At 43.3% G+C, this 71,688-nt stretch overlaps 2 protein-coding genes across 2 annotated transcripts; both read right to left on the bottom strand.

Annotated features, from left to right (window-relative positions):
* Positions 1 to 31,822: 31,822 nt before the first annotated feature.
* On the bottom strand, positions 31,823 to 63,635 carry CDC5L (cell division cycle 5 like). The gene is made up of 16 exons (XM_048297948.1): positions 63,316 to 63,635; positions 60,290 to 60,393; positions 59,304 to 59,465; positions 57,683 to 57,810; positions 56,748 to 56,847; positions 56,446 to 56,664; positions 55,146 to 55,290; positions 54,834 to 55,022; positions 53,321 to 53,469; positions 51,511 to 51,673; positions 50,289 to 50,453; positions 48,635 to 48,715; positions 48,055 to 48,300; positions 45,118 to 45,315; positions 33,393 to 33,605; positions 31,823 to 32,303 (listed from the first exon to the last, which is right to left on the bottom strand). Exons 1-16 carry the CDS (start codon positions 63,358 to 63,360, stop codon positions 32,199 to 32,201), a joined length of 2,412 nt encoding a protein of 803 aa, XP_048153905.1. The 5' UTR covers positions 63,361 to 63,635; the 3' UTR covers positions 31,823 to 32,198.
* Positions 63,636 to 65,137: 1,502 nt separating this feature from the next.
* On the bottom strand, positions 65,138 to 71,464 carry LOC125323659 (zinc finger protein 845-like). Its single transcript, XM_048298814.1, has 3 exons — positions 71,345 to 71,464; positions 70,513 to 71,130; positions 65,138 to 69,860 (listed from the first exon to the last, which is right to left on the bottom strand). The coding sequence occupies exons 1-3, from the start codon at positions 71,409 to 71,411 to the stop codon at positions 67,207 to 67,209; spliced, it is 3,339 nt and encodes a 1,112-aa protein (XP_048154771.1). The 5' UTR covers positions 71,412 to 71,464; the 3' UTR covers positions 65,138 to 67,206.
* Positions 71,465 to 71,688: the final 224 nt, after the last annotated feature.

Here is a 71,688-nt window from a genome sequence, read left to right as displayed (position 1 = left end):
AGCCAGCTGCTGCTACCAGATGTGCCTGTGAGCATCACAGAAAAAGTCAATTTAGCCGATCCAGCCTCCTGGCAAAGTGGAGCCCATTGTTCGATGGGGCACAACAAGCAACTGCAGGAGGTTAAATAAATCCCAGGGCACAACTATTTCAGGCTGTGGAAAGCTTCCACAAAGGTGCTTATTGCTGAAAAGAGAGGTTGGGGAGCTCTCTGAGCAAACAGTAATGCTCAAACACTGGCACTACAGCAACAATAATAAACCTTCGCATTTTTAAGCTCACTTGGAAGATAATGTGAGTGAAAAGTGCTTTTAAGGGATCAAAGGGAAGTTGTCCATGTATCCAGGTTGGATGGGGCTGACTGAAAAGTCATAGAATCATACAATAGTTTGAGTTGGAAGGGACATTTAAAGATCATCCAGTCCAAGCCCCTGCAATGAGCAGGGACATTTTCCACCAGATCAGGTTGCTCAGAGCCCCATCCAACCTGGCCTTGAATGTCTCCAGGGATGGGGCAACCACCACCCCTCTGGTGCCAGGACTTACATGATCTTGAAGATGAAGCAGGTCTAGGGTGGAGTCAAAAGTAGATGCCCAAGCCTTTTGCTGATGCTTCAAAGCCCCCCTCCCTCCATCCTTCCCTTGTCTGGAGTCTGTCCTGCCCTACACAGAGGTGGTGGCTGCTGCAGCCCACAGGGACTCTTTTCTACCTTGAGCCACAGCCTCAAGGAGCAGCAAAGAGATGAATTTGGCAATGCCTGTGAACCAGCTGCTTTTCTGGGCCTGCTGCCTCTTCTCCTGGAAAAGGAGAGGTGCAGCTGGGGGGAGGAGGCTCCAGCTGGGAAGGTGGAGAGGGTGAGAGGAAAACCATGAGGGAAGTGCCCGAGCAATTTCACAGCAGAGGCAGTATATGAAGTTGCCTCGGTTCGTGGTCTGCACTCTGGGGTCTGTCTGTGGGAAGCCTGCAGGGGTGTTGCAACCTGCCAGTGCCAATAAACATCACCACAAGACCAGAGGAGCTCAGGGCCTGCAATATGAAAGGCAAAGAGAGGAAAATTAGAAGCAAAAATATGAAGTTAATAAAAATCCTTTATCCAATCAGACTCTAAAGAGAGCGCAGCCATGGGCTGGAAGGAGCAGCCGGGTGCTCCGAGCCCTCACTTTGCTTAATTACCTAATAGCTTGCAGAGCCCCTCCAGCTTTATGAGTTGCACATTTATGTGCAGCTGTCCTGCCTTGCAGGAGCCGTGGTAGCTGCTGGGGGGGTGTCTCTGCCCATGCCCCCTGTCTGCATGCAGGGCAATGGGGATCCATGCCCCAGATGCTCCACATCTCAAGGTTTGAAATAGCTAAATCCCTTTAGGTAAATAATCTTTCTTATAAACTATATAATTTACCTACTAAGGGGAAGAAATTCCTCCTCGCCGCTGTTTGCACAGCAGGTCCTCTGGGCAGTTTATCTGAGCCCCTACTCCCAGGACAGAGGGTTGATGATTTCAGGAAGATCAGAAATTGTGCCTGTGGCTTGCTGGGGGCTTCCACAGGCTCTGCTTTTCCTGGTTTTCCTGCTGCAAGAAAGCCCCTTCCCAGCCGAGCTCCTGTCTCCTGCTGGGAGCAGCTCCCAGTGCAGGAGGTGAGTGGGATGCTCGGATGGGGTTCTGAGCAACCTGGCCTAGTTGAAGATGTCCCTGCTCACTGCAGGGGGGCTGGACTAGGTGGCCTTTAAAAGACCCTTCCAACCCAAACAGTTCTCTGATTCTCTGCTGGAAAAATTTTCAGCACTGATTGGTGCCCTTTGCAGGACTGGAGGGCAAGGACAAGGTAGGAACACGTATTCCCAGGATGAGGGCAGCACCCTGGACCCTGACAAATAACAAGTTTGGGCACAGTAAATGTTTTCTTTAGTTCCAGGTCAGGCTGAGGCAGATGTAGTGAAGTTTTTCTCCAGGCTCGACTGCTGAGGACTGCTGAGGTGTGTTGTCTTCCCCTGTGTTGTGAGATCCCTGCTGACTCCTGGGCATTTTGTCCATGTGCTCCACCCCCACATCCCAGTTTTCCCCGAGCAAGCCCCTTGTGTCCCCATCCAGTGACTGAGCTGCAGGCACAGGCATTTCAGGACTGCTGTGCTGGCAGCCTGGCACCAGGCTGTGCTGATGGCCTGGACATCTCTGTACACAGAGAAAGCCAAGCCCTGCCTTCAGCAGATGGGAGGTTCAGGAAGAGTTCTCTGTGCTGAGAAAGGATTGCTTGGTACCTGCTGTCTCAGCATTCCCAGGAATAAGCAGCGGATGAAGACCTCCCTGATCAACAAGAAATTCCTTGCAAGATGGCCATGACTGCAGCACTTGGGCTTTGATTAACACCTTGCTTAGCAGGGCAAAACATAAAGGAACCACATGCAGCAGTGCTTATCCAGAAGTCATTACCTCTGGGTTTTGTTCCCAGCCCTTTTCTGGGGCAGGATGTGTACCCATGGAAAAACCTGATGGCTTTTTAAGGTCTCTTAAACCCAGAGGCCAGAAGTTATGGTTGACATGCAGGGATGAACACTGACCATCTAAAAGGAGCTGGAGGCTTACTGCTGCAGCTGAGCACCATTAACCCCACCTGGTCTTTAATCCCCAGGAAATTGAATCATATCACAGAACTGGAGGATAAATGGATGGAGAGGACCTTGTGGGATCATCTTATCTGACCCTCTGCCATGAAACAACATCAGAGAGCCTTTGTTCCAACACCTTTTGGTGTTGCAAGCTAAAAATGAGGAAGGAGAGGGAAAGGAGGAGACAATATAAAGTGCTTAACAAAAGCTGCAGTGATACTGACTCAGTGCATGCCCTGTTGTTGCTCCCTCTCTGCTGGCAGTCAGGTGAAGGTATAACACATATGTGGGTCCATGAAAATTCTCCGAGGGCTGGAGCTCCTCTGCTCTGGAGACAGGCTGGGGGAGCTGGGGGTGTACACCCAGAGAAGAGAAGGCTCTGAGGAGATCTTAGAGCCCCTTCAGTGCCTAAATGGGCTAAAGAGAGATGGAGAGGGAATTTTATCAAAGGCATGGAGCGACAGGATAAGGGGGAAGGGTTTCAAACTAAATGAGAAGATATTTAGATTAGATATTAGGGAGAAATCTTTCCCTGTGAAGGTGGTGAGGCACTGGCACAGGTTTCCCACAGAATCTGTGGCTGCTCCATCCCTGGAAGTGTCCAAGGCCAGGCTGGATGGGTCTTGGAGCAACCTGGGACAGTGGAAGGTGTCCCTGCCCATGGCAGGGCATGGAAGTAAATTATCTTTCAGGCTCCTTCCAACCTAAACCATTTATGATTGATTCTTTGATAACTGAAGGGGGAATATTTCTTATGGCACAAATCATCTCAGTGAAATATTTGTGTTGAACATCTGATTTGTTCATTAGGAAGATCTTTATGCTCTCTTGTTTTACTTGAAATAAATACAGTAAAAATTCAAATCAATATCATGCCTTTAGTGGGTGTGTGAAAAAAGTTCACACAGATGTGTCTTTTTCTGCATTTTGCATCTCCATTTTCCAAATTTGGGCTCATTAAGAAATAATTTTATCACACGTGGAAAATATAAGTAAAATAAACATTTTTTTCACACTCATTGATATTTTTGAAATAGAAACTCCAAGACTTCCATTAAATCCCAGTCAGTTTTAAAAGGAATGTAGATAAGTGAAAATGTTCATGATTCAGAAGGAAATTTCATATCACTTGAAAATAAAATAAAATAAAAAAATAAAATAAATTCCCTTTCTGTAAATATTAAACAGAGAGAGAAAAACTATCTCATTTCCCCCAAATTGTCCTGTGTAGGAAACTTGATGTAATGGGAAGAAAAGGCTATCCATGGCTTTTTGTGTTGCAGAAGAGGAAGATGGTAGGTACTTGTTTAATTGAATATATGAAAATATATGAATAATTTCTCCATAAAAAGACTTCTTATTAAGTCCAAATGTATCATCTCAGGCTGCAACTGATAAAGGATGTGTAAATCTGGATTTTCATGCCCTAAGTTCATGTTTTGATTCTTATTCCCCTTTTCCAAAATATCTCAAAGCCCCACACTGGGCACTTCTGAAAATCTGCCTGTTGTCTCAGTGACCTCACCTCAGCAACTGAGCTCTTTTGAAAACAGAACTCCAGTTGGGAGACTTGACCACTTCTGTAAATCTGGAACAGCTTTTCAAAGAGAATTAGATGTCAAGATTTCGAAACACTAGTAGGCATTTAAATACCAGGATAGGAACAAATAATTATATACAACCTGTTCCAGTGGCTCATCACCCTCTGAGTAAAGAATTTCTCCCTAATATCCCATCTAACCCTGCCCTCTTCCAGTTTGAGGCCATTTCTCCTCGTTCTGTCCCTCCAGGCCCTTGTCCAACGTCCCTCTCTAACTCTCTGGGAGTCCCTTTAGCTACAGGAAGAGGCTCCAAGTTCTCCCCGGAGTCTTCTCTTCTCTAGGCTGAACAATCCCAGCTCTCCCAGCCTGGCTCCACAGGAGAGGAGCTCCAGCCTCCTGATGAACTTAGTGGTCTCCTCTGGACTTGTTCCAACAATTCCATGTCTTTCTGGATTTGGGGGCCCCAGACCTGGATGCAGCACTGCTGCTGGGGTTTAGAGGTCATGGTTTAGTGGTGGACTAACAGTTCTGGCTTAACAGTTGAATTTGATGATCCTAAGGGTCTCTTCCAACCAGAATAACTCTATAATTCCATGATTCTATAAAATGTCTTTAAATCTTAAATTTTCCCATTATCCTGTTTTTAAGGTTTTATTTCAGGCAACCAGGCAGCAGATATTACTTGTGCTCCCTGCTCAGAGTAAGCAAAACTTGCAGAATGAGTTTGGTGTGACCTTGGTGGTTATACAGCCTGGAACCAGGTTTAATACCAGATCTGACACTCGTGGCTTCAGTAGAGATGCATGATGAGAAACAAGTGAATATTTGCCCCTGCTGCCCTGCATCTCAGTCCCTAAACCCATCCTGCCAGCACGTGATGCAGTGAGTGCTGGGTCTGGCTCCTTTATGAGCTCATCACATGTGAGGATTTCTAGAGACAAGGGGGATTTGGGAGCCCCAGACACTCCTCGGTGGCTGCAGAGGGCTGGTCCATCTGCTGCACGGTGTTCACTTACGTGGAGTCAGAGGAGCTGGCTGCCAGCTCCCAGCAGACAGATCAAACCAGCATAAAAAGGGATTAGTATCTGAAGTCCGGATGGAATTCCCTGACGTTACCCCTTAAAAGTTTCAGGTGGAGGATAAAGAAAAATCTTGTAACCTGAAACCTTCTGATGTCCAAATTGTTATGTTACATAGGAAATCTCCTTCTTTCTTACAGCCCCTGCTGGACTTTCACTGATGAGTGAGTGGGCCATCTGTTTAATTTCACGATTAACGTGTGTGTCGTGCAGTTACAAACACTTTCCTCCCTGTGCTGTCCAGCTGCCTGTATCTGAAGTGTAGCTGATTTTGGTCCAAAAACCACAGCAGGGCGTGTAATTAATAAGGGTAATGTTGTGATATGATAAGTGCTGCAGTTTAGTGTGTGGTTGAGCCATTGTTAACCTCAGAACTGTTAATTTCAGGGCCATGTTTTAAGCTGATTTACATGGGAAATAAGCAAATTCATCTGTATAACAGTAATAAGACTATTTAGCACTTATCCAGCTGCAGATATTAAAGCAGTTTATAAACATTAATGAATTAAACTCCGTGTTCAACGAGGCTGCAAAAAAGCTTAGAGTGCTACAGCCCCATTGCTAGAAACAAAATTCAGAAGAGCGGGAGAGAATTCACTGTTTTACCAGACCAAACTGACAGAAATTGCCCCCAGTTTTTATTAGAAGTTATGAAAAGCCTATTGTGGGGCTCTGTCCATCTTTGGACACCTGGGACAAAACTCCCTTTAATTTTGATGTCCATTCAATGCCAGGTTTCCTCTTACAACTTAATAGTGAATATCCCTTTACCAAAACAGTGTTCAAAACACACCACTGATAAATGAAGGAGTGGGTGAGTTTTCCCTGTGGTGTTCTGATCTATATTAGAAAAAAGTGTCTTTTATGCCCTATTTATCTATGTCTGTGTCTTCTCTGTCTCTACTCAAAAACAGCACAGAAAAGGTCTGCATATTTCAGCAGTCGGTCGGGGGCTGTTCCCAGCTCTGTGTAATCAGTTAAAAGGGTCCTCGTGCTTTGCAGTGGCTCCAGCTCAGACCTTGAGGATAAATGTTCCTTCTTTTTAGTTAGTTTAAAGTCAGGTAGCTCTGCAGTAAGCTGGCCAATCTCACCGAGTGAGCCGAAGATGTTTTAGCTGCCCAACAAAAAAGCGCTCATTAATTAAACAGGACTTGCTTCCATAGGTTTTGCAGGATGTGGCCATGCCCTGCAGGCATCATCCCGTGGTGGGATGGGAAGCCCCGGGAAGGCAGCTGAAATGGTTGCTATAGGGTTTCACAGCAGGAATACAGACTTGGCTGGATGTGATCCTGATTGCTCGTGCCGGGCATTTGACTACTCAGCTGAAAGGGTAAATAGGGACTTCAAAGCCTCATCAACCTGCAAATCAAATATATCCACAACTGGAGAGAGCCCGTGCACAGGAGGATGGGAGGAGATGGGCAAGATCGACCTGAGCACAAGTCTGGTGAGGAGCAGCTGAGGGAGCTGGGAAAGGGGCTCAGCCTGGAGAAAAGGAGGCTCAGGGGGGACCTTCTCACTCTCTACAACCCCCTGATAGGAGGGTGCAGCCAGGTGAGGATCGGGCTCTGCTTCCAGGGAACCAGGGACAGGATGAAATGGTCTCCAGTTGTGCCAGGCAAGATTTAGATTGGATATTAGGAAAAATTTCTTCACTGACAGGTTGTCCAGGCATTGGAACAGGCCATCCAGGGAAGTGGTGGAATCAATCCCTGAAGTGTGTATGTGGCACCAGGGACATGGTTTAATGGTGGGTTTGGCAGTGCTGGGTTAACAGTTGGACTTAATGATCATAAAGGTCTTTCCAACCTTAATGATCCAATAATTCTGTGATTCTAAGAGGAGGGCTGTGGGTATCCCCCCTCTGCACATGGATAAAGGGTCGGAGGAACACCCAGCCAGATTTGCAATGAGCTCCACAGCCAGCACCAGTGGCATTCACTCTTCAGGTGTTCCTATAAGTGGTCATGTTTTCTGAAGCCTCAGTGACCTGAGGTGGGCATCTCTGGCCACCAGTGTCACAGAAAGGTGGTTCTCAGGTGCTCTGCCCCCATTTACAAATCAGAGCAGGGTCATGGTCTGCATTTCAACTCAATGACCTTAGAGGTCTTTTCCAACTTTAATGATTCTGTGTTTTTATCCCTGACAAGCCCTGAGGATGAGTCCTGCTGCATGGGGCATCCCGTTGTTGTTGTCTGAGATTCTTGTGGGCATCACCTGTGATTCACAGTTTTGCAGCAAGATTCACAGTTTTGTGTCAAAAAAAATGTGAGGTGCTTGAGCTGCAGGTTTTTAATTGCTGGTGTCACCAAAAAGAATGTCTTCTGGGTCTTTATAAAGCCTAGGGAGAGATAGGGACCCACAGGGAAGAGGAAAACTGTGTTTATCTGGTTGGCATTCCCTGATGTATGAGCTGGGACACTCATCGTAAGTGCTTTGCTCACAGACAGAAAATAATCACAAACAGGAACTTTTCCCCTTCAGCTCATATGGAAAAAAAAAAAAAAAGTGTGCCAAGAAAACTCCTATCCAGGGCCTCCTAGACACTTTCCCAGTGCCAGAGGATGATCTTTGAACATCTGTTACAGCTCTGCACATGAAAGGCTCACAGGCACATTAGTTTGCATGTCCAGCAGTCCTATCTCCAAGGAGGATGCGCTCATCGCTGACGGAGCTATCTGCAGGATGTGATTGCTCATGCTGCACCCAGGTATTTGGCAAGTGTGCGGGGTGACGACGTTCTTGGCATCACACCTGCCCCGTGTGATGAGCCACGGGAGAGATTGCCGCATTGCCGTCTCCCTCTGCCCAGGATGAGAGCGGCTCTGAGCTCACAGCTGGAGCTGGCCGAGCCCAGCAGCTCGGGAGGGAGGATTTTGTCTCTCCTTTCAAGGCAGAGCTGTGTAAAGACTTGAACTCCATGAGTTTTCCTCTCCAGCTAGATTGAAGGTGCTCAGTGAACTTGGTGGTCTTTGCTTCAGCTTCTGACTTTTTTAGCTAAAGTGTCCTTCTTCCCTGGGAGGGGATGGGGTGACTTGCAGGAAGTGACACACCACCCTGGCCCCCCCAAATGCAGCTGGAGCTTTCCTGGTGGTTTCAGAGCAACCCCAAAATCACCAGGGCACTGTCAGGAGCTGGGTCCAGCTGTTCTCAGCTCCTGGTGGTTTGCTTTAATACGAAACCCACCTTCACCAAAGCAGCATCCTCACCTCCCTGTCTGCCAGCAGGATACCAGTTTAGATTGCTGTGAGTTTTACAACCATGCTTTTACATCAAATTGGCTAGAAATCACCCCTGAAGGGTCAGTTGTCTGAAATGCCTTGTGCTCCTTGTTATTTGCCCAGTCAGAACTGCTCACAGTAAGCAATGCTCCCCAGGGCAGCTCTTCCAGGTGAGTCAGGCAGGGTCATGATGCTTTGGCCATTTGTCTCTGCTTCTCTGTCTTATCTCTTCTACATATTTATTTCAAAAATAGTGTTTGGGCTGTTCTTAGGGCAAAGTTCAGTACAGTCTCCTGCTATATCTTAGAGTCACAGAATCATTAAGGTTGGAAAAGCGCGCTGAGATCTAGTCCAACCATTACCCAGCACTGCCAAATTCCCCATAAACCATGTCCCCAAGTGGCACATCTACATGTGTCTTGAACAATTCCAGGGATGGTGATTCCATAACTGCTCAGGGCAGCCTGACCTGTGAGTGCCTGACCTGTGAGTGAAGAAATATTTCCTAATATCCAACCTAAACCTCCCCTGGCACAGCTTGAGGCTGTTTCCTCTTTTCCTATCACTTGCTACTTGGAAGAGGAGAATCATCTGGCAGTGTGTCCATCTTACACTTGGATTTAAGAATTTTTCCATGGTGTAAGCAAGGCAGAGAACAACACCTGGTTTCACACAGGTCACCAGGCAAATGCCTCACCAGTGACAGCTTTTGGTCACCAGGGGTAGGGGCGGGGGTTCCATCTCATTGCTGGGAGATAACATTTTTTCTTTGGCCAAATGCTGATCTGTGGGACTGCCTCCTTCAGAACAAGGAGACACAGAGATGGGGCAAAACTCCATCCTAAATCTTACCAGGGCATCAATCTCTCTCTTTTTCTTAGTCTCACCCCATTTAATTCAACTCTTACTTTCCAATTTGCAACAGTGTGTTATTTTTGTCTCTGCAGACACAAATCCAAATCCTGATCTCATTAATGTTGGTGGCAAAACTTCCAATAACTTCAAACTGCACCAGGACTTGGCTCACTGTGAAGAAAATGTTGTTCTGAAGGCAATATGTACTGCCACAAGGCTTCAGACATCCATAAATCCATCAGGCCAATGAGTATTTCCATCTGCCAACCAGCATTTGGAGTCGTGTGTGTTAACAATATGAGCTAGAGAGTGAAAGTTACCAGCAAATGCATTTCTGCAAACATTTCTCCTGCCCTTATTGATGAGGCTTTTGCAGTTACTGGCAGAAGGATAAAGAGCAGCTTCCAGAGCACAGTAGTTTCTGTGTAGGTTGGCTCTTGGATGTCAGTGTGTGGACACCTTGAAAATGTTGTAGTAAGAACTAAAAAAGTTGGTTTGGTTCTAGGAAAGCTGGACTTATTTCCCAGCTCTGCGACCAACCTCCTGGGTGTCCCAGGGCAAACCATTTGATCTCACTGTGCCTCAGTCCCTCAGCTACAACATTTCTAACTCCTATCCTTTGCCTATGCTGTAATACACATAATAATAATAATAATAATAATGATAATAATAATAATCTGGTATATACACTGCATCAAATCTCAGCCACCCACATCTGGCCAGCTGCATTCTGGCAGGACTCTCACAGCTGAGCAGCATACATGGGAACCCTTTAGCTGGGAAAAAAAAATCTTTCCCTTTCCTGGTGAATAATTTTAGGACTAGACTGGTAGCAAAACCAGAGTGCAACCTGGAGGCAATTTCGCTGGCATTCTGAAATGAGTTTTATTTAAGTCCATAAATGTTTCTGAAAAGTCTGCTTCAACAGAGGCCAGAGTGCCCTGGGGTGACTCTCTTTAAAGAGCTTTGTTTGGTTAATAATGGTTTGTAAATGCTGTCTGTCAGAAATGTCGCTGCCACTATCCTGGAAAAGTGTCTGCAGGGAAACACAGGTACTTTGTGTTTGCTGAGGTGCTTTGAGTGTTTTCCTTTCCAATAATGCCTGTCAGTGTCCTGAGCCTGTGTGGCCACAGCGAAATGATGCTCTGCTGAATGGCCATGGTCTTGTGCTAAATCCACACATCCATTTCTTCGGTGGCATATGGGATGTCACCATGGGGAGCAGATGGTATTGCCCTGGGATTTGGGGAGGTGAACCTCTCAGGGAAATCACCAGGTCATTTCTGAGCAAGGACAATCCCTGGCAGATCCCTGCTGCAGCTGCAGCTGGATGTGCTATTCTGTGAATAAAGAACACATCTCACCTGTTGGAGGGGGGACTCAATTCATGGCACAGAGAGGATCCTGCTGGGATGGTGAATAGTTGCCATGGGGATGCCCTGAACTGGGAGCCAAAGCCACAAATCCTGGCATTAATTGCCAGAGAAAGGAAAAGGTTAGTCATTTCAATCTCTGTATTTGTATTTAGTGGGAAGTAGGACTTCCAAGTGACCTTGGGAAATACTCAGAATTGTACTTAGTGCTGTTACTTCTCCAAGCATGGACTGTGTGAAAACATGATCACTGCTATTTCTGCTAAAATCCCACAGTTTGGTTTCTCTGCAATCACTGTTTCAAGCCTCTGGGTCCTTTCAGAGGGCCCAGCTCCATCCTGTAGGGATCAGCAGCACTATTTCCACCCCTCAAATCTACTCCAGCAGCTTCACTTTGGATAAAATTACAGCAGCCATCAATCCAGTGCTCATACTCTAGAGCTGACGCTAATCACCACAGAGGGGAAGGAAGCAATTTTGTTCACACTTTATTACTGTGCAGCCCCGTCCTCACATATCTCGGTGCTGCTCTTTGTTTTGCATCCTTGAGGAGCATCCATCACCATCCAGTGATGGACAGGCTGACAGAAAACCAGGCTGGACAGACCACTGCACTGCCCAGGCGGGATTCACCTGACCCAACTGCGGCTGCCTGCAAGCTTGGCTGATGCCAGATATCTTTTTCTAGTTGGTGGAGAGAGTGGGAGAGGGTCAAGGGATGATTAATCCCATGCTAGGAGAGGTGTCTGAGGCAGCCAGGATAAATCACCCTTCAGAGGCCCGGCTCTGTAGGTGGAGCCCGAAGGATTCACCCCTGTGAGATTCCAGATTTCTCGATGACTGTAGTGGAGAGAGGTGTTCCTCACCTCCCCTGGCCATGGGTGCTGTATTCCCAACCATCTGCAGCATTTCTCCTTCAGATGAGTGAAATTCTGGAAAACTTGCTTTTGCTTAATACAAAATTGCCCCAAGCATGTTGTATCTTGGCAGGCTGATGCAGGACACTAGAGCAATATGGATGTACCATGATAATAATAATAATAATAAAAATTGCTGGTTTGGAAAAGGGAACTATAACAGCTGAAACTCAGTAGAAAGGGCCAGTGAGAAGTACTGTTCCAAAATGATTATGCACTGAGATGAGGTGGAAGAGGAGGGGAAGTTTTATTAATTACCGTACTTAAACCTGAGTGCAATGGCAAACATTGCTGCATTTAAAACTTCTCAGCTGTTCCTTCCTTTGTTCTGGTGACTGCTTGGAAGTTTGAGCAGTGATAAAAGCAAGGGCTCTTAAAGCAGTTTGCAAAGTTGTATGAGACTTTAAACAGCTGGTATGATAAAACACCCACATATCCCCTGACAAATGTAAGCTCCACCGGTAGCTTTTAGTGCAGGGATCCGTACCAGAGCCATAAAAAAAATCAAATGGTTAAGTGTGGAGGTGAGGTCCTGGGTTTTCCCAGCTCAGTAAAGATATATCCAACCAGCCATTATCACACAGGTGCACGTATATCATTCAACATCAGACATCAAGGAAAAGTAATCGCCTGGAGCGAGAGAGTAAAGTTCAATGAAAGTTTGAAAGCGTTACACACCAGCACCCCTGGAAGGATAATCAGACACACACACAGAAAAAAAATTACTCCCATGCTTTTGTTTGGTTGATGAGTTTGGGTTTTCTGGCTGCATCAAATGAGATCTACAAATCCGTCTTCATTAGACTTCTTCTAAAAACAATTGTACATTTCCTGGAAGCTCATTAACAGAGGAGCATTGCCAGGCTCTTATTCATAATGACCCTGATTCAACAAAGTAGTTAAACATGTGCTCTCGGACTGATGATTTATAACACAAAGTATAAAAGGAACCCAGATTTTTTCTAAGTTGTAGAAAAAACTAAGCCCAGATTTCATTTGAAATTTTAGTGAAAATTCTGGTCAATCCCTCTTTTCTTTGTCTGATTTGTTTTAAATAAGTCCAATATCTACCTATCTATTATTCCGTCATTCTGCATAAATTCATGCTGAGCTCAAAATTCTTGATGACTCCACCTCAGCATCTACTGATTCCTCCTTCTCTCTTGTGAAATACTTCAAATACCCCAGAGGCTGGGAGGCCAGCAGCTGCTACCTGTTGAGCACAAGAATATAGAATCATGGAATGGTTTGGGTTGAGACAGGTCTCAAAGTTCATCTATTCCAAACCCCCCTGCCATGAACAGGGACACCTTCCACTATCCCAGGTTGCTCCAAGCCCTGTCCAACCTGGCTTTGAACAATTCCAAGGATGGGGTAGCCACAGATTCTCTAGGCAACCTATGCCAGGGCATCACCACCCTCACAGGGAAGAATTTCTTCCTAACATCTAATCTAAATCTACCCTCCTTCATCTTAAAGCCATGAGGTAAAGGTCTTTCATGTAGGTTTAAACTTATTTTTTAATAGCTTAAATATCTGTTTCTTTTGCAGTTTCCTCACTAGAACAGATTCTCTGTTCCTGGCTGAATGGTGATCCAGCTTTGGTCCTTATTCCAACCACCTCCAAGGCAACAGCATCTACTGCTGCTTTGCCCAATTTATTGCTACTTCACCGTTCCTGTTCCCGTAGGATGATAGCCACAACAGTGATTAATCCCTTACTACATCCTAAGCTCTGTACAAACATGTAGGCAGAGATTAACATCCCTCTGAGAAGCCTATAACCGAAATAGATGAAATAAATTAGGAGGTGAAGTGATTTGCCAGGAGGAAAAGCTGATTTTTAGATTTGCACCTGACGGCGCCAGGTCTCTGTGCCTGGTCATTAATCCCCCGTTCCCCAGGGGAGCACGTGTGTTACCTGTTGGAAGTCCACAGCTGGAAAACCTTCCAGCTACAGCTTTCCTATTGCAGTTCTGCTGGAGACAGATCGCTCCTTGCTTGACACATGGAGTTGTATGAAGTCTCATTACAGAAAATGTTTTATGCTGTTGATCTTCCAAAGTGTCGTCGCTGCCAGCAGGGCACTGGCTTCAGAATGAGTGGATTGTGCTTCCAAAAGCTAATTAAAATCATTAGTGGCTCCCTCAGATCAGTTGCCAGAAGCTATCCTTCATGACAGCAACCTCACATTCCCCTTGTCTGCTTGGGTACATTTAAGAGTTATTCTGAAGTTTATTATCTACCTTTTTAAAAATAATTCATGGTTATTTTATGGTAAGGGGAGACATCTTAAAATGATTATGTATACCCAGATAAGCAATAAAAATCACAGAGGTCAAGAAAGAGAGGGCCTGTTTTGAATGTTACAAGTGTTCTGTATCTGCTGCTGGGTGCAAGGCCAGAACCTTTGCCAAATCCCCCGAAGTCAGATATTTTTGCACTCTCTGCCTGTTACAAGTAGAAGCCACAGAGCTGCTCAGTGGGAAGGGGATGGAAAGATGAAAGGGGAATTCTCAACCAGAAAATAGTGATGAGACAATATCACCATGTAGGATTTCTTTTCCTTTGTCCTGAATTTCTATTTCCCTCATCCTCTACTATTCCCAGGTTTGCAATCTTTGGAAATGGATAGAAACAGGAGTTTCATGCAAGCTAGTCTATGTCTATTTGCAATATGGATAAAAACTTTGACCAGGATTTATACTGCTTACCTGAATACCAAAGAGTAGTCCCTGGACTGAGAACGGTGGTTCAGTTCATTGAATGCAAGCTGTGACCCTCAATAAATCAAAATAATACTGCTCTCCTCTGAACACTTTCTTGTCCTGTTTCAAGTATATTTTATTTGCCTTCCCCAGTTGGTACAGTGGATTCTCCCGGTGCTGACACAAGGCATTTTGAGATTTGTGAGCCGCATTACACCTGCAAAGTGCTGGGTGACAGCTGTGAGAGGTGCATTTGTTCCAGCTCTGCTCAGAGCTGCTGGCTACAGACATTTGTAAGGAATGGCTTTCAGCTGAAGTTACGTAGATTTAGATATAGATAAAAGGAAGAAATTCTTTACTGTGAGGGCAGTGAGGCCCTGGCACAGGTTGCCCAAAGAAGCTGTGGATGCCCCATCCCTGGAAGTGTTCACAGCCAGGTTGGACAGGGCTTTAAGCAGCCTGGTCTAGTGGAAGGTGTTCCTGCCCATGGCAGGGATTGGAAATGGATGATCTTTAAAGTCCCTTCCAACCCAAACCATTCTATGATTTTGGCAGGGAAATTGAGTGCCTAAACAAAGGATTTGAGGCTACTGTGAACAGTTCTTTGTGTGGCAGATTGCTTTCATGGACATGGCAACTCATGCTGGAAACATGGTTCTAATAATTAAATTCATTTGGATATTTTATGTAGAGGGTCAGTTTAGCTTTGCAATACTAAATTCCAGTTTTTCTTCTGTTTGCAGCAACTTAAGTCTTACTGGAAGAATCATTTCTGTTGTACTTCTGCTTCCCACTCACTGATTAGCTCTAGAGCCATGGATTTATCCCCCTATATGGTTTTTAAAAGCACAGGATCACCTGTAAGATGGGGCTTCCCATTGCATCTCTGCTCAGGGCTGCCAGTGATTCCAGCACAGCAAAGCACAGCTCTGAGTGCTTTTGTCCAAAAAAAGAAAATGGAAAGAATATTCTTTATGACTCTCTCCTACAGTGAACATCTTCCATGGTGATGAAAGGTCCTGGTCCACTTCCTGCCTCTCCCACCTGGAAAGGCAACATAACAAGAACAGCATTCCCCGGCTTTAGCTGTATTGCTGCTCAGTTGGGATTTGCTAAAATTCCCTGAAATAACCATTTAAATCCAAATATGAACAAAAGTTTCTGCAAGCCTGATTCCTGCCATGCAGAAAGGCTGTACCTGTGGCAGCTGAGCCACACTGCTCAATGACAGCCACCTCTGCAGCCATTCTGGAGGGCAGCAGCAATCCAGCCGCATTTATCAGTTCATAGTGAATGACCACAGTTGCTCTGTGCATCCCTCACCTAACGACAGGCTGCCTTCAAAAGTTTTACAGCTTTTTTTTTTGTCTTTTTTTTTTCTTTTTGGTAGTAGGAAGCATCTTCCAGTGAACATAAGACCATTTGATGTTACAATAAACCATTCTGCTGGCTCAAATCAAAGATGAGGCACTGAGGTGTTGTAAAAATCTTTGAGTCAACGAAAGACAGCTGGTTGAATCATTTCCCAGATTTTCATATGACTCATAAATTTGTTACATAGTGAGGAAATTCCCTGAAAGCTTCTTGGCAGGCACCACCAGTCTGACCAGTAGCTAAGAAACACATAACCTTCCAGCTGTAGGGAGGGAGCAGTGTGGGGAGGAAACAAAGAACACTCTGCCTTCAGGTTTGAGCCTGGGGTCAGCTGGAAATGAATTTCTGCCACCAAAGCCACAATCCTTCTGCACAAGGAGACAGGGCATTGAAGTGACAGCTCTGGGTTGTTATGACAATGTCCACAAGAGTCTTGTCTCCTCCTCTCTCTCATTCCACCACTGCACTTGTGCACAGAAACACACATGTCCAGACTCCACAGCAGTGACCTGGTGGTGCAGAGAGCTGTATCAGTCAAATACATGAAATTAGACCTTATCCATGCTAACCAAGCGCTGTAAATTCATAAAACGGTTTGGGTTGAAGGGACTTGAAATATCAATTCATTCCAACTCTCCTTCATGGTCAGGGACCCCCTCCACTAGACCAGGTTGCTCCAAGCCCCACCCAACCTGGCCTTGGACACTTCCAGGGATGAGGCAGCCACAGCTTCTCTGGGCACCTGTGCCAGTGTCTCACCATCCTCTGAGGCCTAGTGAAGCACTGGAACATGATAGGCAGCCCAAATCCTGTCTTATTTGGGAATCTAACTAATGAAAAAATTTGAGATGTTTCTGCCACCAAGATCCACATTTCTTTGGGTAGTTAATGGGGAGCACCTTAGAGAGCCTCTAAAGGAAAAAGCCTGCCTACTGTGAGCAGCTAGGTTGGGTATTTGCGTTCCCTACAAAACCTTCAAAGCTGGTTTGGTTTTTTTTACTCTCACCACTGATTGTATGTGGACAGAAAGGTCTTGCTTCAAGGGAACCAATTAATTAGACACCTATAGCCTTGGTACAGATTGGGGCACAGTGATGTGGACCCCAAATTAAGCTGTATAAACAAATACCAGTGAGGCCAAGATCTTGCCTGGCACCTCAGAGACCATTTGAGCCTGCAGTTGTCTCCATTACCCCAGCAAAATGGAGCTTATTCACAAAACTCCTCAAGCTTCAGATGTTCTGGTACACACAACTGCACCTGAATTTCACCATGCTCCCTTATTTGTGGCCAAAGGAAAGGAAGAGCAGGTTCCTCTCATCCCAAGCTATTGAAGTTCCATGTGACCTCAGGCATCATGCAGATAATCTCACAATAATATTTTTCATGTCCTTGTGAAAAATAAAGAGTAAACCCAGGGCACACTCTTGATAGCTGGGATGTAGAATCATGAGTTACACTATAGTAAACCTCAACAGTGCAGCATTTGGTTGTTCTGTTGGGTCTCTAAGCTCTGCACCTCATTATCTTTTGAGGAACCCCCAAGGTATCTGCAGGGCTTGGTGAGACAAGCTCCTGCACAGAGACTGTGCATGTCTCAGGTTGCAGCACAGATGCTGAGGTGCTTTGGGGTATTGGCAGACAGGTCAACTCAGGCTTTTTCCTGGTCACTGGTACCAAACCTACAAATCCACAAATCCACAAACCACAAGGAGTAATTAACTCCAGCGTGTTGGTTCGGGTGATGGAAGTGAGACTGTCCGGGTTAGAGAGTGTGAAGATGATGGGGACCACCTTGCAGAGACTTGGGGACCACCAGAGAGGTGTGGGCTCCTGTTTGGGGCCTGTCAGTCCCGATATTTTACCCAGTGCTAAAGCAGAAGCTGTGTGACCTGACAATTCACCCCACGGAGTTTGCACACATTTAATTAATTCATCAGGTAATTCAACAGACATGGACAATCATGAATAAAAGTCCCACTGAAGTCCCAGTGTGTAAGCACACACAGGCCCAGGCACATCTACTGGAACATGGCTCTCGGCTCCCCAAATCCCGCTGTGCTTAAAATGGCCAAAGGAAACACAAATGACATTTTGTTTCTTCCCCATGAAAAACACTTGCAAAACCCTGACCAGCAAGAATGGATTGCATTTCAGGGACTTGTTTATTCATCTGAAGCTCAAAAGATTTAAGAGTTTAAATAAAACGTCTGAATGAGGCTCCGTGTATGTGAGGCTCTGAAGTGCTCTTTTTAAGAGACAGACGCCTGACGCCTTGGAGGAGCTCCTCTGTGGCAGAGAGGGGTTTAGCAGCTTCAGTCGGCTGCAATTAATGCTGATCAGGGCTTCAAACTGGTTGACAACACAGAAAATCCTGCCCAGTTCAGCCCCCCAAAATGCCTTCCCGTGTCACATATTTGTCACAGCTTTAACATCAAATTGCAGCCTGAAACACACAGCCCATCACCAGGTTAGGGGGAAAAATGTTCCTAGGAATTCAGAAACTTCACCAAACCGTTATTCTGACTGCTTTCCAGATTAAGCTTTTTTTTTTTTTTCCCCTCTCCTTCTTTTGGTTGCTTTAATTTACTAGAGGAAGCAAAGGCAAATAGTTTAATCATAACCATCCCTAGGGGCAATTTAGAATCATTTTCTCATTAGTGCCTATAATCTGCAGTATAAGTAATGTTCAATCAGATGGTGGCTACAAAGGCCTGCGCAGACAGTGAAATGAAATGCACTCCAAAGCCAGGAATAGCTCAGTGAGAATAATCTTGTCTTTTTGTATCTTACTCCTTTGCTGGTGGGTGAATAGGATTTTTTCCCCCCTTTATTCTCTTTCTGGTTTTGGGGGGGATGAATCAAACTTTCTCCTAAATAGTAAAATCAAGTTATAGAAGTGGAGAGATTCCAAGACTATTAAGGCTCCAGGGAGTTCAGTCACAGACAGCCAAAGGCAGGAAGTATTTGAAGGAGGAGAAGAAAATAAAAATATGAGGGAGCAGGAAATACGTGCTCCATAAAGACGACTTAAGTGGGAGACATATGTCACACATCCCTAAGGAGAGTCCAACCAGAGTACCTGAGGGTATTTTGGGAGAGACAGTAGCTTCAAAGGCTTCTTCTTCCCCAAAAGCTTCTCAGCCCATGATGCAATTACCCCCCTCCCCAATTTCATCACACCACCTCGTGTGGGTCAGGATTGAAGTTGGATCATGGAAATGACTCCAATTAAAAAACAAACTATGAAGATTCAAAATGGTGGGGCAGGAAATTCTTGCACCATTTCTCCTGCCAAAGCTGGCACTCATGGGATTACACCCCAGTAAGTAGGTGGGTAGATAAGCATAAATAAAATGCTCATTACTTGGATGGCCACCAGCTCAGTGGTTGCTCTCTTGCTCCTGTAAGGTGGGATGGGCTGCTCAGTGACAGCTACACCACATAACTGGGATCTCATGGGTCATCCTGAGCATGACAGGGAGCCCAAAGAGCAATGACCGTGATTCCAGCACAAGCTAGGACCTGAAAGGTAAATGCTTTCTTCTTCCCAGAGAAAAACTCAGTAAGACCCTTAGCTGTGTTCCTCTCTCTGTTTGTCTGTAGGCTCTTGGCATGCTTAGGGTGGTACCTACTGGCTTTGACGGACCATGTCTGGGAGAAGGGCAAATTCTGGGATTTCCTGCTTTCCAGTTGGCCCAGGGGGATGACTGGGATTGGATATTGTCTCTTGGATAGCTAAGTCTCTACATAAAAATAAAATGTAGTGGCTTCACTGGCCTGTTTTTTATAGGTTGGAAGAGACACTGGTGCTGCTCCCAGCATCCACAGAGATCAAAGGTATGAAATTGGACTCCATAGCAAGGGGTTTTGCAGATCGTTTTTCAGGATCATTCAATGAGGGTTTGAACCTCCCAAGTTTCACTTAATTCTTCATAACTGAATAAAACCAAAAATTCAAAGTGAAACTCAACCCAGAAATCCACGTTCAGCTTGGTTTTGGATGGAAACCAAAGGAAATCATTTAATCCCAACATGGTTTCTACCAGAAGCTCTGCTTCGGTCTGGGTTTGGTTGAAGCTCAGCTTTTGCTTCCCTTTGCTGAACAGTTCATGTAAACTATGGGATAAGAAGAAACAAATTCAGGAAATACTTGTGTATTTTACTTTAACAGTTCAAAAATATCTCCTGGATTCTATCAAACACATCAGTTCCATAAAACTCTAGAAAATACATCAGTCCAAACTCTCTAAATTGGAAAGAAGAGAAATTTTTCACTGTTTATCTTCAACACAGATACAGATACCCCTGCACTGGAAGAACTTGGATATGTAGCTTACATTTTTTTCCCATAGGTGGGAAAAAAAAGACAACTTCAGAAAAGATTATTTGATTTGATGAGCAAAAATGAAGGGCTTAATTAATGCCATAAAAAAGCTTTCATCTCACTTTTACAAAGTCTGAAGGAAACAAAAGCAGCACATTTGCTGCTACAAGAGACTTGGAGGATTTTTTCCCCGAGATCTCAAAAATGATGGTATTATACAAATGTCCTTTTGGGCAACAGACTTCGAGTGATCAAGGACAAGCCTAATTATTGTTTTATCTCATGGATCATAGCAAGGAAAACTATTAAATAGGAGGATGTCAGGACTGTTCAGATAGTAGGTGAATAGTGAGTAATGGGTATGGAAAATGGATCCTTCTTATTTTAGTATGGGTTTGTGTAAGTCCCACAAGAGACTGACACAAGCTGCAAGTTTACAAGACAGGCTTGTCTGGCTCGTATCCTCTTGACCATGAGAATGTGGAGCTTCATAGGAAGGGACAAGAAACCATAATTTATGCTTATGGGATGAGCAGTTTTTTAGTTCAGCCAACAATTAGAGGCAGCCTGAACTCAGAGGGTGAAGTTCTTGCTCCTTTGGGCTCACAGATGAATTGGGGTTTGTAGATCTGGATTATTCAAGGCCAGGTTGCACAGGGCTTGGAGCAACCTGATCTAGTGTAAGGTGTCCCTGCCCATGGCAGGGGTTTGAATGAGATGATATTTAAGGTCCCTTCCAGATGAAATTATTGTGTGATTCTGTGACACTACTGTAAACTGGTATTCCCCCTTAGGCATTCTGGGTGGCAAAAATACTTGTTTACAGAGTTTGGGGTATGATTGTTACTCCACAGGGAGCACTGGGCATCTGCAAACTGTGTGCTTGGCAAACTCACACTCTGGAGATATTTCGTGGAAATTCCACTCACTGCTTTTTGGTTGTTTCTCCACAAATTCCTCGTTAATACATTCTCCACTAATAAATCTTTTCATTTCTCAACCAGCTCTGAAGAAAACAAAAGTACTGTTGGGGGAGCGTTTGATTGCAACATTTCTTTCTACAGAAATAATTATCATCCAATAAAATTGGAAGGAGCTTGGCGGAGTAAAATCCTCCACTGGGACTGGATCCTCTTGAAAAGACTCAATTTAATTCTGCCGTTGCCATGATTTGATTAGATCTTGTTTCACATGTGGTTCAGCTTCAAAACAGAGATTTATATCTATGCAGCTAACCTGTGTAACAGCACTTGTTGCTCCTTTTAACTTTATTTAATACACTGCAATGCAGTACATAAGCATATTTTAAAGCATGTAAAAAAGCAAACCTAAGGAAAATATTTAAAATACTGACTCACACACGATGTTTTTGTGCTCCTCTTCTTAACACTGTCTGCAAAAACATAATGTGTTTTGGCCAGGCCATTGTCAGAACAGACAGAGATTAATTACTGCAGCCATTTGTTCTGTTACAGAAAAGATAAAAATAACTCATGAGTCATGACAACAGTGAACACTGTGGACCCAAATCCTGCATCCTATTTGCCATTTTCTAGCCTCAGCACAGAAGAAGAAATGCGATTTTGAGAAATGACCTGATGCTATCTTTAGTCCCTTGGTGGTGTTTGCACAGCCAGGGAAGCCAGTGCCTGCCACTGCCTTTAGGGACACGCAGATGTGGTTCAGGGGAGGGTGTCCTGCTGCAGGCTGTGGAGTGAGGCCACACCTCAAATCCTGGGTCCAGTTTTGGGTCCCTCATGACAAGAAAGACACTGAGGGGCTGGAGCGTGTCCAGGGAATGGAATGGAGCTGGGGAAAGGTCTAGAGCATGGGTCTGATGAGGAGCAGCTGAGGGAGATGGGGGGGGGCTCAGGGTGGAGAAAAGGAGGCTCAGGGGGGACCTTCTGGCTCTCCACAACTCCCTGACAGGAGGGGCAGCCAGATGGGGGTCAGGCTCTGCTCCCAGGGAACAAGGGACAGGACAAGAGGAAATGGCATCAAGCTGCACCACAGGGGAGGTTTAGATTAGACATTTGGAAAAATTTCTTCACAGAAAGGGTGGTCAGACACTGGAACAGGCTGCCTAGGGAAGTGGTGGAGCCACCATCCCTGGAAGTGTTCAGAAATTGTGTGGATGTGGCACTTAGGGACATGGTTTAGTGGTGAACGTGATTGTGGTGTGGGGTTGATGGTTGCACTTGATGATCTTGGAGGTCTTTTCCAGCCTTAATGATTCTATGATTCTATAGAATCCACTGGATGTGCTATAATAAGCATGAAATATGTAAACATGACATACACGTGTCACCAGTGTGCTGGAGCCAAGGTCTGTGTTGTGCGCCGCCTCTGCAGCATGGATTCCTAAGCTTTCCTCAGATGTTAGCAGGGACAAGGGAAAATTTTTGACATAGTTATCATCCTGGGAGAACCAATTCAATAAGGTCATGGACATACTCCATGCAAGCGACAGGGATAGGTGTGGTTTAGTTTCCTGGCACAGATCATAGAATTATAGAATATCCTGAGTTGGAAGGGGCCCACAAGGATCATTCAGTCCTGCTTTTGTCCCTTCACAGGACAAACCCAACAATCCCATCCTGTGCCTGAGCATTGTCCAAAGGCTCCTTGAGTTCTGTCAGGTTTGGTGCTGTGACCACTGCCCTGGGGAACCTATTCCAGTGCCTAGACACCCCCTGGACGAAGAACCTTTTCCTAATGTCCAACCTAAACCTCCCCTGACTCAGTTTCAGGCAATTCCCTCAGGTCCTGTCACTGTCACCACAGAGAAGACATCAGTGGCTGCCCCTCCTCTTTCCCTCATGAGGAAGTTGTAACTGCAATGAGGTGTCCCCTCAGTCTCTTCTTCCCAGGGCTGAACAGACCACGTGCCCTCAGCTGCTCCAGATGTGGCCATGCCCTGCACAGAGCTCCCTGTGACCACAGAGGGACAGCCAGCAAGCAGGGAGCAGCTCTGGACTCCACACCCAGGCCTGAGGACTGCTCAGATACTTTTCATTTTACAGTGACTGGGTATCATAAACAAAGACAAACCCGACTGGAGTCTCCCAACGAAGACAAACCTGACTGGAATCTCCCAACCTCTGCCTCTAAGGGCTCCTGTCTGCCTGGCTTGGGAAGGGGTGAAGAGGAGTTGAGTGCCTTGTTGCTAAACTGCAAAATTGGGCAGCTCCTGGTCCAGGCACCGCTCAGCAGCAGAGAGTTACGATGATGATGATTCTCTTCCAGCTGTGCCTGTCCCTTCCCTTGTTTTTTATTGGGCCAAGTTCTCTGATGAGGAGCTTGAGCCAGAGATGGCCAAAGACCAAATACGTCACCTGAGTCCCATCATCTCTGGGAGCATGGTGATGCCAGACAGAAGGCATCTGAGGTCAGCCCTGCATGTGTTACATGAGCAGAGAAGCATCAGGACTCACTTTTCATTATTTTTATGAATTTTGCTGGCACACGTCTTGTGTGTCAGGTCGTCCCTTCACACATGCACATGTGTGCACTTCATTACAGCTCCTTGTCTCCCTCCCTTCCTCTGCCTTGTCCCACTTCCCTGCAGTATCCTCCTTCCACCCTGGGGCTTGGAAGCTGTGCTCAGCCTCTGCAGGAAAACTGCTTCCAGCTGTGTGCTGTGACAGGCTCTCAGCCGCTGTGCAGCTGTTCCCGGGCTCCTGCTCCCTGAACCAAGGGGATGGGTGGGGAAAGGCTGCTCCATGCTGCGTACTGCCTTCTGAAGCAGTTGCCCGAGCTGGGTTTGGAGCCCACCCTGTGCCTGAGAGCACTGTCCAAATTCTTCTCGAGCTCTGTCAGGTTTGGTGCTGTGACCACTTCCCTGCGGAGCCTGTTCCAGTGCCCAGCCACCCTCTGGGTGAGGAACCTTCTCCTAATATCCAACCTAAGCCTCCCCTGACACAGCTTCAGGCCATTCCCTCGGGTCCTGTCACTGGTTACCAGTGAGGAGACCCATGCCTGCACCTCCTCTTCCTTTCCTGAGGAAGATGTAAACCACTGTCCTCGAAGGTAGGAAGGTGCCTCCAACCCAGCTGACATCTCTCGACCTCTCCTGGCCACACCACTATTTGTGGTCACTTTTTGCTTGGTGCTTCCAAGGACATGTGTCTGCCTGGCCCAAGTTCCTGCGTGAACCCTTGTCCTTCTGTCTGATTCAGCAGTTTTTTCAATTACAGTCACAGCCACATGGGCTTGGCCACACTCCTGCACCGCCTCGTTCCTGCTGGAAGAAGGGGAGGCAGGCAGACGTTTGCACATTCTCTAGTGATGCACAATCCCCGTCCTGTGGTCACCGGGTAACTGTAAAATTAAATCAGATCCTTGCTGTTAACCAAAAGGCATCTGCAATGAAAGGAAGTTAAATGTGGAGCTGGAGGGGTTGTTTTGCTGCTAACAACACATTACAGGACCTGATAGGAAATCAAATTCACTGTTCTATCTCGCCCACATCCTTGTTCACCCCCAGCTTAATGTGATTTAGGATTAGGTGGGATACTTTATATTGATTGTAGGTTCAAGGACCCCTTTTTTTTCCTGGACTTTGGTAATATTATTAAGAATGACAGAATAAAATGACCTCAAGCTGCACCACAGGGGAGGTTTAGATTAGACATTTGGAAAAATTTCTTCACAGAAACGGTGGTCAAACACTGGAACAGGCTGCCTAGGGAAGTGGTGGAGTCACCACTCCTGGAAGTGTTCAAAAATTGTGTGGATGTGGCACTTAGGGACATGGTTTAGTGGTGAACATGATTGTGGTGCGGGGTTGATGGTTGGACTTGATGATAGAGGTTTTTTCCAAACTTAATTATTCTATGATTCCATAGAATCCACTGGATGTGCTATAACAAGCATGAAATCCATAAAATACAATTTTTTTTCCCTGCTGTATAATCCTTCCATGAAGTAGAGAATGGCCAGCTACTCCCACCTTCCTATCTAGGGGCCAGGCAGGAAGCCAGAGCCAAAAAATTCTGCCTTCACCAGATTTTGGGTGCTTTCCAGGCAACACAGCAGTGCTGGGTGGTTGATCTCTGGGACTGGCAAAAGCGTGACCAAAGGTCCAGACCTTCCAATCCATGACAGGGCTGAAAGTTTGGCATCTCCCCCAGGAAGGCACTTTGTCATAGTGAAATGACACAGTTGTGTGACTAAACATCTGCTGCAACAGGGACAGAAACTGCTCAGGGCCCTCTAAAGCAATGACCAACCATTTATTATGTGGGGTGATAACACCTCATGGGTGTTCCCACCAAGCTGCTGTTCCTGGTTTTGTCTTGTTTTCCTCTAAACTTGAAGCAAGATGACCAGCATTGTCTCTTTTCAACTAAAGCCCCAGGAAAATGGGGAACAAAAATCCTCGAGGTTGGAGCCAGGATGAGCTAAGGATGTAGAAGCAGCAGTTTGAAGGGAGAATATCTTTGAATAAACCAGCTGGAACAGGGAGGTGAGTTTCAGAGTTCAGGACTTTGTAAATATCCGTGTTCTCCACCTATATGGTCTAATGAAAGACCCTGCCTCTTCCCAGACCCTTGGAAGTGCTTGGCAGGAGCAGAGATCAAGAAGGGATAAGCCTGTTCTGTGCTAGAGATTGATTTGGTTGAGTCAGAGTTAAGAAAAAAAAAAAAAGTGGGGGAACACAATCTAAGGAATAATTTAACCTCTATTTATAGTTATTTTATGGTCTGCCATGGAGCTTAATTAATGAAGTCAGTAAACTCACTTTTTTTTTAAGACCCAGTCACAGTGATGGTCCTGCCCAAGACCTAAGATAATTCATGAACAATTATAGATAAGAGAGAGACAGCCTTGAAATCAGTTTTACACATGAGCCAGATATTACAAAGATCAATGCAATAATTAGGTTTTTTTAAAAAATAAATATGTCATACAGTTGAATTACTCCAGGGGTGCCTTTGTGTCTGAGGTTCAACCAGTGGATTCTTTTAATCAGAATTAGTTCTGGAATAGATTTTGCTGGCTATAGAGCTAAAAACGTAATCCTGGCTGGCTCATTCAGCTTTATTAAACATTCATGACTATTTTTCAAAAGAGGATCTCTTTCTTCTCCTGACAGAAAGGCTCATCAAATACAGACAGGAGAGGAGAGGAAAGGAAATCTCAGCTCCATTGAAGCTGAAGCCAAATCTCCCATTGAATTCACTGGGGCCACAGTCTCACCTAAGCTGCATAACACACTCAAAAATGCTACTGGCCTGATAATTATACAAAACAGACCCCACATTTCTATCCTGGGAGCGGAGAGGGAGCGGAAGGAGAAGAGGGGAACCTAACACACACACCTATCTGATCCTGTGAGGCATTTACCAGTAGCATGTACTTGGCAAAAGATCTGATGTATGAAGTGAATAAATAAAATAGTCTCTGTTTCCTTGCATCGCAATTCGTAAATGCTTTCGATGCACATAAATGATCCTAAAAGACGTACTTGCATTTCCTTTGAGGAATCCTTGAGGAATCCAAACACGTCAGTACCACGGTTGTAACTTGGAAACCTGAAAGTCATCGAATGAGGCAGACCCTGCCTAATCTGATCTGTGAAAAACCTTTGACTTGAAAGCAAGACTTTTCTAACCCTGACACTAAGGAATCTCTCAATAAATTACAGTAAACCCAGACAACGCCCCCAACAACTGGCAAACAATCAAACCCACTATGAGTAATCACACCAGCAGCAGAAGTGAAGCTGTGAAACGCTGCTCATACCCACTTCTTTTACCTTTTCACCTACTGTGTGCATCACAGTTATGCCTGAGGCAGCAGGAATTGGTTAAAGCCACCTCATTTAAATACATAAAAAAGCTAATGAGGCTTGCTGGAGGGGAGATGACTCACCTAAAGGCCTGCATGCAGCCAAAAAAGTGAAGCTCCTCTTTTTTCATCCACTGCTACTCCCCTATGCTTCAAAGTTATTAAAGTCTCGAAAGTGCCTAGTGTGGAGCTTTTAAAGAGTGAGACAACTCTGTGTACTTAGTGGAGATACAGGGCTGCATTGGCTTAGATATGGGTCAAATGTGTCTTTTGAAGTCTTTTTCAGGGTATGATCTCACTCCTAATGCCAGTGAAAGTCTTCAAGATCAGCAGAATCAGGTATTTTGTGTTGGTAAGGAAAGGTAGAAGCTGGAGCCCTGGAAAGGCAGAGAGCATAGGTCTGGAATAGGTTACAGAGACACTTTGCCTTTAGATGAGTATCTGGCTATTTTTCAATGTGCTTTTCACTCGGCTGGGAAAATGGGGGAATGCTATTTGATACTCCACTTTTAAATCCTGCTTGCGAGACAGGTGTTGCTTTGAACCCACATTATGGAAGATAACTGCAAACTGGATTCCAGAGATGAATGTAAGGCAGATTAAGTCCAGACCACAGTAATCCCTCTTCTCCAGCAACATCACTGACCGAGGATACTGAAGGCAAGCCAAAGTTCACACACTGGTTTATGATACTGTTAGCAAGTTTGCAGTCAAAACAAAAGTTCAGACATGGGTTGTGATGCATTTTATTTAGAAATCTATGTTCAGGCCATGATGACAAAAAACAATGAATCTCCAGCGCTTTCATCAGGGGCACAGATCCAGCTGAGTCTGTCAGGGAGCTAATTGTGGGTAGTTACCTCATGTCAGCTGCTGGCCTTGGAGCACCGCAGCCCATGTTTCACACTCACTTTAGGCAGACAATGAAGTGGGACATCCTCTGACAGAAGCAATCACAGAATCATTTAGGTCGGAAAAGACCTCTCAGATCATCAAGTCCAAACATTAATCCAGCACTGCCAAGCCCAACACTAAACCACGTCTCTAAGGACCACATCTACATGTTTTTGGAATACTTTCGGGGTGGTGGGTCCACCACTTCCCTTTGCAGCCTGTTCCAGTGCCTGACCACCCTTTCTGTGAAGAAATTATTTTCTAATATCCAATCTAAACCTCCCTTGGTGTAATTTGAGGCTATTTCCTCTTGCCCTATCACTGGTTACCAGGGAGAAGAGCCTGACCCCCACCTGGCTGCACCCTCCTGTCAGGGAGTTGTGGAGAGTGAGACGGTCCCCCCTGAGCCTCCTTTTCTCCAGGCTGAGCCTCCCCAGCTCCCTCAGCTGCTCCCTTGTGCTCCAGATCCTTCCCCAGCTTCATTGCCCCTCTTTGGACCCACTATTCTGCCCCACTTCCACCTTCACTCGCACTTCCTACCTGGAAACGTGGCCCAACTCATGTCTGCCCTGTACACAGGATTGGACCATCAAGCTGAATTAACATATCTTAACCCAAATGCGCTGCCCCAACGCTTGTCCCAGCAAACAAAGGTGCAAAAGGCAAACAAGCAGCAACAGGCAAAGACAAGATGCTCCTGTTGGTGCTGGAAGTCTCTTTTTAAGGCAGCCAGAGAACTCTGGTGTGTTTTGGCCACTGCTGGCCAAAATTACAGTGACTTATTTCTCTGGAGATTTGCCATGTTTGGAGGAGCTGGCTCCAGCTCTGTTGGATTTCTCACAGGGAACCTCCTGTGCCTTTGAGGAGTCTCCCCCTTACCTCGAGCTCATGGCTTCTGTTATCTGCTGGGTACGGATGAGACACCCAGCTGTTATAATTTAGTCGCTTTGGCTTTCCCAGGTACCTGAATCCAACTCAATTGAAGTAAATGACAGCCTTATCAACTCCACAGACTTTGAAGCAGGCTCCAGCTATGGGATTGATCCAATATGTAGATGCCAAGTCTGATTCCAGGAAGGGAAGAAAATCATCAGCTGAAATTATTTAAAGGCTTGCAGATATATCTTGGCATGCTGAATGGAAATGGAGGAATTTCTCAGGGAGAACACTAAATAATTCTCAAAATAATTGTTAACACACACAGCACAACCCCCCATCCCACCTCTGTCAGTCAGGTTAGAGTTTGCCCACTGCAGCAAAGTGTTCATGAGTTTGCCTTGTTTATGGTTATACTTATTATTGTTCTTGGAAAGAAAGATCAAATCAGTGGCCGGCTTCAGAAATTTAAAATAAAAATTTGCTGTCATGGTGTGCTGGTCACTCTTGTGTCCATCAAACACCTGCATTCAGCTACAAAGCAATTTAGAAGGAGATTCAGGGAGTGCTGTTCAGGACACAAACTGGGCCTAAAATCAAGAAATAGATCAGGCAAGCCCAAGCTCCATCATCACCTGCAGCTAGAAGCACCAACATCTACCAGCATCCAAATTTGGTTGGACAGATTTCCTAAGCACTCCAGTTTAAGATCCCACACCTGAATGATCTCGGGATGTTTTAACCAGGCTCTGCTGCTCTGTTCACACCTCTCTGGACTCAGCAGACCAATGAACAGAGCACCCCGTGTGAAGTTTTTGGGGTAATTTCAGCAGATCTAAGACTGGCTGCCTTGGAGCAGGCAGCTCAGGGAAGGTACAAAGCTAAAGCACGGCATGGCCAAGCTAAAAGGAAAGAGACTTTATTAGTTTTCTTTCATTATTAAGATAGAAACTTTAGAACAAAAATTATGACTAAAGACAGAGGCAACTGTGAACTTATGTGTTGTGTGAACAAACTGTACTGCAGAAAACACTGAGCAAACCTCCTGCAGGTACTTCTCAAATACAACCACCTCTGCCTGCTGCTTTGCACACCACAAATGCTTCCCTGCTGCAATTAATGACTGGTTAATTGCATGCATTTCAAGAAAGAAAAGTCTTTTGTGAACGATCAGTCCTTCTGAATTTGTCATTTAAACAATTTAAGGCAGTGTTTGAATACCTGTCTAACTCCAAAGCTGTCAAAAATACAGGACACATCAAAGAGGCTCTGCTGCAACCCTAAAAAGAAAGGAAACAATTGTAGTTGTGGTATTGGTAAACCTACAAGGGTTTCTCTGTTAATATCTCCAGCTACCACACAACCACAAGAACTGACATGATATGCCATGATTTTTCCTTTTGGGTATAACCATCCAAGCTAAAATACCCCATATGCTACAAGATTGATGCTTAATACTTCGTTCCAGATGTGTTCTGGCTTAGTTTAATATTTAACACATTTCTAGAAGAATGTAGTCTATAATTGCATTAATACTTCAGAAAAATGATGTCCTGGTGAGCATAGGGAAAGATATTCCAAGGCTGGCTGTGTCCCTACTCCTGTCAGTGATCAGTAGGACTCAGCCAGGTAACATTTAAAAAGATCTGGTAATCACTGATCTTCATGGATGGCATTGACAGAGCTACACAGGCACAACCCTGACAGTGTCCCCCAGTAACACTCCCAAGGTCGAAGCAAAGTGACACTGTAATCTGGTAAAATTCCAGACAGCAAAAACCCCATTTAAATTTCAAATATATGCAAGCAAAATTGCACGATGCATGTTACTGGATGTATTTAATTGCTAAATTTTGTGCTGTTAACAACAGTTTTGCCTTTTTCCCTGTGCCTTTCCAGAAGCCACAGCTCAAAAGACCCAAAGTGCAGGAGCTGGAAGTACGATGGATCCCTGAAGAAGTTCCCCAAACACTTCCACAAAAATAAACATGTGAGAGCATATTTTTATTTTTAGAAAACCTAATTTTGATAGAAATCTCTAGTGAGATGCCTGATTGTGGCAAATACTTGTATTAAAAGCACTGGGAACAGCTGACAAAATTTTACTTGGTAACATCTAACCAAGTGTTGACAAGAACTCAACATGAGCTGGGGGGCGAGACCCCATCTGCAGAGCTGCCTCCAGGCCTGGGGGCCACTGTAAGAAGGACATGGCACAGTTGGAGCAGGTCCAGAGGAGGCCATAAAATTGCTCCAGGGATAGGAGCACCTCCCCTATGGGGACAGGCTGGGAGAACTGGGGCTGCTCAGCCTGGAGAAGCTTTTGTGGAGACCCCACAGTGACCTTCAGGAACAGAAGGGGGCCTGCAGGGAAGCCAGAGAGGGACCCTTTGTCAGGAACCAGAGTGGCAGGACAGGGAGCAATGGCTTCAAACTGAGAATATTTAGATTTTATGTTAAGGAGAAATTCTTCCCTGTGAGGTGGTGAGGCCCTGGCACAGGGTGCCCAGAGAAGCTGTGGCTGCCCCTGGATCCCTGGAAGTGTCCAAGGCCAGGTTGGGCAGGGCTTGGAGCAACCTGGGCTAGTGGAAGGTGTCCCTGCCCATGGCAGGGGGGTTGGAAGGAGAGGATCTGTAAGGTCCCTTCCAACCCAAACCATTCTATGGTTCTAAGTACAGTCTGACTAAACAGTACTCAGATGAAGATTTTGGATGAAATTTAGGAAATTCTCAAAGAATAGGAAACAGTGCATTCCTGCTTTTCCCTAATTCCATCCTTACCCTTCAGGACAAAGCAATGAGACAATTAAATCCTGTCGAGAAGTGGTGGAAGGAGAGGAGGGGCAAATATGGAGCTTCTTTCCCATCCCACACCATGGGCAACAAAACAGATGATTTATAAAAATTAATACTTAGAAAATTTAACAGTACATTTTCTGCTGAAATCTATGGTTCCATCAGGCCATGCAGGGCATCTTTATAAAACTTACCCCTACTCTGTTCCTGCATGGAGATTATGCCAGCATGACCATTAGAGCGCCTGAATAAAGCTGGGAGTGTTCCTTCACATGCACAGAGAAGAGCTGGGAATGTGGTATTTTTTACCTGGACAACAACCATCCTGCACAGGTACTAGGTAATTCCTAGTGCTAATCAGTCATGGAAAATAAAGGCAGCAGCAGGGGGAAGGGAAGACCACAAACACAAAGGAGGGCTGGGACACGTGAAGATTCAATTTTAGTTAAAAGACAGACATTATTACTTCATTGTTTTTTAACATTCCAGGTTTATTCAAAAGACATTATTCATTTTATTTTATGCAGGTATGTATCTTACAGGTCTTAAGACTGATAAAACACTAGGAATGATGTGATAACCCTAGCAAATGCAGACATGGCTAAAATCATACCAGAGTGATTTTTCTTTTCTTTCAATAAAATTTTGTACATTTCAATCCCATTTTTAACACTGGCCAGAGCTAGTCATATCTAGAGCATTTGGAATAGTCCATTGAAGGAACAAAACTTGACAAGATGCAAACAGCAGACTACACTTGATTTCTGCAACTGCTGGCAAAAGCTGCTGGAGAAGTATCTGCACACTTTAAAAATGTTACATCAGTGACAGACAGAATTTTGTGCTTTAATACTTTGCTTGAAAAGTCTCTTTATCCAACATGAAGTCAGCAAATCTCTGCTGGAGCTCCTTTTCTCTCTCCTGCTGTCGCTGCACATCTTCCTTCAGACACTGTAAAGAAAATATCATTAAGCAACCAGTCAGTTTTCCACCAATCACACCCATGAAGATCATTACCAAAGACTGTATTTTAGGAAGAGCTCAAAATTAAGACAAGACAATGCTAAAATGACTTATTTTAAATATAAATGTAAAAAACCTCAGTTGATGTAAAGTATCAAGATTCACAGCAAATGTCAGGTATCTCACCCTGTTTTTGACAGCAGCTAAGATCAAATGCTTCAAAAGGAGAGATTTCAAATTGGAACCTTGCCATTTACTAAAAACAGGTGCTGTTAGTAGCTATCAAGTGATTTAATATGTTCTAACTGTTATCTTTCACTAAATCAATGAATCACTTCTGAGTTTGTAGACACATCTATCAGCATTTCTAAACCATCTTTGCAAAATCAGTTTTAAGAACTGATGTATTTCATCTTTTTTAGAGCAAGTGGTTGAGAATACCTAAGCCTCAATGGAAGCCTCTGTTCTGGAGGAAAAAAACATTACAAGAAAAATTGTGCTCAGGTGAAAACTTATTCCTTGGAAAGCAAGGCTGGCATTGCTTCAAACCTAGGACTGAGTTTTGATAAAGGGCTACGTTGGTAGCTGAATAAAAAGAGAATATCCTGAAGATCCTTAAACTAAGGAAAGTGGCTGCAGGGCAGTGATTTCAGGTATATACCAGCATTTAGCCTACTGACTTTTAAGGAAAAAGGAGATTTTAGAAAAGTTTTACATTTACCCTAAGTTCTAACAGTAATTAAAACCAAAACAAACCAAATTAAGAGACAGATGGAACTTCTGCTGATACGCATTGCAGAAGACTTATAAAATAAACCACACAAGGAAATAAAAAAACCCCAAAGTTAAAGAACACATTGCCAGATTAGTCCCAGCCTCTAATATGTGTATCACAGGATCTTTGATACCAAAGTAAATGGCAGATGAATCTGGTAAAAGCCAAAAGTATAATTTTAAGAGAACATTAAAAACTTGATACCAACTCAGGCTGTGAAACTCAGAGCTTGTGCCTTGTAAAAACATCTTTTCCATGAGGTGCCTGTGTCTGACCTCAGGTACTGGATTTTGGAATCTCACCTCCAGTCTCCGAGGGATCGCAGCATCCTCGTGTTTCTTCAGCTCCTCAAAGGTGCGCAGCTCCAGGTGGGCCTGCTCGATCTGGTCCCACAAATCATTCAGCTGCTTGATGAGCCCCATTGCTCGAGACTGGTAACCACCAAGAAGGATCTTCAGCTTCTTCTCCATCTTGGCAGCCCTCTTGGCTTCAGTGGTCATGTGCCCTCTGTTGATCTGCCAGAAGGAACCCAAGAGTTGCTTTAGTTAGCCAGAACTCAAAAGTCAAGAGGAAAAAAAAAAAAAGTAGTAAAAATATAACTGTGGAATTGTGTTGAGCTGATCAAGTCCTTTGATTTCTATTAAAAAAATCATACTGCACATTTTACAACAATCCAGACTTCTGGATTAAAACCTTTATAATAGTCATAATACATCTCTAAAACTGTAATCCAGACAAAAACCATAAACAGAAAAGTGACATAAATTACAAAATTCTGCCAACTGGGACACAATGCCAATAACTGAAGATATTCATGCTAATATATTATAAATGCTATATAAAACATTTATAAATAGCAAAGGTAACAGAAGCCTTTGCGTATTTTTACACCTGGGGCAAAATTAAATGACCACTGAAAGTATGAAATAGCCATCAGAATTTTTAAAGCTTGGAAGAAGGCATCAAAGAAATCTTTACCACTGAATCCCAATCACAAACGGCCTAAAGATGAAGATTATATTACATTAAATATTTGGAAGAAATCCTTCCCTGTGAGGGTGGGGAGGCCCTGGCACAGGTTGCCCAGAGAAGCTGTGGCTGCCCCTGGATCCCTGGAAGTGTCCAAGGCCAGGTTGGATGGGGCTTGGAGCAACCTGGGCTAGTGGAAGGTGTCCCTGCCCTATGGTCCCTTCCAGCCCAGGCCATTCTATGATCCTATGAAACCAAGACAGAACACAGGCCTCCAGCACTGAGCACAACTGTGGAGGGGTGCAGCAGCTCACATCTCTAAACAGGGATATAAGGTTCCTTGCTGAGGCTTTCCTAATGCTACTTTCTTCCTTGAAAAAAAAAACAAACCCAAAACAAAACCCTTTTTTTCAGAAAGGATTGTGTGAACAATGCCAAGCTCAAGAAAAAAGGAATCAGACGTCTCAGATTTTGATTTTTGCCACACTTAATGATATATTAGTGCAGGACATGAAGTAAAATATGAAAGTATCTCAAGTGTTAAAATATAAAAGGCTAACTTGGAACCACAGTGTCTCAGTCATCAACCCTTGCCTCATTTCTTTAAAAATCAAAGCTTTGCTGGTGAACATTCTCACATACAACGAAATTACCAACGATCAACCAAAAAGCAGAACCTTTTCATTGCTACAATTACCCAATATATTATATCATTTATTACCAGTGAAGCTGAACTCCTTTGGTAAGGAACTACTGCAAAGGGATCTGCCCTTCACAGTGGTAACTACAGTCAGCCAGACACCCCCAGCCATCAGTCTTACACACCAAACTACTGCGAAGTGCATTTCATCAACCTTCCAGCCCTCCAGCTGTACTGAAGTACCCTCTGTTACACAGCTGCAGGCTTCTGTAACATGTCCTCCTACTCCTTAACAATTTATTCACTCATTTAGAACAGTTTTAGTTGGTGGTGCAGAGATAAACAAAGTGAATGGTCAAGGGAGCAAACTGTTAATGGGTGAGTGAAAGAGAAATTTGACTTTCTGAGCTGTCTAGTTTGCTCCTGGGGAGAGAGATGCAGACTGCTACGCTTTTCAAACTCTGTTTGCAATGTAGACTTAAGCTATGCCCAAGGTGCTTTAAGCATACAGAAAGGCGCCTCATTTTCAATATTTATATAAATCTAGAGAAAATTAAATAAATAGATTAGGGATTTGTGAGGATACTCTCTGATGGAAAAGTATGAAAGCTTTAAATGTCTTCACTGGTAAATAATATGCTATTACTGCAACAACAAATACAGCTGTGCAGCCAATGAACTATTTTCTACCCTAAGAGTTTCTTGGATGAAAAATGTGTGCTGAGGGCCACTGACATTTAGAGATCATGGAATAGATGGATGCACAGGAAAACAGAATTTTGTTTGCAACAGAGGCCTAATGTAACAAAGTTCAATTGTCCATGTTGCTCCCAGCATTACAGACAACGTAGAGTACGGCTGGTGTGGAATGAAACTCCCATCACAATGTCATCCTTCAGAGCAGGCTAAAAAAGACCATTTAGAGAAATTCCAGGGTTCTGTCGTTCTGAGTGAAGATCTTAGTCTTTACTGTGACGGTGGTGAGGCCCTGGCACAGGTTGCCCAGAGAAGCTGTGGCTGTCCTATCCCTGGAAGTGTCCAAGGCCAGGCTGGATGGAGCTCTGGGCAACCTGGGATAGTGGAAGGTGTCCCTGCCCATGGCAAGGGGATGGAAGAAGCTTGAGCTTTAAGACCCCTTCAAGCCAAACCATTCTGTGATTCTATGATCTCTCAACAACCTCATTTTCTAATGAAATGTTAAACACTGAGTACATGAGGACATAAATACAGTTATCAGCTCCATCCCTACCATACAGAAAAGGACTGGATCAGGGTACTGTGGTCACAAGACCTGAATTACCCCCATGTTCCAAGTAGCACCAACAGCAGTGGCAGTACTGGCTTGGTCTCACACTTTCACACTCTTCAGCTGGGATTCACTTTGCTTGGCTTTAGACACCAACATTGACCTTGTCACAGGAGGTCTTTCTGTTATCAGGAGAGAAACTGGCAACTCCAGGGTATGGCTCATCTGATCCAGGGCCTTGGGACAAGATTAAACATCCCACTGAAAGGCTCTTCACCGACTGTGATGGGAGCACAACCTGTTTGTACAGACACTGCTATCCAAGACCAGGTAGTTCAATCTCACCCTAAGTGTGTACTGTCTTAAGGTATTAGATATAATACAGCCTTTTTAAATTTAAAGCTTTTAACAAAGCCAGTTCAAGTCTAACACTTATTATAGTGTCAGATCTGGATTATTTAAGCACTATTGAAATTTTTAGACAATGAGAATTTGACTTAGTATTTCTGAGTTCATCTGGATACTGGACTCTTAACTACTAGAGCTCCTAATGTTATAGGCTGCTATACTGCTTTTCTACTCAGCTCCTTGTCCATCTTGGATTATCATAGGCCTCACTGCTGTAAAAAAAAAAAAAAAAGAAGTAAGAAAAGGGGGGAAAAGAAAAGTATCTAAAACCAGAAATAACAGCCTTTTCTTCCTTCTCTGCTTATGGAGAAATGTGAACACTCACCATCTTTTCCCCTCCCTCCCAACTACAGAATTTTAGGACCTACTATGAAAAGGTCAAAAGGAGGTCCTCAGCTTTTGTAACAAATACTATTTATTAAAAATTGCTGACTGCTGCATTAGTGCCAACAACTGCATAAAATTTCAGTTCAAGCTTCATAAAATTTTAAGGCTCAGATACCAAACTAAAAATTCCAAGCAGTTATGAAGAGGTGTGTTTAAACAGTAGTCTACATTATTTGCTTAAAGCAAAGAAATAGATTTGAGTAAAATCTGACAACCATTTCCCCCTGAACCTAACAGAAAGAGTAAAGACATTTGAAAGATTTCTCCACTTATTTATTTTGTACTGCTCCTTGGCCAGCTTTGGTTCTGCTGACTTTTATACCAGCTACAGCAAAATGAGAACAGCATGTACAGACACAGGGTAAGATGATATATGATGTTAAGGCAAGTGTGGGAGCCTCATCCCATCCCAAATCTCTAATGTAAAAGCCTTCTCTCATGACTCGTAAAGTGGTGTTCAGTTTTCAGTACTGCACTAGAGAACCAAGGAAGAGAAACCAAAACAAGCAGCAGACAAAAGAGCCAAAAGAGCAACAGACATAACCAGAGGTTTATAAAACATAATCTAGAAAAGGGAGACTGACTGGAAAACCAGGGTTTTTTTGTTTGTTTTTCCTCTGCCTAACAAAAATAGAGAAAAAGAAGAAAGACACAACACCCTGCTTTAAATATCACGAAGCTCATTGTGAAAAATTAATCTGTTCTTACGGCCCCTGAGAAAGTAAGAGTGACTTAAATTTGGGAAGGAAATTTTAGACAGGAGGTTAGCTGTAAGGTTTAACTAAGGACAACGAAGGACAGGGAAGGACTCCTTATAAGAACAAACATTCACTGGGAAAGATTTAAGAAAAACTGACCCTGAAGAAGGAAGAGCTCAAGTGCCTTAAAAACTGCATTTTCAGAGTTCTCATCTCACCAGGTCTACTGAGGACACCCCTTCTCAGTTCCAAGGGCTTTTTCCCTGTACTGACTGGTTTGTTTTCCTTCCATTTAATGTGGAGCTTCTGGTAATCCCTGAACGGCATTAAGCTCTCTTGTCTTTTAATTGATCTTCCTAATCATGCTGGATGGATTAAACAAACATGGAAGAAAAACTGCTGCATGTTCAGAGCAGAGCCACAGTCAAAGTAAACCAACCTGTTCCATGACCTTGGAGAATCAACATCATCACAAAGCTGCCTCACTTGTGCAGGGCAATCCTCTGCCAGCTTCAGCTACGCCGGCTGAGCAGGGTACTCTTGGAACATACATAGGACTACTCTAAATGTTACTTAACTTCCTTCCTCACCTCAGACCCACATGTGGCCCTCCCCATTTCAGTTCTGCTGGCAGGAGATGGATTAACTTAATTGGAATGGCAGGTCTGTGAGCTTGGCTCGTGCTGGCTCAGCTGCAGTGGCTGGGGTGAGAGCGTGCTCAGCTCGACAGCAGCTCGTACTCCAAGCCAGACATTTCCAACCACCCCAGGCACAATGAGGACCCCAACACTACAGAATCCTCTGGCCATGCTGGGGTCACCTGCCTTTACAAGCTTATGGTGCACTCAACAATTACCTGTTTTTTTAAAAAAAAGTCACTAATTTCTTTCTCTACTTAAAAATACCTTTTCAGTTCCAAGCTCTTGGACAGAATTCTCTATTTTTGGCTTGACACTGTTTCATCTGTCTAGAGTTTGACCAGGCAAAATTCTCCATAGAGCCCTGCCTTAGTTACCCTTAATTTAGTAAAAGGTAAGTCAACTCTGCTAGAAACTGAGGCTTGGAGTTAGTATCAAACCAAAATTGCATGTCCAGTGTAGAACAATATGGCCTCAATCTATTAAACATTAGCTCAGCTCATTGACTGAAACCACTCCATGGGCTTGACACAATTTCACATTTCTGCAGTGACACTGAAGATCACAGAATCAGAAAATGGGTTGGGTTGTTTGGAAGGGACCTGAAAGATCAAGATTCCAACTGTTCAGCCATGGGCAGGGACACCTTCCACTAGACCAGGTTGCTCCAAGCCCAAATCCAAGCCCAATCTGGCCTCACCAGTAAGGTGCTTTACTTAAAGTATGAGAGAGAATGAGGATCATGAAAAGGTGTTGATCAGGATCAGAGCAGGCAAAGAGGGACTGAACATGTGGCTGTTAAGACATGAAAAAGCAAGAAATGAATTCTAGTTGACTGGGTTCACACAAAGTTTTTCACTTAAAAAAATCCTCAATTTAAGGCACTGCTGGTAAGCAACCACAACTTCACAACTGAAACTAGACCAGCTGCCTTTTCCCAATTTAACAGGGAAGCCCCAGGTAAACTCCTATATTGTATTTAGCCATGTGGATCATTATAGCATTATGACTTACTGATATCTGAAGAATGCTATTCTCTCTACTCACAGACAAATCTAATGACTCAAGAGCATGCTCCCCCTGAAGTATGTTCCAGAAATTATAATGACTTGTCTTCAAACGTCATAACATGAGTTGGTGTGACTGTTGAGTAAAGACAACACAGTATATGAAAAGCAAGTGCTGTCACAGAAGTTCACAGCATCAACTACCTAAAACTAGAATAATCTAGAAAAGTTACTGTGTAAGTCAGCAGTCACTGCTGATCTACAGCAATGACATTAAAGTCCACTTTGAACATTTTTATTTGGGAACTGCTTCTAAGACCAGCAATTTTATGAGTGATACCCATATATGATCTCTACAAAGAAAGGAGATTGTACTGAGGTGGCTGTCAGTCTCTTCTCCCAGGTAACAAGTGACAGGATGAGAGGACATGGCTTCAAATTGCATCGGGGTAGTTTACACTGGATATTAGGGAAAAAAAATTGTTATGGAAAGGATTGCCAAGCATTGGAACAGGCTGCACAGGGAAGTGGTAAAGTCACCATCCCTGAAAGTGTTCAAAAAATGTGTGGCTATGGCACTTGAGGACATGGTTTAGAGGTGAACAAGGTGGTGGTATAAGGTTGATGACCTTAGAGGTCTTTTCCAATCTTAATGATTCTATGATCCTATCTCAATCACAGCAGAAACATGTCTAGAAGAGTAGTTTATGATGAAAAACTGATTATTTTTACTAAACTTTTTGGGAAACTCTCTACCACTCACTGGGAAAGAAAAACCTTGCATTAAGATCACACACAGCAACATCCACCCAATGCCAAGAGCTTTGATTAACCATAAGCAAACATGGGTTACTGCTGTGTCTGGTGAGGTCACAGGGCATCCAGCAGAGTGTAATTACCTTCAAACACTGCCCCTGCACACCCACAGTGCCTGCACCGGCCTCTTCCAGAGGCTGACAATGTTGTGGAAGCCCAGGCAATAAAGGAGCTGGCAAAGAGCCTGGTTTGCTCTCAATCCCAGCAGAAGCCCCACAATGATCCTGCAGCAGTCAATTCTGAACAGTGAGGGAGTGCAAAGGCCTTTGCAATGAGAACTTTGTCAATGCTGAACTTTATTTCTAAGCACGCTAAGTTACCAGATTCTGAACAATTTGACAGTGAAGACCCCTGATAACTTTCTGCTGTGATCCTCTGCCAACTATATTCCCAACAGATCTTATTAAAAAAGTGTATTCTACAAAGGCAAGACATTAGCACAAAATAATATGTGACCATAAAAGCAATGCGACTTAGGATTTTCACCATATTTTAGTTTTGTGAGTAATTTCTCTATTCCTAGTCCTAAATAATCCCTTATTTTCTCCAGGTGCTTTCTTAGTATCAGCACACCTGAAAATGCAAAAGAAACCACAAACTTTAGAAGCACATAAACTAGAGAGAAATTAAAATACAATCTCCAATGAACTAAGTGATACACCCTGCAGCAGAGTGTACCATGTAACCCATAAAACTCCAGCTAAACGAGTTGTTTTTAATCTGAACTAATTCAGAGGACTTGGGCTGCAATCAAAAGCAAAAATCAACACTTTGGTAAATCACCACCCTGAGGTATCTTGGATACTGCAAAATTAGATAATTTACTATATTTTGCATATACAGTTTATCTTGAACGTTTCCCCTGTAGGCTTCCAACAGTGTTTATAATTTAGTATCAACTGAAATGATAATGTTAACTACCACAATGTCAGCAAAAGTATTTGTATTCTGCAAGCCAACTTGCCAAGTCACCCAAGACAATTAACCATCTTCAAAGGAAAAATAAAGATGACAGGAAGTTTCTATGTTGTGAACTACAAAGGGAAGCAACTAGGTTGTTAAATAGATGCCTTTACTGTCTCATTTCATCTTATAATGAAATAAATAAACCTAGTTAACATATGTTAGTAGGAATGCTTTTCTTTATAAATATATTGTTTGGAAGAGAAAGGAGCAAAAGATATTGCAGAGAACTGAAGCAGTTACTGAACACCACTGCACGCATCAGAAAACTCCAATTTCTGAAATCACTTGCTCTGCAGAGTAGCCTAGCCTTGAAAAAATATTCTGGATTTCTAGAAACTATTGGAAAGATCAGAAAATTCCACAAATCTAGAAGTGTACCACAGACACATACTGAGGTCACAGGGATTCACTCACATGGACCTCAAATTCCCTATCTGTAATGCAAGAAAATTCACATACTAATCTTGTAGCACTCCTAAACCACATTAAGCAACACATTCAAAGAGTCCAAACCCCTCGAAAAAAAGAAATGAAAAGTATTACTAATACACAGCAGTACACTCCAACATCAGAACTACAGCTGAGTTGTGCATTACTGATGATGCCTGGACAGGATACCCAGCCAAACAGAAGCTCTCCACAATGGCTCCACTTTGCCTCCTCAAGTTCATCAATAACAACACAAATCTGTTTGTGATATCAGCATCCATTTGAGAAAGATAAATGTCATGTCAACATAGGCTGCCACGACTAAACCACTCAGAATGTGAGAACAGGACAATTAGAGGGAAATGACTGTGTGTCCACACCATCAATCCAGCCAGGAATCTCTGAGCGACAAAGACAGGCTCAGAAATAGCTTGATTTTTCTGCACACGATCTGCAGCGTGTCAGCAGTCCCATATGGAACTATAGACAGTGGCTTCCCCATGTGCAGCTGTGCCAGATATCACTACACTCTTGTGGGTTTTTTCGCTAATGATCTTAGTGCACTATAAAGGGGAAGAAGCAGCCCCCAAAACTGACCAACATAAGTTGCTGTTGCTGGCAAACTCTGTTTTACAGTTTCTACTCTTCTCTTAAAGAAAGTTAACAGTACAAGCAAGTGTCTTGGGATACTGAAAGCTGAGCTAATATCCCTGCTTTTCATTAAGCTTGTCTGATACTTCCCATTAAAATATCTGTTTCAACTCGTATTGCTTTCAGACAATTTTCCTTGGAAAAACATTAAAATGAAGGTGGGTTTTTTTCATTGCTGAGAATGGGTTAGGAAAAAAAATCACTGTTTTTTTCATTGCATATTCATTTGTTCATTAAACTGCTATGCTTTTTATTTGTTGTTTAAAAAGTGATTCAGCAGGTGACCCATGCTTAAAAAACCTGTACATGTAGATCTTGCTTTTAGGAAGGACCTTTTAGGGTCAGGCCACAGAGCTGCACTAAACTGCATTTTGCACACACTTGGGAGAGATTTTCAGGTCAAATTTAACTTTGCAGAGTCCACCTGCACTCAACAACAGTGAGCTGTGAGAGGCAGCACAGTGCTTGCTGCACCTGCAGTCATGGGGCTCTGCTGACCCCAGCGCCTGCCTGGACTGAGGGGTGGTATTTCAGAACACAGGAAAATGGGAGAGCAGGATTGTGTGTGGAAGTGCACCAAGCCATCAGCCTCATCCAGCAGCACTCTGAGGTCCCAGGGTATGTAGCTGTATTAGCCAGAGTCTCATAGCTGCAGTGACTGATCACAGCACAGAATGGGTCAGGTTGGAAGGCATAACAGTGGCTCATCTGGTCCCTCCTCTCTGCTCAAACAGAATAACCCAGAGCACAGGGAACGGGACTGTGTCCGGACAGTTCTGGAATATCTCCAGTGAGGAGGACTCCACGCTCTCTCTGGGCAATCTGTTCAGGGCTCAGTCACTGCCCAGGACAGAAGTTCTGCCTCATGTCCAGGTGGAACTTGCTGGGCATCAGTCCCTGCCTGTTCCTCTGGTGCCATTGCTGGGCCCCACGGAGCAGAGCCTGGGCCCTGCCCTGAGCCCTCCCTGCAGACAGGAACAGACAGGGATGAGGGCCCCTCTCAGCTGTGTCTCCTCTCGGGGCTGAACAGCCCCAGCTCCCTCAGCCTTTCCTTGTCAGGGAGATGCTCCAGTCCCTCCATCATCTTTGTCACCCTGCGCTGGACGTGCTTCAGGAGCTCCATGTCTGTCTCGTCCTGAGGAGCCCAGAACTGGACATGGCACTCCAGATGTGCCTCAGCAGGGCTGAGAAGAGGGGCAGGATCATCTTCCTCAGCCTGATGGGACACAGCTAACAGGATTTTGTTAGGTGCCTTTCACAGAGTCCCATGCAATGTTGGCAGCAAATGAAACCCAATTTTTTCTTTTTGCAAGACCTCTGATTCACATTTTGCTTTCTGGGTGACTGTCTTGTGACTGCAGAGCAACGAGCGCTTCGAACAAACACACACGAGTTTGATGAATGATAAACTTGACCTTACTTTGCTTCAGTATCCTTAATAAGCATTCCACCACCAACTACTCATTCAAATATTGCGAAGAGAAGGACAGAAATCAACAGCACAAAAAAGCCCACACAGAAGTAACCAATTTAGACTGCAGAAACAGTGCACGGGATAAAGGCACAGGGCCACACACCAAACAATTAAGAGAAAACAAAATATTCAAGAGCTACTCATTAAGCAAGTACCATCCACCCTGTGCAGTAAATGAGTCTGTGGAAAAACTAGGCTGTAATCATGAAATTAAAGACTGTCTCAAAAAGCATATGCATAGGCAAATTAAGGCTGTTCGTGCATTACCTAACTTGGACTGTTTGACTTTGCAACTTTAATAATGCCCTTCTAATGTCGTTTTGGGCCTAAGATATTTAAATTTCAAAAGCATTTGTACACAAATTAGGTGCAGCCCTCCAACTGCTGGCACACTGCCCGCCCGGCCCTGCTGCCATGCACGGCCAGGCTGCTGCTGAGCTCTCACACGGGTTTGGCAAAGCAGATCAAGTGAGAGCTTGTCAGGCAGAGCTGGACAGGGCAATGGTGCTCTCTGCTGGGTGAGCAGCAGCACGACAAGGGCTCTGCAGCTCATACTCAACCCTTACTACTAGACTACACGCAGGTGAACTGCTGCCAGCCCAAGAGCTTGGCTAACAACTGCAGGATCTGTACTTGGACAATGCTCTTGACTGATAGACTCTACAAAACACACACTCACGTTGTATTTCATGTGTAAGAACCAAATGAAATTCAGCCTTTCTGGCCTCTCATGCTATTTCTGGGGTAGCAGCTGTTTGGGGAGGTTTACTTCTAGCAACAGTAGCTATGTTGATGTCAAATACAGAAAAACTTTACCAAAAAAGTTTCCTTTTACCATGGAAAAAAATAATCTGATGCCTGCATAATTTAGAGAGACTTTTAGGCTAAAATGGTACTTTAGAAAACATTTAATGACTTACTGCAAGTCAAAACAAACATATTCTGTGGGAAGAAACCATTTCAAACAAGCTTACATGTTTTCATCAATATTGTCTGTTTTGAGGGTTTTGTATGGGTTTTTTTGTTTGGGTGAAAATCTAGAGAGGTGACTGGGCAAGGGAAATCAGTGTCAAAGGGTCTGATAAAGTGGAATGGAAGCACAAACATCCATTGTTCTTATTTGCAGGGAATCACTGAAATTGGCAGAAGATGCCAGCCTGGCAGGAATTCAGGACTATCTAAACCTTCATGTATGTAATAGTCAGTCAGAAACCAAATCTTAAGTTGGAAAGAGAACTTGAGAGGAGCTTTGGGACAGAGATGGTTCTTTTAAGCATCTTTCTCTGAAGTTTCTCCTCATACTGGCCACAATCAAGGACAACGTACAATATGAGAAAGATCTGATCCACTCACAGCAGAGATTAGGAAAACAACAAAAAATCCACATGCAATTAAGAGACAGCAGAACTTGACCTTCTCTCCAGCTGAGAATAAAGTGGATGAGCTGTGTCCCAGCTAATAGTGCAGAGAGAAACTGTATGTGGGAGTACTCTGTGTGGGGATATTTTGAGGAGGAAGATGAGAGAAGTTGGTTTAAGTATCTCAAAAACATCTATGAACTCCATAGAATTCCTCAACAACCTTTTCAAATTAATCCCTTCAAAAGACTTAACTGAACTCCTACAGAGAAAAAACCCCAAAACGTAAGGAAACTCAAGAAATAAGGAAGTGCAGAAGGCAGAAAAAAGTGACACTGACCTCAAGTCTCTTTTCAAGTGACTCTATCCTGTCCTTTTTGCTGGCCAAGTTAGCCCTTGTGTACCGGCTCTGTCCAGGCAGGTACAACACTTGGCTGTAACATTCTTCCCACACCTGGTTATAAGCTTCACTTGACAGCTCCCCATGCCCCATTCCTTGCTTTACCACCTCCATCTCTTGTGCCAGTAGATCCTGTGCCTGTTGGAAAGGATGAGAGAAACTGCAGTTACAATACACAGGATACAAGGAAATTCCTCTTCTTTTCAAACCTTCAGTGTGCAATTCATGGGGGCAGCTTTTCAAACTCAAAGCTTACCATCAGGTCAAGCTAACTATGAAATCGAACACAGATGCTGTGGATTATAAATGAAACCCAGGCTAGAAGGCTCTTCACAGCACAACTATCCCCCATTTTATATAATTTGGCCAAACCTGACATCACTCTGGCATGGCTAATGAAAGCTGTGGCACAGCGAGATACTTCTTGCGGCAGAACAACAGAGATAAAAGCAGGGACCTTGAGGGGAGGGAGAACTGTACAGACAGAAGCAGCTGTTCTATGAAACAAAAATCACTTTTCCTTTTGCTTGCCCTTCTCAACACAACCTGGAAAGTCAAGTCTAAACATTCCCGGGTGAGCTGCATAAGCTCCGCTGTAGGAAATACAACTCTGACTGTAAGTAACACGTTCTGTGGCTGAAGAACTGGTGAGATATGAGCACTCTGCTGCTTCCAGTTTAGTTTACAAAGTTTACAAAGAACTGGAAAGATTCTTGTTGGTCTCACAACTCTTAACATTTCTGACAAAGAACGTGGCTTGCAAAATTACAGGCACTTGGGTCCTTCCAATTTTATTAATAACTAAAAAAGTAAAATGTCTTTGCCAGTCTGGACTTCATTGGTTATAAGAGCATGTCCATGTCCTCTCTTTCAACAGGAGCTACAGGTGCAGCACAAACTTCCCTATGAGCAGTAGGTATCTTACTGTGAGCAGATGTTATGTTTTGTAACTGCACACGGACCAGGTAGAAATTCAGGTATCACCAGATTAGATGATTCCACAGATACTGGGGAAAGGAAAATTAATTACCTGTCTTTGATGGTCAAAACAGGTAAAACAGGAGTAACCCAACCACACGTGACAAAGCTAAATCTTATACATTTCAATTAGCCGAGATTAGTACACTGTGAAGAACTACTTGAGGCTATTTAGTTGTGGCACCAGAAGTGTTCCCCAGCTCCAGGAGCTCAGCACACCATGCCCAGCACCACTGCTATCACTGCTAATCCTTCCCAAAAGAGAACTACACATCAGGAAAAGAAAGGAGTATTTTATGAAATGGTTTTAGGAGAAGATGTTCTAAAAACAAATGAAGTAAAGCAAAATAAACAAGCCCCAGATGAGATCACAGATACAGGAAAATTTCCTGGTTTGAACTGGATTTTAGACAAAGAGGGAATACTGTGCTGAATGTTAGTGAGCAAGCAGGAGCAGGGATGCAAAAAAACTTCTGCCTATCAGTTAGGAGACAAAATTTCCAGGGATTCTGAAGAAAGTTTCCAGACAAAACCTACTGGACTGTAATAGTCTCTAAGGGAAGTGAGAGCAAACCTGATTCTCGCTGCACTTCAAAACAACCAGAGAAAGCACTCAGAGAACATTCCTAAGGGAACAATCTGACACTGGCAGGGCAGTGAAATTCAGGATCTAACTCTATTTTCCATCTTTAACTTCTCCTGGTAAGAAACCTTTAAGTATAATTTTTCATTTAACAACAAATTGGAAGTACATACTGTTCAGTGTTTCTCCTTTTAGGCTCTCTATTCACTGGTCAGATATGGTCAAGGACATGGATTTTAAATCTGCTTGTACATCTTTAGAGTCACCTTAAAGGAATATGGGATTTAGGTGTAGAGATACAACAGGTATTGTCAGAGGACAAGTCTAGAGAGACAGACAACCTGGTGGCATGTGATTTTGTCCTCTTCACTCATTTTTATTTCTGTAGGCATTTGGTCAAAGGTTACTGGCACAGCTTCACAGGTGAAGCTCTTTGAAAGAGCGAAACCACAGAATTGCCTATCTGTCACTTGGCAGCAAAAGGCAACATCTGTAGCTGCTTAAATAAATGAACACCCTGAACTGGAACCCTGGTCCAGGGCTGCTGCTTAACTTGGGATTACAATGCAAAACAGGACACGGTGCCCAGGCCGCCCACTCACTGCAGCCAGCCATGACCCAATCTGCCTGTTCAGCACTTCTGGACCAAGTATGGCTGTAAGATCAGCTGCCACAGCCCAGCAGGCTCTGCACCAGCACAGATCACCTGGATCAAGCTTGTCAAGCATAATTAAACAACTTGATTTGCTGCTCCATGTTATAAGCTGACTACCACTGTCCTATTTAGTCTGCACTGCTTTGAAGAAAATGCTTCGTAATTCTGGACTAAGGAAATTCAGGTGAGTGTCACACCTGGTTAATGCCTCAATGATTTAGCACCAGTTTACAGAAATAGTGAAGTAGAATTTGGTAACGGTTGGGGTATTATTGCTCTTATCTTTATTTAAAACTATAAGCAACCACAACACATTCAAATTTGTATGTAAATGACAGTACCTATGGGCAAGTACAGAATCCTCATCATTCTGCTGAGTGCCCAGATTAACATCAGCTCATAGAAAGAAGAATGTGAATGTAAATCATCCTTACTTATTAACTTATCCTTAATGCTTGGCAGTGCTGAGTTAATGATCAAACCTGATTATCTTAGAGGTCTTTTTTCAACCTCAACAACTCCATGATTACAGATCTTCATACAACCCTCTGGAGACCTCCCAACTGAATTCTGTGCAGGCTTGGACCCACCTTCTTTCCCCGAGATTACAGAACCATGGTTTAAGGAGACTTTAGGTCTTCTTAGGCCACACAATTCTCACCTTCTTGAGATCCTCTTTGGAGAACTTCTCATAAGGATTTTGTTCCAAGTAAGCCATATGCTCTGCATTGTTGCTTCCAAATCCTGGGCCTTTCCCTTTCTTACCAGTAAACTGTTCTCCAAACGGATGGTGTAAAAGATCAAAATGAAGCATTGTGATCATCTCTTTCTTTATGAGTTCTTCACTTTTCTGCAAGTCTGTTAGAGGTGGTTCCACATTTAAGGGTCTCAGTATTGTTTCATTAACCTGCCCAGGAATAAAAAGACGTTTGTAAATATCATATACACCAAAGACAGTATTAAATTAATCAATCTCCTCTAAAGTATGAATTTTATGTATCAGCTAAACCCCGCAGAACAGGTGCCAAAATCCCTTGTGGTGTGACACATGCAGCAATCTCAGCATTTGTGCAGATGAAATACCTCATGGCAACTTTGCTGGGGAAGTTTCCTGTAAATCAGCATAGTCAAACAAAGATTTCACTCTCTCATGATCTCCTTAGACTCTATTTTCTCCTATAATGGTTAAAGCCTTTATTTTTAATTTTTGTTCTTTAACAATGAATTTCATTTCTGCTTACTTCTGAGGGCCGTGGTAGATTCTTCTGCACAGCTTTGTGCATTCTCTTCAGTTCTTTGGCACGCTCCGCTTCTCGGAGAGCCTAAACAAACAAGGCAAGTGTTACTCCAGCCACTGTAACACAGTTAGATGCTGCCTAGGAATGTATATGATATAAAAACTAACTGATTATTGCAGTAAAGATTCCTCCCAGTATAAAGACTTCATGTTACTAAGCCAGAGCTAAGTAATGTGATGACAACATAATTTACTGCCTCTAAAGTGCATGGGAAGAGCACAGCAGACTAAGAGAAGAGACAACTTCGAAAGTCATTTCCAAGCATCAAATTCTCCTTCAGTCTCAACTCCAGCTTTCATTCTTTACACATTTCTCCACATGTGACAACTGCTCTAACTCTTCAGACATCAAATCCACCAGGAAGACTCTTAAATTAGCAGCCAAGATTCTATTTGTCATCTTCAATGACTTATAGTACATATATTACTAAAACAATACTTGTGAAAGTGTAAAAACATGAGAGTCCTCTTTACAATACACTTTTAAACAATAAATAACATGAAAAGCCAGTATTGTCAGGAACTTCAGGAACACTGACCAACGTCTTCCATGCTCTAATCCCAGCATGTCACATCTTCACTTGGAGGCAGGATGCTCTTTTCTTGTATGATGGTACAACTCAAATTCTTTCCTCTATTCTAAACACATATATTACTTGTATTTGTTCAGACTTTTTATTAGGGTAAGTATGCACAAGACATACATGTACAGAACATGTGCCTCCCCAAATGGAACACACTAGGAATCAAATTCTGGGAAATGCTTTTCCCATTTAAAGATAGCAAAGCACTGGATTTTTTAAAATATTTTGTTCACTTGTCAAAGCACAGCTATTGGCAAAAACTTCTCTGGACTCAAAAATCCCATTTATTTTTATAAAAAACATTTATATTTATGTAAGGTATGTAACAAAATGAGATTTGCAACACAAGACTTAGGATAAGCAATAAATAGAAAAGGGACTGTTATTAAAAAGACTTAAAGTGTCTCTGGTTACTGGCCAGTACAGCCATTTAACTGGCAGAATTTAGGCTTGTACTTTATCTAGCCTTCCTTGACTCTAAACCAAAACAAAACAACAGGGACCCCACTCACAACTTGGCTGTCTGGGTAATCCTCTGGTACCAGCCAAGGGTACCAGTTCCCCACAGGGCAGATTTTTATCTGTGTGCTACCTGCCTGAATTTGTATATACCTGTCTAACCTTTCACAAACAGCAACTTTTAACCTTGAGAGAATAACCTGAAACTGAAAAAAAGCACAATTCTCACGTGATTAAAATCACGCATGTGCCACTGTAGAAAAAAGCTATGAATTATATTTTTATCTTCTGAGGGACAAACGCAGGAGGTAGGACACAGACACTCTTAAGGACTTCATGGCAGAAAATTATGTGATATGTAACATCAACAAATTAAGAAAATGATTTAGAGAGACAACTGATTTGGCCTCTGTGTGTATACTCTGAGAGCAGCAAAGAAAACATTTTATTTTGTTATCCTGTAGAAGAAGCTGTACCACTTCCATTAAACAGGTGTGAAACGATGAGAACCATACAAGGAATGCATTTTATTTTAAACACATCTCAGACACTGACCTGCTTGCGGGCTTCTATATCAGCAGCATCTTCTACAAAGGTTTCATCGACTTCATGTTCTTCAAGTTCTTTTTCTGCGTTTTCAGGCAGAACAATCTCAAAGTCGTTCTTTGGAGCAGGGAGGGCCATGAGCCCCATGCGCAGGTGCTCCCGAGACTCCCTCTCCTGTGGGAAGGGCAGTGAGATGTGATGCTTCTGGATTCATACACTGAATGTAGCACAATACCCTGAGTGCAACACAACCAAACTCCATTCATCTGCATTAACAGACAGGAACAACACACTAATTATCCCCTGGCCACCTCAGTCTGCTGCAAAGCCAGAAAGCACCAGATCTGCAAACCAGTGGAGTCCACCAGGAATTTGAAGGCCCAGTTTCCCTTCTAGTAGCAAAAAGTCTTTTTACTATAAAAAGACTAAGACAGAACCAAAGTATAAGTACATCAAATAAACCTTCTCCTTCAAGCTAAGAGGAGCTCTGGAATTTTGAACTTGAAGAGTTATTTTTGTGAGAACAGACCAAACACTTGGAGTGGATATCCTTAGCTAGGCAAAAAAAAACCCCGTCAATAGCTCAGGTGGGAGATATTCAAAGCCACAGTCGAGGCTGCAGAACAGCCACATGAAAGGAGCTCCTAAGGTGCTACCTATTAGGTATATGCCCTTTTATACCATGTCTAATTGGCAGGGTCCATCTGGCTGATCTCCAAAAATGGAAACATCTGTTGCCAAAGGTGACGAAAGAGTCTGGATGGGACTCAGATTTCTGGACATCTCAAACCCAAGTGCTCCTAATGGCAAAAATTACACTCCTTTAGCTTGGTGTTGTCAACATGACAGACTGATGAAAAGGTCCTGTAGGTAAATCAGGAAGCCAAGATGACAAGGGATTTGAGGATTGCATAGGATTGCAAGAAAAATGAATCTTTGCTCAAGATGAATTTCCTGCTCAGCTTCAAAGCTAGAAATAGGATGGAAACTTAACTATGTCTTCTCTGACAAACAGTTCTAGAGTGTGTTTACTGAGCGTACTGAAAACCATTCGAAGGGGCAAGATTTCTGTTCTTTTAAAGACAGACTGTATTTTATGGTGTGATGAGGACAGACCTGTCGGCAGGTGGAAGAAATAACATCTGTTTTTATTATAAAATTCTTTTTAACAGATGAGAATTAAAACCCCTGAAAATTGAGCACTGATTTCCACTTCTAAAATACTGCTTACCATTTGTTTTGCATAGGATGGGTCACTGTAATCTGCCATTCCTTCTTCTGGGTTGATGTTCAGTTTATCCCGCAGTGGAGTTCTCCCAGGAGTTGTGCCAAGTGCAGGTTTGGGTGTCAGTCCTCCTCGAGGAGTTAAGCTCTCTGATCCCTGAGAGGGTGTTCTAGTGAAGTGCAGTTAGCCATTAGTTTTTTACTAAAGAGTTCTACTTTAAATCTGAATATTGGGAAAATTTACACACACACGGTCTATACATTCAATCTAGAATTTTTTCTTGGGAGGCAGTGAAACTGTAAAGTGCAACTACAAGAATCCTAAAAATAAATTGTTTAAACCTGTCAAGGTGTAACCAAGGCCCTGTCAAGCTGAAATCTAAGCACATCATCATTTTAACAGAAGCTTCAGAACTCCACCAACACAAACTCCCACTGCTGCTTTTGAGAGAAGAGCTTATCCAGTCACCAGGCATTTTTCTGGGATACAGTAATCAGGACTGAATTGTAAGCTCTGATTTCCTCACCACCTGGGCAAGTCATTCACTCTGCAATCATCTGGCTCAACAGCTGTCCCACCTTGCAACTGAGTGAATCATCCTGAAAATGCCTCTTTGCTTTCACTGACTATTCAAGAAGTAATTACATTACAATAATTATCTTTAAGCACCTGTGGTTGGCAAGATGGATTAAGTCTTAGATTTGGTGGGCCCCAGTTGCTTCTCCTCTGGGAAGGAATATTGTTCTCTATCCCAATAACTTACTACATGAATGAGGTGCTACTTCACAGATGGATTATTTTTTCCCTCTGCTCAAGAATTTGGATTTTCCCACTGATAGAGTATTTCTGCAAGCAAGCCAAACTGATACACAGGTACTGCATTTACATGTACGAATCTGACCTTCAGAAGCTAAAAAAACACCACGAAAAAAATCTCAAACAACAAAATTAGAGTATCTCTACTGTTTAAAATATAAACCAACCCAAATCAACAGCCAGATCACTCCAGGCCAGATTCTACATTCATTTTGCACCACACTGACTCCAACAGATCTTCAAAAAAAACATGCATTGCTGGAGCTGCTCTTTTAATTAAAAGAGCAGGACTTTTGCACACAGCTTCTAAACAAAACAAATCTGCTTTGGAAAAGCTGCCATAAAGGTCCTTTTTATTTCATTCTCCACTTTTCCTCCTAGCATGACACAAGTAAAATTAGAAGCTAAGTGGAAAAACCTGACACACAAAACGTACCAATTGTAACATGTTTTAGCTGTATGGTGTTTGGCATTTGTGGGATATATATTTGTTCATTCTAAGAGTTAAACCAGCAATTCTGTACTGTTTAGATTGGCAATATAAGAAATATTTAATTTTGGACATATATGGCTTATAAAATATTTACTCCAGCTTTTCAAAAATTCAGTGTGGGTTTGGCTACGAGACCTCCCACATCTTCGACTCCAAGGTAATACTTTGGAAAAGCCAGGATCCACATACAGAATGACACTGCAGCTTACTATTTATATTCCTGCATTACTCCAGAATAATTTATATTGCTCCAGACCACAGAAGGCCACATTTTGGATCAAAACTCCAGTGAGCCATACACTGTATGAATACAGATGAAGAGGACATGGCTGAGCCTTCTAAAGACACAGAGAAATTTGTACAACAAGGGCTTGAAATAAAAGTGAGTTAAAATTTGTTTTGAACTCTAATCATGAGATACTTCACACATCAAAATCTGCTCTGTCCACCCACCTCCAAACAGATACATGCCCACCCAGGCACCCATCAGAAAAGGAGTCTGTTTACCTGAAAGGTGTGGAAAGCACAGTATTTGGAGTCTGAACAACCTGTTTCTGTGGTGTTACCCCTGAAAAGTCACTTTCATGCAAGGGAGTATTAAGACCTCCTTTCAGGGGAGTATCCACATTTGTGAGAGCCATCAGATTCTGGGCCTCCTGTGTAACAAAAACAAGCAGTGCTTCACCAAGACATTCACAGTCACGTTTAACAAATTCAGTGGCAGTAATAACAGCTGAAGAGTTATTTGAATATCAGTTTGTGGAAAGTGTTCAAATTTTCTTATATTTAACACCCATACACTGGTATTTATAAACCCTACTGTTCCACTGAAAGGCATTTCAATCTTCATTTCCAGTAAAATATGTTATAAACTGGCATTGCAAAAATGAGTGAGTTACTTACTGTTTCAACTTCTTTCAGTTTGCCAGACTCCATAAATCTGCAAGATTTGTTAGTGACTGAACATCCAAGTAATCCTAAGAATCCTGATTTTAAGGGGGAAGAGCACACTTGAACTCTGAAACCCAAATTCGATGAAGTTTAGCCAAACTGCACTTCAAAGAGAATGTTCCAAAAGAGATGGTCACTATCCAGATTTTTGGTCCATGACTCAATTGGGGCTTTTATGAATAGCCCCCTTTTTAATTTCGTTTTTCCTTATTACAGTGAAGAATTAAGTCTCTCTGAAAATGAGCTAATTATACTACTGCAAATAGCAATTTTACTCCCAGAAGATCACTAATCCACCTAGAAAACTCTGTATATGCCTAATATTGTAACACTTAAAATGTCAGAGTACTCCATTTGAAGGTGAGCCTGACCATTCCTGCAAACACTGCACAGACTTAGGTCATGATCTACAGAACCGGGAACTCTTTTCTCTTACCATGGAGCTGCTGAAATAACAGCTCATTGGCAATTCAGAGGGTTGGGTTTTTTTTGTTTTGGAGTGGAATTTTTGGGGTCTTGTTTTGTCCTACACACTAGCTGCACTGATTTAATTTACCCATTTTCAGATACTCAATAAAATACTACTCAACATTACCAGTCTTTGGAAAAATCCAGGCAATCAGAAGTTGCAAAGGCAGGTTTTGAATAACCTAAGTCTTAGGCCAATAAAGTGCTAGGAAAATATTCCTGCATTGTTGCAGTTAATTGCTACTTGTTAATTGTACTAAAAGATGGACAACATAAACTGTTTTAAGGAGATGAACTCATACATCTTCAACACTGAGAGACACCCAAGGGGAAATTATACAAGACACCAGGAGAATTGGTTAAAAACTTCACACAATATATGATTAAAGGGAAAAGAATCAGAATGTTTTGAAACATAGTGACAATTGATCAAATAGAAATAGATCTGCTTCTATGCCCTTTGGTGTCTCCTGAACATTGGAATTGCTTCAAATCCCAGTATTGCACATAATCTAAGGAGTGTTTCTCTGGTATTTACACCTTCTACTCAGTTGACCCCTGCCCCAAAACTTAAAACCCATTCTGTACATTTATACTCTACCTGCAGGATCCTGTCCTGGGCTGCTGGAGTTTTGGGAGTCCTTAGTGCTATGCTGTTGTTGGTTACATTATACTCAGAGAGAAGAGTGCTGGAAGCTGAGTTTGTGATTCCAGATTCCTCAGCAGTCTGCCGTGCAATCTCACTTGCCTGGCCGACTTTTACAACTTCTTCAAGTTCTGTATCAGATATCTGTAAAAGACAAAATACCAAGGCACAGTAAGATCCAATACAACTACAAGAGCCACTCGATAGAACAGAAAGCACTGTTTGGTATCGGGCTTATAAATTGTTTATTATCAATGAACACCTCACCTGAGGAGCTGGAAGCACCAGTTTACTCCTTTTCTTGGTAAATTCTGACACTCCACTGGTCTGCAGAATAGCTGAGGGCAAGTCTGACTCTTTTTTCCGTTTCATGTGTTGCTTGTCCTTTTTGCGCTCTCTTCCTTCCCTTTCACTGTTGTTATGGAAAACAGAATTATTTCGGAACACATAGAGCAGCTACAAAGCAAAGCAAACAAGATGAGCAAAAGGGCTGTGCCCTTAGCAAAAGGCAGATAAGCTGAAATAAAACATTACAGGAAGAGTGGAGCACCTTGTGGGTGATTAGATGTGATCTGCAGATCCTGCAGCAGAACCTACTACACGGCAGTGTAAGTAATGCTTTTAAGTTATGGAATTAGCCAACAGATTCAGCTTTTGGGCTGCTTCAGCTGCAATCAACACTGGATCAAGAAAAAAAATGTCAGGCCAAGAATTTCCCTTAGTGAAACAAGAGAATGTGAACAGTCCCTTTTTTTCCAGAAGCTGCTAAAGGAAGACGAACATTTTGTTTTACGGGAAGTGGGAACCAATTTCTCTTCTTTTCTCTTTTAATGAACATGGTATTTCCTTCAAACAGCAATGGAGGCAGTCAGTGAAATAGTAAGCTTCAGTTTGAAGCTCCTGCCCGACCCTCTGAACAAACAGCCATGCAAAAAAATCAGTTAGAACCCAAGTTACAAACCAAATTGTACACGGCATTGGACTGACACGCTCAGTAATTAAAAGCAGTTTTGGCAGAAGTAGTGGGGGAAATGCAACTGTACAATTAAATATGTACCCAAGACTGGCATTTAACTACTCAACTGTGCTTTCTGGGATTTTTTGGGTGGATGGGGAGAAATTAAGCATTTAAGGACATCAAGAACAACTCCATCAAAGTAATACTATAGGTAAAATCTACTTCTATGAGCAATCTTATTAAGATTATTACTTAAAAAAAGGACACTAAATACAAAAGCAAATTAACTACTAATAGAAAACAAATCTCAAGAAAATTAACATTTCGACTTTAATAAAGAGCAAGAACACGCATCAGAAACTTTATTCTGATAGATAAAAGGTGAAGCAGAGGAAAGAAAAAAGGTTATCATAGACAAAAAAGTGAACTAGACCTTTTGGAAAGATAAAAACACAGAAAACTGAAAAGGCAGAGGCCACTTGCACTCGTATCTGTCCCACTGAAAATACATTTCCCACCCACATCATACTTGCAAGACTTAAAACACATATATATGGGTTGCTTTCTTTTCCAATACACTGTTCCCTCCTTATTACAACACACACTTACGATCGTAGTTCTCCATCCAGGTCTTGCTGACGTAGTCTCCTGAAATCTGCATCCAGGGACTGGTAATTTTCCTCCGATGTATCATAAAAACCAGGGGCAGGCTTCTTTTCAAATGGAATTTCTGCATTGTAATCCACACCTCTCTTTTTTTTTCTTTTCTTCTGGATCTCAATTCCAGCAGCGCGAAGTTCTCGTCTCTTCTGGAGAGCAGCAAGACGTCTGAAGAAAGAGCAACACCACATGATTTAAAGTGCAGAATAAAGAAAAGCAGTCCCAGGATATGAAACCAAATGTAAGTTTACCGAGCTTCTTCCAGCTGCTTCTCCCTGGCTTTCCTCTTGGCCTTCTTTCCCTGTGTATTTGCCAGACGTGCTCGAGCCTCAGACAGCATTTCAAGCTCATCTACAATAGTACAGATAAACAGAGCTATGAATCTGCACTTAGAAGATGGGAGTAAGGAAAGAAGTGACATTAACATCAGAAAACTGTCTTTAAAAGCTGAGTCAATCAATCACAGGCATTCTGTGTCATCACTAATCTCCAAGTTGTCCCAATGTATTTACTGAATCATTGGCCAGATGAAATGAAGACTTTTAGAAAAAAGCCTAATGTTGAAAATAATTCAATTAGTATCAACAACAAATCAAAACTTTTACATAAAGAGGCAAACTGACCACATTAATGGAAGTAAAACTTCATTTACATCTTTATCCCAGAGTATTATCTTGAGAATTTGTTAATTGCATTTACTTCCAGAGTTGAGAGCACTGTTTTTGTGAACCTGTGACTGTTCAAAACCACTACTGGTCCATTCATGGAATTTTAACAATGTTCATTTTTCAGTTTATAATGTTGCTTTGTGCAAGGAAAAAACAAAAGAAATCCAGCAGTCCTTCTGTGCTTCAGAATGGATCCGTCTTGAGAGGTGTGAGCTGATGGAAAATGATGAAGATACAGCACTAAGAATGCAAACAAGCAGAGCAGTTGTCAAAGCAAGTAACAGCCAGTCATGGTAACAGATGAAGATGACAGATAAGGAGGAAAAAAAACACACCAAGAAATGGAAAACTGGAAAAGTATAACTGACTGGCCAGATACAGAAATAAGATAAAATCTGTATGAAAATTAATGATCAGGGGGTAGTGGAGAAAAAGAAGAAAACCAAGGTGGCTGTGTAAACAGAAAAACCAAACAGATCAGATTTCTGTCAAAAATGGTAAACACACTCCTAACTCACCTTCATCCATGTCAATGGGATCTGGCCTGGCAGGTTTGGTTTCTGGATTTGGATCGATTTCTCCAGGTTTCAGTTTCCGAGGATCATCAGCAGTTTCTTCCTCATTGTCTCTCTGAGCAGCTTTGTCCCTAAAAACACATTGTAGGTGTCACCACCAGCTCTTTGTTTTCCCCCAGATTCGTAACAACCATCCCTTATATGTCTCCAAAGACTGATCATAAAGCAGTAACTTTGTACTCTGTACAATACATTAAATTTGTTATACAATCCACAAGCGTGGTACAGTTCCATAATCTTAAACAAGACAAGAGAAAGAAACCAACACAGTATTACATTACAACAATAAAATATTATATAAAACACAATACTGATACAGCTAGTAGTAAAGAAATCTCCTCAGGTAATCTTTTAACAATAAAAACAAGAATTCAAGCAGTGTGACAAAATAAAAAATCAAGTTTTCCAGTATATTTTTCTAGTCAACCAATCGCACCAGAATTAAGAAAGCTCACAAGGGAAAATGGCACATTCCTTTTCTTCTTGTGGCCTAAAGAAACTCTTTGTAGCACAGAGAGATGGTATCTGCACATTCAGCCACTTCAACATGTGTTTTATGTCTCTTTTCTCTCTTACCCTCCCACTCCTGCTGATCAACCAGTCAAAAAATGTCCAAGCGGCCTAACAAAAGCATAAATCTTGACAGTCCCTTAGCCAGAATGACCAGGAGCAAGAAAAGATACACCTATCTCTATTCAAGCTCGTCTCCAGGTTCCAGGAGCTTCCTTCAAGCCAGATGCAGTGCCTGAAAACAATCTTTAAAGATTTGCTTACAAAAAGACTCAGTCAACTTGAAACCACCCTAATTTACCACTGTCTTGGGGTGACCTTATGATGTGTATCCCATATCGCTGCCTATGCCCAGAAATTAATTTTTGTGCCTTTCTATGCCTCTAAACTGAGCCTGAAATGGGGAAAGGAAAAAACTGAGCAAAACTTTCTCAAAGCAGTTTGCAGCTCGTTCAAGGTTACAAAAAGATAGCAGGGTTTTTTTTTTCCCTAGCTGGGGCAGGGGAGGGAGGAAGCACCCGGCTTGTTTTTTTCCAGTCAGTTTTTGGCCAGTTTTTCTTCTTCTTGTTCTCCGGAGAGAGACTGAGAGTTGGACTTTGGATTTCCTTCTCTGGAATTCCGGATTTTTCCCCTTTTCTACTGGACTGCTTGATTGCTGTAACATCAGAGCACATCGGGAGGACTTTCCACCGGGCACAGAGGGCCTGGCCCCGGCTGAAGCCCCAGCTCTGAGGAGACCAAAGGGAGGACTCGAACACTTTCCCAGGTTTTTTCCTCTACCGCGAAAGATTTTACCATCTAACATTATTTTCCTTCCCATGTGTTTGTTAAATAAATAGTTTTATCTTCTTCACTTTCCTTCGAGCAAAATTTATTTTTTCCCGAACCTGGTGGGGGAGGGGTGGTTGTGCCTTCTCTCAGAGGATGTATTTCTAAATTTGCGCAAACTAGAACAACCACCATGGAAGAAGGGAATGACACATTGCTACAACAAACTCCACGGATTTCCCTGGTAGTCCTGGCTCGATTTTTCTCTAGGCAAGCAGAAACTCACAGCAGAAATTCATAGTGTTCCAAGCACTGTGCAGCAGTTCTCCCAATGATGGGGGCAATGGTTCTCCACTGAGTTGGCATCAGCTTGGCCAGGTGCAACAGTTTCTCCTCCTCCTCCCGAGACCACTCTGTCTTTTTGATGCTCGGATCCAGCCATTCGTACCTGTAATTATTGAAAAAATTAAGGATGACAGATCCAAGTTATTCATTGATCTGTCTTCAAGAATATTTTTATGATGTATGTATTTGAACTTTAAAATGTATTATTTATCAGCACTTTTCATACAGATACTGCCTCTTCTTCCTTTTCCCATCTCTATTCTGGCAAAGTAAAGACTCACAGAATTAATCCTGAAAAAGAAAAGTAAAAATTGCAACAATCAAAGATAGAGAAATGGTAGAGTTGTTTGGTCTGGAGCCTTCAACAATTATCTTACTAATCCTCAACTATGCCAGTACGGTTACCTCTACAAGAAGTATTCTATTAAATATGTGCAGTTCAGTACTCGAGAAACTGAGTCTGATTCTCAAATACATTCATACTGCATCAGTATTTGCATCAGTTTAAAGCTTCTATTTTTTGTAAAAAATTAAATTTCACAGCACAATTTCTAAACATTTACTCTCAAGCCAAACTCCCACTACATGAAATTAGAAAATTATATGTAAGAGAGATTACTATCTTACAATTTTACTTCCTTGGCAATATCCACAGATTAAAAAATGTTTAAATAAAGGCAAAAACTAATGTATATCATTTTAGGTGATCCTGCATTTGCTAACACTGCAGTCACTGGCAAACAGAACATCTGGCTACTTTTGTTCAACCACTTTCAAGCAATAAGAATTCAAAATCTCCATGATAAAATCAAACAGTGTTAAAACTGTTGTTACTTTGTGGACATAAATAAGTCTGTGGTAACACTTTTTCCTAAATTTCCACTAATTATGAACCTCATATACCCAGGCACAGCACCTCTCACTTACCATCTGGCTTTGCACTGCTTTGCTGATTTCCTATGCAATAATGAGGCAATACGAGACCACTGGTTTTTGCCATATTTCATAACAGCTGCTTTCAGAATTTCATCCTTCAAAAAAACATAAATATCCTTATGGATCACAAAAACTTGCAAAACAGGAAGTCTGATCTCAAGCAAAGGAGAACATGGTGAATTTCGCAGGCTGACCCAGAGGAAACACCACAGAACTGCTACTTCTTTTCCATTTTATTCTCAAGATGAATGAGGATTTGTATTTCAAAGGCCAATGAAGTCAATAAAGATTAAATGAAAAAGACATGATTATTGTTCCAAACGTCACATATCCAACAGAACTTGCCAAATGACGACTTTCAATGCTCTCTAATGCACTAGTGTTTAAAGGCTCTTTAAGTCTCCCTTGAAGGACAGCAATAAAGAGGTAGGGAGGTGTTTGTCTGGTAGTGACATCACAATTGGAAAAAAAGTAGAATTGGCAGATACCACTGGCTGCCTTGTTTTAAATAATACCATAAAATTATCTTTTTTTCATATTTTAATGCAATTAGAATAAAAATGCAATGGGTTCAGCTTGGGAGCCAGGTTGTTCACATACAACAAAGCGTGCACTGAGATTCGATCAAAAGCCAGAAGTCTTCTCAACTGTCTGTCAATCCATCAATCCCTCTCTCCCTTCCTCCCAGATAGATGGGCTCATTATTTCTGGTTTATTCAGAGGAAGTGGTAATTTAAATGCATTTAAGCTACTCTTGCAGCCCTGTCAACCACAGATATCCCTCTCCTGTACCCAGTGAGTGTTCAGCAAGTCTGACACTGTCTCACACAGACACTGCTCAGAGCACAGCAGCTTTAACTGTGGGCTCGTGATCAGCTCTGGCTTGAGCTGCTACAGGCAACAATTAATGTAATTACTGTTCTGAAATGAATAATAAAACCTCTCTTGTGTGTTTTTTAACTTACTTGGTGCTCTATGGCACACAGGAGCTGTACTGGTGACATTAACAGGGTTTTTTTGTCTGTAACTGGTCATTTTATGACTGACCTGATATCACCTAATTCCACTTCCTCCGTTTTTAAAGCTGTATGTATAATCAAAATTTTAATTAAAAAAATCCAACACCTATTTTACCTCTGGTACACAAAAACTGGTGGGCCAGTAACCTATTTGGGCACGGGAACAGGCTCCCCAGGGCAGTGGCCAGACCTCAAGCAGCATTTGGACAATGCTCTCACGCACAGGGTGGGATTCTTGGGGGTGTTCTGTGCAAGGCCAGGAGTTGGACTTGATGACCCCTGTGGGCCCCTTCCCATCCAGGATATTCTGTGATTCCATTTACTGCACTGCTCTTTCTCTTTAACAGTCACCAAAATTTACCAATTATGGAAGACCCTAAGAATGAGATGAAGACACTGTGGGTTTTCCTATCCTCTGCTGACCCCAAATCTAGCTGTTTCCTGGAACATCACTGATATATGACAAGTGCTTAAGAGCACAAAGAGCACATTTTACCTTCTATTACTTTTCCTGGAACCGTGTACATGCCTGGTGTTCACATTATGGAGTGACAGAGGTCTGGATTTTACAGTGCCAGGTACATCCTTCTGCATCTAGCTAATAAAACTGACATCTTTGATTTATCATATTTTCTTTTTCGTGACCACTTGTGGTTCTGAAAGCTTGTGGCAGCAAAATTGGAGGGGATTGCTCTTTTTTGGAACAACAATTCCTGTGTACACGACTCTTGGTGCTACAGATGAAGAGCCCACACCCATCGACAGGACAAGAGGAAAAAGACTGAAGTTGAACCAGTGGAGGTTTAGATTAGTTATTAGGAAATTTTTTTCATGGAAAGGATTGTAAGGCATTGGTACAGGTTGATCAGGGCAGTAGTGGAGTCACCATTCCTGGAAGTGTTAAAAAAACCAGGTGGATATGGCACTTAAAGACATGGTTAAATGGTGAACATGGTGGTGGTGCTGTGTTGATGGCTGAACACTTAGTGATCTTAAGTCTTTTCCAATCCTAAAAATTCTAAGACTCTGCTTTTGCCATTTTGACATTTGGAAAGATCTTCAAGTGCAAGAGATTCCTGCTGCCTCATTCCCCTAGAGTGAAAGGAAACCTGCCTATGAAGTACAAGTCACACTCCAGCCTGTGAGAGAGACATCTCCTAGCACAGCACAGCCCATGCTTCCACTCCAGTGGCCGTGGGAACAGTTTCTCCGGGACAGAAGGACATGACACGCACATGGCTGAGCTTTCCAACCTGCAGCCTGAGGGAAAAACAACACAAATATGACCTTTGCCCACTGAGGCAGCAGGAAGAAGGAAGGCACAGGCTAATGGGGAATGCAACCCAACAGATAGCCAAGGAAACACAGAATCAGTTGGAAAAGGCCTCTCAGATCATTGAGTTTAACCTATGTCTGATCACCACATCAATGAAACCATGGCGCTCAGCGCCACGTCCAGTCTTTCCTTAAACACTTCCAGGGATGGTGACTCCACCAGCTCCCTGGGCAGCCCGTTCCAATACTCAGCCACCCTTTTCTGTGAAAAAATTCTTCCCTATGTCCAACCCAAACCTCTCCTGGCGCAGTTTGAGGCTATGTTCTCTTGTCCTGTCGCTTGCTGCTTGGGAGCAGAGCCGGACCCCCACCTGGCTGCACCCTCCTGTCCGGGAGTTGTGGAGAGTGAGAAGGTCCCCCCGAGCGTCCTTTTCCTCAGGCTGAGCCTCCCCAGCTCCATCAGTCGCTCCTCATCAGACTTGTTCTCCAGACCCTTCCCCAGCTGGCTGCCCTTCCCTGCACTCGCTCCCGCAGCCCCCAACCCCTCTGGATGTCCCGGCACAGGGACTCCAGCAGAGCCGAACCTGCCCCGGGATACCCCAAAACCGGAGCCCCCCGCGCAGGCGCACCACGACACCCCCCCCCCCGCGCCTGCGCACCAGTGAGGCCCCCCCCCTCCCCCCCCGAGGGGGGGACGAGGGCTCAAACCCCGCCGAGTCCTACCTCAGTGTTCCGCCACACGCCGCCTTTAATCATAATCCGCGGCATCTTGGCGGCAAAGGGAGGGGGGTCGAACCCCTGGAGCGAGAGAGCGGAGAGGGGACGGAAGCGCCGCTCGCCTTAGCGGGGCCGGCCGAGACCGCGCACGGTCGCCCTCAGCGGCGGCAGGTGCCGAGGGCGAGGGAAGCGGATCCGGCTGCTCTGCCAGAAAAGCGGGAAGCGGGTCCGGCTGCTTTCCCAGGGAAGCGGGACCGGCGGCTTTTCTAAGGGAAGCGAGGCCGCGGCTCCTCCAGAGAAGCGGGTCCGGCCGCTCCGCGCATGCGCAGCCCCCCGCGCGTCCTGAGACGGCGCTCCGCGCTGGCGCCACCTACCGGCCGGAGGAGCGCACGGCGGAGGGGCCCGGCCGGCACCGAGCGGAGGAACTGGGCTTTCATTGAACTCCTTCAAATTTCCCCAAAGGACGCAAATAAAGGAGGAAAGGGACAGCGGAAGGAAATCACATCTCCCCAGGGTTAGGTTTAGAGGGTATTTTGTTAATTTCAGGAAAAAAAATCCGTGCGTTTATGTACAGAATCAGTTCTTGGCTGTGAGGGTGCTGAGGCACTGGCACAGGGTGCCCAGAGAAGCTGTGGCTGCCCCTGGATCCCTGCAAGTGTCCAAGGCCAAGTTGGACAGGGCTTGGAGCAACCTGGTCTAGTGGAAGGTGTCTCTGCCCACAGCAGGGGGTGGAACAAGATAATCTTTAAGGTTCAAACGCAGAACTATTTCATGATTCTACAAGAGGGCAACATTCATAGTGCATTTGCATATTCACACTCACACACACACTAAAGGAGTGTGTACCAGGTACATACCTGAATTTGGGAAATTTTCACAGGAAAGTACTCATGTCAGATGCCTTTGCACCTTCTTAACAGGTGAAGGGTTGAGTCTCAAGGAGTGGGGAGATCAGCCCTGGAACTGTCATTGTCATTCGGCTGTGGTCCCCCAGGTATATCCAACCCAGGAGTTGCGTGGCTCAGAGAGGCCCCACTCAGAGGCATGGTGCTGGTCTCAGCCCACTGCAGTCTGGAGAGCTTAGAGGGTCTAAGTACCACTGCTTAGAGAGTCACAACTGACTTGGCTTTGTTCATAGCAATCTTCCACCCTGGCTGCAATTCAGGTCACTAACTTTCTTTGAAAGTTCAAAACCAAAAACGTTGTTCCACCTGGGTGGTTAATTCAGGGAAGAAAAATAAGTTCCCAAGGCTGTTAAAAACCAGGGCTGCTTAGCCAGCACTAGTTCCTGGGAGCAGATAGTGTTTTTGATAAGCTCAAGATGAGCTCAGCCCAGCTCATCAAGGCCAAGGCCTAACAAGCATTTCTGAGACCACAGTGTACCCCCCAAACAGGAGGATGCACCCACACCATACAGGTCTGACTCGCTATTACTCATTTATGTCACCTCTTGATTAACTTTTATTTACTTATTTAGCAGATGCATGCAGGTAAAATGACAGCCTTTTGCTCAATTTGTCTCATTACATTTCCCTGTTTTGTCCAAAGTCATGATATGTTCGTGAAGAAAATTATGCAAACATTTTTGGTTTAAATAGGAAACTTCAGGTTCATGATTATGATTCAGAAAAGGCTTTGATTTTTGTTTAAAGTATGCAGAAATAAAAAATATTACACTTTTAGCTACCAGAAAAAAACACCAACAACAGCTCATGTCTTACTTGAAACTGAATATGCCTCTACCTTTAATTTTCACCAACTTAGCAGACTGAGAATACCTTTGAAATCCCAAAAGTCCAGTGCAGCGCATAAGAAACAGAGAGCAACATCAGGAGTCATTAAACTGTTTATTTTTATTAGAGGCAGTGACCAGTAATAACTATTTTTACAAAATCATCAAGCTCCAACTGAAAATACCTTCTTGTTCTTACTTACAACTTGAAGAAACTTGTATTTACAAACTCAAAAATTTACTGCAGTTTATTTCTCCCTCTAAACCAGGCTCCCTTCATCATCATTGTACACCATATTTTTAAACAACTGTTCTCTATCATATTTAGCCTTACTAGTCTCATCTGATATAGAGGCTTACAATTCTTTAATTTTTGTTTCCTCTTTGTACCTGTTCTTTTCAAAAAAATTACCAGAATTGTACAGTAACGCAGGGAAAAACTCCTCCAAGCTTGAGTAACCATTAATATTTACCAGAAATGCTTTTCTTTCTTCATACAGGCTAACATCCTTCTTTCTCACAATGGGATCAGGTGGCTTCAAGAGCTGAATCACCCACCTCTAACCATCATAGTTCAGACACAGATATTTACTGAAGTGACTTTACTGAAGCTGTGAAGAACTGGATCACTTGAATATCTTTGGTGATCTGGCCTTAAATACATCCATGAGTTTCAATACATTCTTGGAAAATTGTGTTCCAAATGGCAGAATGGCCACAGGAGTTCCGGAAAACAAGCCCCTGCTCAGGCAGGGCCACCCAGAGCTCATTCTTCAGGATCACATGCAGATGGCTTTTAAATATCGCCAAAGAGGGGAACTCCATTCCCTCCCTGGGCAGCCCTTCCCAACCTGTCTCTGACGATACCAGAAAGCCTCTAAAAGACATTATCTGCGTTCCTACAGAAGGGCACACATCCAGGAGCAGTAAAAAAACCACTGAGTTCCACATTTACATTCTCTAAATTAAACCACAGGTTTGTTCTGCTGCTCCATGGAGTGAGCTGTAGCTCAGTTTGCACCAGCCCTTTGCTGTTGTCTTTCCTCACACAAGGGGATAACACACTTACCAAAACCACTTACCACAGTTCCTAGCACTGTGAAACAGTAAAACAAACACAAGATTTGTCTAGATTTGAATATAAATTGGAAGCAGCATCTATCTGGGTTCATCATACCCTGCACCAACTGCTGCATAGTACAGTAGTTCTTACACATGGTATTTTAGACTAACAGTAAAGTTATTAAACAAAATAAGCAGTTTCAGATACTGCTAAGATTTTCAATGTAACTAAAGAGCATTCACAATTATCGGCAGGTTATTAACAGAAGTTATTTGAAAAGTGTGTCATCTATTTTAACAAACAACACAGTAACTACCAACCTGAGAAAAGGTAAGGCATTTCATACTAGATTAACATTGGACATTCACATAAAATTCAAGATTTAAAGATTCTCAGTATCATAAAATATATGTTTTGGGACATTACCATTTCCGTCAGACTACTCAAAACATTATCAAAACTACATACAAAGTAACTGCTTAGTATCTTATACATACAGACATATGGAAAACATTTTTATGTCACAATTACCCAGTGATGACATACATATTTTGTTTCTGTAATTTTGTGAGATACTATTTTTTTCTCTTACAAGTATTGCAAAAGCACCTGGGAGTAAAGGAGGCAACTTTCAGCAGATGGGAGGTAGCATTAAGCCTCCAAATACACTGGTAATTTTTATATGAAAAGTTATTACTATAAAATATAACATGCCTTTCCTTCCCTCCCTTTAAACATTCTTTCAGTTAGAAAAGAGATTTTTTCTTATTAAATTTTTACAAGAAAGTAAGTGGTGCAGAATAACTGTTTAAACACAGATGAACACTGGCCAAATCCTAACTGACCTCTATTGAAGCAGTTACTCAGGAGAATGAGAAGTGTCTCCAAGATCTTCAGCACAGCCTGTGCTAGAACTGATGTCCTCAGAAACACCTGCAGCAAAACACCTGCAGCAAAACCAAGTTTTACTCTCTAGACCAAAATGCTGGTGGCATCCATTACCAGCCATCGTTCTGGGCACAGTAAAGGAACGTAAAGTCATGAAGAACGTCAGGACATGCAAACCCCTCCAGAACCAAGCACCAACTTCCAATTCTCAACCTCACATTCCAACCTCGTGCTGCCGCTTATGCTTCTCCAGCAGTTTTTTGGTGGGCAGCACCACATTACACTTTGCACACTTATACTTCTTTTTGTGCGTTTTTATGTGCTTTTGGAAAGCGTGTTTATCCACCGTGGAGTATCTGCACTTCCTGCACTGCAGCTTGAGGTGAGTCAGCAAGTGGCGCTTGAGGTGGCTGGAGGTGCGGAAGGCCAGGGAGCACTGCCCGCACTGGAACGGCTTCTCTCCCGTGTGGATCCTCAGGTGGAGCTTCAGGTTCCCGTTGTGGGCTGTGCAATAGCCACACTCCTCACACCTGTATGTCTTGACAGGCAGCTCCTTGTGCTCATAGAAGCAGCCAGGAGAGGTGCTTCCCTCCCCAGTGTGTGAAGCCAGGTGCCGTTTCAAGGACAGCCATTTGTTGGTTGAGTAGTCACAGCCTGTGCACTTGAAATGCCCCGTGTTCAAATGTGTGAGTCTGTGCCTTTTCAGGTGACTGGAAGTACGGAACTTCTTCTGACAAATGGTGCAGCTGTAGGGCTTCTCACCTGTGTGAGTTCTGATGTGGAGTTCCAGGTTGCTTAAAATGCTAGTAGCGTAGTTGCACTCTGCACACTGATAGAATGGTGGCTGAATTTGTGCTTGCACATCGTTTGCTGTGCCCCTCTGAACACCTCGCTGAACTCCACAGACTTCTGAACCAAGCAAGGAGCTGTTTGAGCCTCTGCAGGAATCAAAATCCCTTTCTGGATATGTGCCTCCGTGGATTTCACGATGCAATTCAAGATTCTCTAAACACCTCTCAACAAAGAGGCAACTTCCAAACTCCTGTCCATTTTTCACATGAAGAAGGCTGTGTTTCTGCAAATGGTTTGAAGTTTTAAATGCCTCATTGCACTCTTTACACACAAATGGTCTTTCATCTGTATGTAACTTTAAGTGCAGCCTGAAGTTGTTAGGAACAGCAGTAACATAACTGCAGTGCTGGCACCTGTATGTTTGGAATGGATTTAAACTGGAAGGACATGCATCCAAGTTTTCCACAAAGTTATGATATGAATGATCATCTTGCACATCTCTGGCAGAGAAGCCTTGAGAGGCTTCTGATTTGAAGAAAGGTTCCTCTTTGTAAGTGGCAGCATCCATTTGGTAAGAAGTCCGAGGAACTTCTGATCTATTCCCTGTAACAGCCAGGCTGTTGCTTCCATGGCTGTTTTCAAGGAATTTCTTTCCAGGGCGTATTTTCTTATTGACCCACACATCACCTCCTTGCTCAAACTCTACTTCTGAATCCAGGATTCCCCCACCCACACAATCATTTTCTCTACCAAAAAGAGAGTGAGAAACGTGGCCCTGAGAATCACTATCAGCTTTGCATATTTTGCTTTTACAGTACTTATTGCTCTGACTTGTATAACCATTAGCCTTTAACTGTTCATGAAATTTCTTGTGAAAGCTGAGATGTCCTTTAGTGTAGAATACCAGGTTACATTCATCACATGTGTAGTTCTTTAGAGGTCTTTCAGTTCTCTTTCTCCCACTCAGGCAGTTGGGTTGCTGTCCTTGGCATGTTTCTGTCCCTGCATGTATCCTCCTGTGTCTCTCCAACCCTGAGGTGCTGGTGAATGCTGCCTGGCAGAGCTCACAGGAATATGGTTTATCCCCTGTGTGGACATGGCTGTGCCTCACCATGCTTGCAAAATACAATGAAAAAAAGGTGCAGAACCTGCACTGGTAGAGCTTGTAGCCAGCATGCCAGTACATGTGATTTAACAGGTAGGATAAGCTGCTGCAGGAGTAATCACACTGAGGACACTGGTAAGGTGGTCTCTCCTTGTGTCCCTTCATGTGATGAATAAAACTCCTAGGATTTGATGAAGCAAAGAAACAAATTCTGCAGGTAAAGCTAACTGGCACATCCAGACGTGTACAGTCCCTTTCAATTTTAATGAAAAATTTCTTGTATTTACTTTCTTTTTTCTTGGTCTCAGATTCTTGTTCTTCAGATCCTTTCTGCCTCCCTTTTCTTGCATTTATTCTATTTTTTCTTGCCTTTTGCAACCTAGCAATCTTCTTATGAAATTTAAGGTGATTCTTAAGATTGAAAGAAAAGAAAAAAGTTCTTTTACAAAAGCAGCACTTATGTATTCTTTTATCTTTATGAGCTGAATAAATATGTTTCTTCAGGTGCACACTGCATTTATACACAGAACTACAAAACCTGCACTTGAAACTCCATCTTTCATTCTCCTTTGTAGAAGAAGATGTTTTAGGAAGAGGTGTGATGGTCACACTATCATTCAGCCACGTTAAACCTTCTTGCTGGCTCTGGAACTCTTTTAGGCTTGCATGAGAAGAAACAACTTTTTGTTGCTGGTATCTTTTCTTAGGGAATGGTGTTAACATCTTGTAAATATGCTCTCCAGTAGTATTTGATTCAGCAGAAGTGAAAGCATTCATCTCAGGTTTCCCTACATCTTCTAGAAGTTCTTTAAAAGTAGGAGAACATCCATTAAGAAATGGATCAGAACAATTATAGGTAAATTTCTCTTCTTTCAAGCCGTGTTCTGAAAGAGAACTCAGAGTTTCATCTTCAAATTTGCTTATTTTCCTGTTATCAATTTCATTATCTCCATTCTTTGGGGCATCAGGATCTACAAGCAGATAGAAAAAGTCACATTTCATACAATCACAAATATTCATGACTAATTCATAGTAATAATCTCAAATTGCCTAATGACTTGCTTGCTCTTCATTACTTCTGCTTCCTTATTATTTCCCTCTCTCCACTTTTTTTCCCCTAATGCCTCTCTTCATGCCACCCTCTGCCCCCAACATTTAAATGCTGTTCCTAGTTAGAAGCCTCCTTCCTTCCCACTGTCTATTTTCACTCAAGGCTCTGAATTTCACAGAACACTGGATCCAGTTTTTAACAGAACAGCTTTATGCCAGAATTCCTACCAAAGTACTGACACCAAACTTTGCTAATGCTCCATTCTCACAAACACAATGCTTTTTCTGCGTTATTTTGGGAGTATTTCCCTGATGAAAGGCCACCCCTTTGCTCACTGTAGGAAAATGAAAAAGTACCAACTTCTTGTAGTTTCACTACCTTTCACAGGAGTCTGTGAAAGAACTGAGCATACTCCAGGCAATATTTTCCTTCTGCTGCATTTATTAATCTAACTTGAAATGTTTACTCTAAAATAAATTGGTTTCATAGCATTTCTACACAATTTCTTATTTCAAAACCTTGATATTTACTGTATTTCTTAAATGCTTGCACTAATCTTATTAATACATTACCTTCCATTTTAACAATTATCTCAAATTCCTTGTGGATTTCTGGTTGTTTCTGTGGAGAGCCATCAAAAGGAACAGCTGCAACATTGACAGGTTCCTCTTCATGTTTGGGTACCACTACCAACGTACATGATCTGCTCGTCTCGACAGTGTCAGCTCTGTCACTGCCAGCAGAGGACAGGAGAGGAGGAATCTTCTGAAAGCCATCATTACCACCACAATATTCTCCATCGCTGTATTTGATGACCTCTGGAAGCTCTGTTTTGCAAGATGATGTAGGTAACATGCAATTTTGACCGTATTTATCCGTGCCTGCATCACATCCATCACTTGAAGATAATTTTGATGTATTACACACACTCTCAGCAAAACATTTATCCTCAGAGTATTTGATACAATTGTCTTCATTTGAAACAGTCCTGTTTGCATCCCAATTGCCTACACTGCTACTGTCGTTTGAATGTTCCACTTTATTTTTTAGGCAAAGGCTGTTGTTTAATTTAAACTCCTGCTCCACCTCGGGAATGGACATTTCCGGGTTCTTATCATCATCCTGGAGAAAATCTTCATCGCTCAGCACAAAGACAGTGATTGGCAGCACAGTCTCAAACACCTCCGGCTCTGCGAACAGAAACAGACACAAATTATCGCAATTCCCCCAAAAAAAACCCTAAGGCACCACGTCCACCATAACCCCCACAGATCCCCAGTGCGCATGCGCACACCCCGGCGGCCTCGCTGATTCGCCCGCTTCCCGCCGTTCCCGCGGTCACTCGGGCACCGCCGCTCCCGCGGGAGCCGCGCTGCGTCCCCGCCGAGGACAGCAGGCACTTACCGCTGTCTGCGGCCGGCTGCGGGATTCCCTCCCCGGCCGGCTGCGGCATTCCCGACTCCGTCGGCATCTCCCGACCCGTCCGTCCCCGCTCCGGACTCGAACCAGCGGCCCTGCGCGCCTGCGCAGCCGGGCGGGGGCGGTGCTCCCGGCCCCGCCTGAATTAGGGGAGAGGCGGGGGGCGCGGCCTGAGGAGCGCGTGGGGCGGGCGCCGCGCTGTGAGGCCGTCTGATGTGGGTTAAAACTCGGTTTTAAACCTGCTTTTAAGTGGTTTAAAAACTCCTTTTAATCACCCGGCTGGGCCAGGGTGTCCCCAGTCCTGGGCGGAATTGTTCGAATGCTCTGCG

The sequence above is a fragment of the Corvus hawaiiensis genome, chromosome 3, assembly GCF_020740725.1.
Source record: "Corvus hawaiiensis isolate bCorHaw1 chromosome 3, bCorHaw1.pri.cur, whole genome shotgun sequence".
NCBI lineage: Eukaryota > Metazoa > Chordata > Aves > Passeriformes > Corvidae > Corvus > Corvus hawaiiensis.
Note: the sequence above shows the minus strand (reverse complement) of the source record. Positions and strands in the feature narration are given on the sequence as shown.

What these genes read in the sequence shown, in the direction of transcription:
- LOC125323659 (XM_048298814.1), bottom strand. Translation starts at nt 71,411, where the DNA reads ATGCCGACGGAGTCGGGAATGCCGCAGCCGGCCGGGGAGGGAATCCCG. An exon ending in GCAGCCGGCCGCAGACAGCG is followed by an intron (nt 71,131 to 71,344) that starts GTAAGTGCCTGC and finishes TTCTGTTCGCAG; the next exon opens with AGCCGGAGGTGTTTGAGACT. An exon ending in GATAATTGTTAAAATGGAAG is followed by an intron (nt 69,861 to 70,512) that starts GTAATGTATTAA and finishes ATCTGCTTGTAG; the next exon opens with ATCCTGATGCCCCAAAGAAT.
- CDC5L (XM_048297948.1), bottom strand. Translation starts at nt 63,360, where the DNA reads ATGCCGCGGATTATGATTAAAGGCGGCGTGTGGCGGAACACTGAG. An exon ending in GTGCTTTCCACACCTTTCAG is followed by an intron (nt 51,674 to 53,320) that starts GTAAACAGACTC and finishes GCACTTCACTAG; the next exon opens with AACACCCTCTCAGGGATCAG. An exon ending in CACTTGAAAAGAGACTTGAG is followed by an intron (nt 33,606 to 45,117) that starts GTCAGTGTCACT and finishes TCCTTCTGGCAG; the next exon opens with ATCAACAGAGGGCACATGAC.